This window comes from Rattus norvegicus, chromosome 5 (genome assembly GCF_036323735.1).
Source record: "Rattus norvegicus strain BN/NHsdMcwi chromosome 5, GRCr8, whole genome shotgun sequence".
Classification (NCBI taxonomy): domain Eukaryota; kingdom Metazoa; phylum Chordata; class Mammalia; order Rodentia; family Muridae; genus Rattus; species Rattus norvegicus.
Window position 1 is genome coordinate 1,892,177 of NC_086023.1, and position 72,089 is coordinate 1,964,265.

The window sequence follows — 72,089 nt, forward strand, 5'->3', positions numbered from 1 at the left end:
TACTGAATTCACCATGATACTTAGATTCCGTTCCTTAAAATGTTGCTCTATATTGAAAAGCAAACTCATACAAGCATGTCCCATTGGTTCTCACTCAATTCACCTAGAAATTTTGATTCCATCGTGAAAATTTTTCTATATCCCGAACAGTCCACATATTACTACTGAGGCCCATAGGGAACTAACGGAATTCACCATTTTACTCAGATTTGGCTCACCAAATTTTGATAAATCTTTAAAAGTACATGTATTACAAGAACCGGCTACTGGGATCTAACTGAATTCACAAAGAAACAGTGTTTCAGTTCGTTAAAACGTTGCTCTATCCTGAATAACAAGCTTATTACATGCGAATCCTATTGGGAACTTACTGAATTCACCATGACACTTAGATTCCGTTCCTTAAATGTTGCTCTGTATTGAAAAGCAAACTCATACAAGAATGTCCCATTGGGAACTCACTGAATTCGCCTAGAAATTTTGGTCCATTCGTGAAAATTTTTCTATATCCCGAACAGTCCACTTATTACTACTGCGGCCCATTTGGAACTAACCGAATTCACCATGTTACTCACATTCGGCTCACCAAATTTTGATAAATCTTAAAAGTACACATATTACAAGAGCCTCCTACTGGGAACTAACTGAAATCAAAAAGAAACAGTGGTTCAGTTCGTTAAAACGTTGTTCTCTCTTGAATAACAAGCTTATTACATGCGAATCCTTTAGGGAACCTACTGAATTCACCATGATACTTAGATTCCGTTCCTTAAAATGTTGCTCTATATTGAAAAGCAAACTCATACAAGGATGTCCCATTGGGAACTCACTGAATTCGCCTGGAAATTTTGATTCCATTCGTGAACATTTTTCTATATCCCGAACAGTCCAATTATTACCACTGCAGCCTAATGGGAGCTCACCGCATTTACCGATTTACTCAGATTCGGCTCACCAAAATTTGATAAATCTTTAAATGTACACATATTACAAGACCCTGCTACTGGGACCTAACTGAATTCACAAAGAAACAGTGTTTTTCTTTCGTTAAAACGTTGCTCTATGTTGAATAACAAGCTTATTACATGCGAATCCTATTGGGAACCTACTGAATTCACCATGATACTTAGATTCCGTTCCTTAAAATGTTGCTCTATATTGAAAAGCAAACTCATACAAGCATGTCCCATTGGTTCTCACTGAATTCGCCTAGAAATTTTGATTCCATCGTGAAAATTTTTCTACATCCCGAACAGTCCACATATTACTACTGAGGCCCATAGGGAACTAACGGAATTCACCATTTTACTCAGATTTGGCTCACCAAATTTTGATAAATCTTTAAAAGTACATGTATTACAAGAACCGGCTACTGGGATCTAACTGAATTCACAAAAAAACAGTGTTTCAGTTCGTTAAAACGTTGCTCTATCTTGAATAACAAGCTTATTACATGCGAATCCTATTGGGAACTTACTGAATTCACCATGATACTTAGATTCCGTTCCTTAAATGTTGCTCTGTATTGAAAAGCAAACTCATACAAGAATGTCCCATTGGGAACTCACTGAATTCGCCTAGAAATTTTTGTCCATTCGTGAAAATTTTTCTATATCCCGAACAGTCCACTTATTACTACTGCGGCCCATTGGGAACTAACCGAATTCACCGTGTTACTCAGATTCGGCTCACTAAATTTTGATAAATCTTTAAAAGTACACATATTACAAGAGCCTCCTACTGGGAACGAACTGAAATCAAAAAGAAAGAGTGGTTCAGTTCGTTAAAACGTTGCTCTCTCTTGAATAACAAGCTTATTACATGCGAATCCTTTAGGGAACCTACTGAATTCACCATGATACTTAGATTCCGTTCCTTAAAATGTTGCTCTATATTGAAAAGCAAACTCATACAAGGATGTCCCATTGGGAACTCACTGAATTCGCCTAGAAATTTTGATTCCATTCGTGAACATTTTTCTCTATCCCGAACAGTCCACTTATTACCACTGCAGCCTATTGGGAACTCACCGCATTTACCGATTTACTCAGATTCGGCTCACCAAAATTTGATAAATATTTAAATGTACACATATTACAAGAATAGGCTACTGGGATCTAAGTGAATTCACAAAGAAACAGTGTTTCAGCTGGTTAAAACTTTGCTCTATCTTGAATAACAAGTTTATTAGATCCGAATCCTTTAGGGAACCTACTGAATTCACCATGATACTTACATTCCGTTCCTTACAATGTTGCTCTGTATTGAAAAGCAAACTCATACAAGCTTGTCTCATTGGGAACTCACAGAATTCGCCTAGAAATTTTGATTCCATTCGTGCACATTTTTCTATATCCCGAACAGTCCACTTATTACTACTGCGGCCTATTGGGAACTAACCGAATTCACCATGTTACTCAGATTCGGCTCACCAAATTTGATAAATTTTTAAAAGTACACATATTACAAGAGCCTGCTACTGGGAACTAACTGAATTAACAAAGAAAGAGTGTTTCAGTTCGTTAAAACGTTGCTCTATCTTGAATAACAAGCTTATTACATGCGAATCCTACTGGCAACCTACTGAATTCACCATGATACTTAGATTCCGTTCCTTAAAATGTTGCTCTATATTGAAAAGCAAACTCATTCAAGGATGTCCCATTGGGAACTCAATGAATTCGCCTAGAAATTTTGATTCCATTCGTGAACATTTTTCTATATCCCGAACAGTCCACTTATTACTACTGCGGCCTATTGGGAACTAACCGAATTCACCATGTTATTCAGATTCGGCTCACCAATTTTGATAAATCTTTAAAAGTACACATATTACATGAGCCTGCTATTGGGATCTAACTGAATTCACAAAGAAACAGTGTTTCAGTTTGTTAAAACGTTGCTTATCTTGCATAACAAGCTTATTACATGCGAATCATATTTGGAACCTAACGAATTCACCATGATACTTAGATTCCGTTCCGTAAAATGTTGCTCTGTATTGAAAAGCAAACTCATACAAGCATGTCCCATTGGGAACTGACTGAATTCGCCTAGAAATTTTGATTCCATTCTTGAAAATTTTTCTATATACCGAACAGTCCACTTATTACTACTGCGGCCTATTGGGAACTAACCGAATTCACCATGTTACTCAGATTCGGCTCAACAAATTTTGATAAATCTTTAAAAGTACACATATTACAAGAGAAGGATACTGGGAACTAACTGAATTCACAAAGAAACAGTGTTCCAGTTCGTTAAAACGTTGCTCTCTCTTGAATAACAAGCTTATTACATGCGAATCCTTTAGGGAACCTACTGAATTCACCATGATACTTAGATTCCATTCCTTAAAATGTTGCTCTATATTGAAAAGGAAACTCATACAAGGATGTCCCATTGAGAACTCACAGAATTCGCCTAAAAATTTTGATTCCAATCGTGAACATTTTTCTATATCCCGAACAGTCCACTTATTACCACTGCAGCCTATTGGGAACTCACCGCATTTACCGATTTACTCAGATTTGGCTCACAAAATTTGATAAATCTTTAAATGTACACATATTACAAGAATAGGCTACTGGGATCTAAGTGAATTCACAAAGAAACAGTGTTTCAGCTGGTTAAAACGTTGCTCTATCTTGAATAACAAGTTTGTTAGATGCGAATCCTATTGGGAACCTGCTGAATTCACCATGATACTTACATTCCGTTCCTTACAATGTTGCTCTGTATTGAAAAGCAAACTCATACAAGCTTGTCTCATTGGGAACTCACTGAATTCGCCTAGAAATTTTGATTCCATTCGTGAACATTTTTCTATATCCCGAACAGTCCACTTATTACTACTGCGGTCTATTGGGAACTAACCGAATTCACCATGTTACTCAGATTCGGCTCACCAAATTTGATAAATTTTTAAAGGTACACATATTACAAGAGCCTGCTACTGGGAGCTAACTGATTTAACAAAGAAAGAGTGTTTCAGTTCGTTAAAACGTTGCTCTATCTTGAATAACAATCTTATTACATGCGAATCCTATTGCAAACCTCATGAATTCACCATGATACTGACATTCCGTTCCTTAAAATGTTGCTCTGTATTGAAAAGCAAACTCATACAAGCATGTCCCATTGGGAACTCACTGAATTCGCCTAGAAATTTTGATTCCATTCGTTAACATTTTTCTATATCCCGAACAGTCTACTTATTACTACTGCGGCCTATTGGGAACTAAAAATTCACCATGTTATTCAGATTCGGCTCACCAATTTTGATAAATCTTTAAAAGTACACATATTTCAAGAGCCTGCTACTGGGAACTAACTGAATTCACAAAGAAACAGTGTTTCAGTTCGTTAAAATGTTGCTCTATCTTGCATAACAAGCTTATTACATGCGAATCATATTTGGAAACTAATGAATTCACCAACATACTTAGATTCCGTTCCATAAAATGTTGCTCTGTATTGAAAAGCAAACTCATACAAGTATGTCCCATTGGGAACTCACTGAATTCGCCTAGAAATTTTGATTCCATTCGTGAAAATTTTTCTATATCCCGAACGGTCCACTTATTACTACTGCGGCCTAATGGGAACTAACCGAATTCACCAGGTTACTCAGATTCGGCTCACCAAATTTTGATAAATCTTTAAAAGTACACATATTACAAGAGCCTGCTACTGGGAACTAACTGAATTCACAAAGAAACAGTGTTTCAGGTCGTTATAACGTTGCTCTATCTTGAATAACAAGCCTATTACATGCGAATCATATTGGGAACCTACTGAATTCACCATGACACTTAGATTCGTTCCTTAAAATGTTGCTCTATATTGAAAAGCAAACTCATACAAGCATGTCCCATTGGGAACTCACAGAATTCGCCTCGAAATTTTGATTCTATTCGTGAACATTTTTCTATATCCCGAACAGTCCACTTATTTCTACTGCGGGCTGTGGGAACTAACCGAATTCACCATGTTACTCAGATTCGGCTCACCAAATTTTGATAAATCTTTAAAAGTACACATATTACAAGAGCCTGCTTCTGGGAACTAACTGAGTTCACAAAGAAACAGTGTTTCAGTACGTTAAACGTTGCTCTATCTTGAATAACAAGCTTATTACATGCGAATCCTATTGGGAACCTACTGAATTCACCATGATACTTAGATTCCGTTCCTTAAAATGTTGCTCTGTATTGAAAAGCAAACTCATACAAGCCTGTCCCTTTGGGAACTCACTGAATTCGCCTAGAAATTTTGATTCCATTTGTGAACATTTTTCTATATCCCGAACAGTTCACTTATTACTACTGCGGCCTATTGGGAAGTAAACGAATTCACCATGTTACTCAGATTCGGCTCACCAAATTTTGATAAATCTTTAAAAGTACACATATTACAAGATCCTGCTACTGGGAACTAACTGAAATCACAAAGAAACAGTGTTTCAGTACGTTAAACATTGCTCTATATTGAATAACAAGCTTATTACATGCGAATCCTATTGGGAACCTACTGAATTCACAATGATGCTTAGATTTCGTTCCATAAAATGTTGCTCTGTATTGAAAAGCACACACATACAAGCAGGTCTCATTGGGAACTCACTGAAATCTCCTAGAAATTTTGATTCCATTCGTGAAAATTTTTCTATATCCCGAACATTCCTCTTGTTACTACTGCGGCCTATAGGGAACAAACCAAATTCACCATGTTACTCAGATTCGGCTCACCAAATTTTGATAAATCTTTAAAAGTACACATATTACAAGAGCTTGCTACTGGGAACTAACTGAATTCACAAAGTAACAGTGTTTCAGTTCCTTAAAACGTTGCTCTATATTGAATAACTAGCTTATTACATGCGAATTCTATCGGGAACCTACTGAATTAACCATGATACTTAGATTTCGTTCCTTAAAATGTTGTTCTATATTGAAAAGTAAACTCATACAAGCATGTCCCTTTGGGAACCTACTTAAATCTCCTAAAAATTTTGATTCCATTCGTGAAAATTTTTCTATATCCCGAACAGTCCACTTATTACTACCGCGGCCCATTGGGAACTAACCGAATTCACCATGTTACTCAGATTTGGCTCACCAATTTTTGATAAATCTTTAAAGGTACACATATTACAAGAGCAGGCTACTGGGATCTAACTGAATTCACAAAGAAACAGTGTTTAAGTTCATTAAAACGTTGCTCTATCTTGAATAACAAGCTTACTACATGCGAATCCTATTGGGAACCTACTGAATTCACCATGTTACTTAGACTCCGTTCCTTAAAATGTTGCTCTGTATTGAAATGCAACTCCTACAAGCAAGTCCCATTGGGAACTCAATGAATTCGCCTAGAAAATTTGATTCCATTCTTGAAATTTTTTCTATATCCCGAACAGTCCACTTATTACTACTGCGGCCCATTTGGAACTAACCGAATTCACCATGTTACTCAGATTCGGCTCACCAAATTTTGATAAATCTTTAAAAGTACACATATTACATGAGCCTGCTACTGGGAACTAACTGAATTCACAAAGAAACAGTGTTTCAGTTCGTTAAAACGTTGCTCTATCTTGAATAACAAGCTTATTACATGCGAATACTATTGGGAACCTACTGAATTCACCATGATACTTAGATTTCATTCCTTAAAATGTTGCTCTGTATTGAAAAGCAAACTCATACAAGCATGTCCCATTGGGAACTCACTGAAATCTCCTAGAAATTTTGATTCCATTCGTGAAAACTTTTCTATATCCCAAACTGTCCACTTATTACTACTGCGGTCTATTGGGAACTAACCGAATTCACCATGTTACTCAGATTCGGCTCATCAAATTTTGATAAATCTTTAAAAGTACACGTATTACAAGAACCTGCTACTTGGAACTAAATGAATTCAAAAAGAAACAGTGTTTCAATTCGTTAAAACGTTGCTCTATCTTGAATAACAAGCTTATTACATGCGAATCCTATTGGGAACCTACTGAATTCACGATGATACTTAGATTCCGTTCCTTAAAATGTTGCTCTATATTGAAAAGCAAACTCATACAAGCATGTCCCATTGGAAACTCACTGAATTCGCCTAGAAATTTGATTCCATTCGTGAAAATTTTTCTATACCCAAACAGTCCACTTATTGCTACTGAGGCCCATTGGGAACTAACCGAATTCACCATGTTACTCAGATTTGGCTCACCAAATTTTGGTAAATCTTTAAAAGTACACATATTACAAGAGCAGGCTACTGGGATCTAACTGAATTCACAAAGAAACAGTGTTTCAGTTCATTAAAACGTTGCTCTATCTTGAATAACAAGCTTATTACATGCGAATCCTATTGGGAACCTACTGAATTCACCATGATACTTAGATTCCGTTCCTTAAAATGTTGCTCTGTATTGAAAAGCAAACTCATACAAGCATGTCCCATTGGGAACTCACTGAAATCTCCTAGAAATTTGGATTCCATCGTGATTATTTTTCTATATCCCGAACAGGCCTCTTATTACTACTGCAGCCTATTGGGGACTAAACGAATTCACCAGGTTACTCAGATTCGGCTCATCAAATTTTGATAAATCTTTAAAAGTACACATATTACAAGACCCTGCTACTTGGAAATAACTGAATTCAATAAGAAACAGTGTTTCAGTTCGTTAAAACGTTGCTCTATCTTGAATAACAAGCTTATTACATGCGAATCCTATTGGGAGCCTACTGAATTCACAATGATACTTAGATTCCCTTCCTTAAAATGTTGCTCTATATTGAAAAGCAAACTCATACAAGCATGTCCATTTGGAAACTCACTGAAGTCGCCTAGAAATTTTGATTCCATTCGTTAAAATTTTTCTATACCCGAACAGTCCACTTATTACTACTGCGGCCCATTGGGAACGAACTGAATTCACCATGTTACTCAGTATTGGCTCACCAAATTTGGTAAATCTTTAAAAGTAAACATATTACAATAGCAGGCTACTGGGATCTAACTGAATTCACAAGAAACAGTGTTTCAGTTCATTAAAACGTTGCTCTATATTGAATAACAAGCTTATTACATGCGAATCCTATTGGGAACCTACTGAATTCACCATGATACTTAGATTCCGTTCCTTAAAATGTTGCTCTGTATTGAAAAGCAAACTCATACAAGCATGTCCCATTGGGAACTCACTGAATTCGCCTAGAAATTTTGATTCCATTCGTGAAAATTTTTCTATATCCCTAACAGTCCACTTATTACTACTGCGGCCCATTTGGAACTAACCGAATTCACCATGTTACTCAGATTCGGCTCTTCAAATTTTGATAAATCTTAAAGGTACACATATTACAAGAGCCTGCTACTGGGAACTAACTGAATTCACAAAGAAAGAGTGTTTCAGTTCGTTAAAACGTTGCTCTATATTGAATAACAAGCGTATTACATGCGAATCCTATTGGGAACCTACTGAATTCACCATGATACTTAGATTTTGTTCCTTAAAATGTTGCTCTGTATTGAAAAGCAAACTCATACAAGCATGTCTCATTGGGAACTCACTGAAATCTCCTAGAAATTTTGATTCCATTCGTGAAAATTTTTCTATATCCCGAACAGTCCACTTATTACTACTGCAGCCTATTGGGAACTAACCGAATTCACCATGTTACTCAGATTCGGCTCATCAAATTTTGATATATCTTTAAAAGTACACATATTACAAGAGCCTGCTACTTCGAAATAACTGAATTCAAAAAGAAACAGTGTATCAGTTCGTTAAAACGTTGCTCTACCTTCAATAACAAGCTTATTACCTGCGAATCCTATTGGGAACCTACTGAATTCACGATGTGACTTAGATTCCGTTCCTTAAAATGTTGCTCTATATTGAAAAGCAAACTCATACAAGCATGTCCCATTGGAAACTCACTGAATTCGCCTAGAAATTTTGATTCCATTCGTTAAAATTTTTTTACCCGAACAGTTCTCTCTTACTACTGCGGCCCATTGGGAACTAACTGAATTAACCATGTTACTCAGATTCGGCTCACCAAATTTTGATAAATCTTTAAAAGTACACATATTACAAGAGTCTGCTACTGGGACCTAACTGAATTCACAAAGAAACAGTGTTTCAGTTAGTTAAAACGTTGCTCTATCCTGAATAACAAGCTTATTACATGCGAATCCTACTGGGAACCTACTGAATTCACCATGATACTTAGATTTTGTTCCTTAAAATGTTGCTCTGTAATGAAAAGCAAACTCATACAAGCATGTCTCATTGGGAACTCACTGAAATCTCCTAGAAATTTTGATTCCAATCGTGAAAATTTTTCTATATCCCGAACAGTCCACTTATTACTACTGCAGCCTATTGGGAACTAACCGAATTCACCATGTTACTCAGATTCGGCTCATCAAATTTTGATATATCTTTAAAAGTACACATATTACAAGACCCTGCTACTTCGAAATAACTGAATTCAAAAAGAAACAGTGTTTCAGTTCGTTAAAACGTTGCTCTATCTTGAATAACAAGTTTTTTAGATGCGAATCCTATTGGGAAACACACTGAATTCACCATGATACTTAGATTCCGTTCCTTAAAATGTTGCTCTGTATTGAAAAGCAAACTCATACAAGCATGTCCCATTGGGAACTCACTGAATTCGCCTAGAAATTTTGATTCCATTCTTGAAATTTTTTCTATATCCCGAACAGGCCACTTATTACTACTGAGGCCTATTGGGAACTAACCGAATTCAACATGTTACCCAGATTCGGCTCACCAAATTTTGATAAATCTTTAAAAGTACACATATTACAAGAGCCTGCTACAGGGAACTAACAGAATTCATAAAGAAACAGTGTTTCAGTTCGTTAAAACTTTGCTCTATCCTGAAAAACAAGCTTATTCCATGCGAATCCTATTGGGAAACACACTGAATTCACCGTGATACTTAGATTCCGTTCCATAAATATTGCTCTATAATGAAAAGCAAACTCATACAAGCATGTCCCATTGGGAACTCACTGAAATCTCCTAGAAATTTTGATTCCATTCGTGATTATTTTTCTATATCCCGAACAGTCCTCTGATTACTACTGCAGCCTATTGGGAACTAACCGAATTCACCAGGTTACTCAGATTCGCCTCAAAAATTTTGATAAATCTTTAAAAGTACACATATTACAAGACCCTGCTACTGGGAACTAACTGAATTCGCAAAAAAGAGTGTTTCAGTTCGTTAAAACGTTGCTCTATCTTGAATAACAAGCTTATTACATGTGAATCCTATTGGGAACCTACTGAATTCACCATGATACTTAGATTTCGTTCATTAAAATGTTGCTCTGTATTGAAAAGCAAACTCATACAAGCATGTCCCATTGGGAACTCACTGAAATCTCCTAGAAATTTTGATTCCATTCGTGAAAATTTTTCTATATCCCGAACAGTCCACTTATTACTACTGCAGCCTATTGGGAACTAACCGAATTCACCATTTTACTCAGATTCGGCTCACCAAATTTTGATAAATCTTTAAAAGTAAACATATTACAAGAGCAGGCTACTGGAATCTAACTGAATTCACAAAGGAACAGTGTTTCAGTTCATTAAAACGTTGCTCTATATTGAATAACAAGCTTATTACATGCGAATCCTATTGGGAACCTACTGAATTCACCATGATACTTAGATTCCGTTCCTGATAATGTTGCTCTGTTTTGAAAAGCAAACGCATACAAGCATGTCCCTTTGGGAACTCACTGAATTCGCCTAGAAATTTTGATTCCATTCGTGAAAATTTTTCTATATCCTGAACAGTCCACTTATTACTACTGGGGCCCATTTGGAACTAACCGAATTCACCATGTTACTCAGATTCGGCTCACCAAATTTTGATAAATCTTTAAAAGTACACATATTACAAGAATATGCTACTGGGAACTAACTGAATTCACAAAGAAACAGTGTTTCGGTTCGTTAAAACGTTGCTCTATCCTGAATAACAAGATTATTACATGAGAATCCTACTGGGTACCTACTGAATTCACCATGATACTTAGATTCCGTTCCTTAAAATGTTGCTCTATATTGAAAAGCAAACTCATTCAAGGATGTCCCATTGGGAACTCACTGAATTCGCCTAGAAATTTTGATTCCATTCGTGAACATTTTTCTATATCCCGAACAGTCCACTTATTACTACTGGGGCCCATTTGGAACTAACCGAATTCACCATGTTACTCAGATTCGGCTCACCAAATTTTGATAAATCTTTAAAAGTACACATATTACAAGAATATGCTACTGGGAACTAACTGAATTCACAAAGAAACAGTGTTTCGGTTCGTTAAAACGTTGCTCTATCCTGAATAACAAGATTATTACATGAGAATCCTACTGGGTACCTACTGAATTCACCATGATACTTAGATTCCGTTCCTTAAAATGTTGCTCTATATTGAAAAGCAAACTCATTCAAGGATGTCCCATTGGGAACTCACTGAATTCGCCTAGAAATTTTGATTCCATTCGTGAACATTTTTCTATATCCCGAACAGTCCACTTATTACTACGGCGGCCCATTGGGAACTAACCAAATTCACCATGTTACTCAGATTCGGCTCACCAAATTTGGATAAATCTTTAAATGTACACATATTACAAGAACAGGCTACTGGGATCTAAGTGAATTCACAAAGAAACAGTGTTTCAGTTCGTTAACACTTTGCTCTATCTTGAATAACAAGTTTTTTAGATGCGAATCCTATTGGGAAACACACTGAATTCACCATGATACTTAGATTCCGTTCCTTAAAATGTTGCTCTGTATTGAAAAGCAAACTCATACAAGCATGTCCCATTGGGAACTTACTGATATCTCCTAGAAATTTTGATTCCATTCGTGAAAATTTTTCTATATCCCAAACTGTCCACTTATTACTACTGCGGTCTATTGGGAAATAACAGAATTCACCATGTTACTCAGATTCAGCTTATCAAATTTTGATAAATCTTTAAAAGTACACATATTACAAGAGCCTGCTACTTGGAACTAAATGAATTCAAAAAGAAACAGTGTTTCAATTCGTTAAAACCTTGCTCTATCTTGAATAACAAGTTTTTTAGATGCGAATCCTATTGGGAAACACACTGAATTCACCATGATACTTAGATTCCGTTCCTTAAAATGTTGCTCTGTATTGAAAAGCAAACTCATACAAGCATGTCCCATTGGGAACTCACTGAATTCGCCTAGAAATTTTGATTCCATTATGAAATTTTTTCTATATCCCGAACAGGCCACTTATTACTACTGAGGCCTATTGGGAACTAACCGAATTCAACATGTTACTCAGATTCGGCTCACCAAATTTTGATAAATCTTTAAAAGTACACATATTACAAGAGTCTGCTACTGGGAACTAACTGAATTCACAAAGAAACAGTGTTTCAGTTCGTTAAAACGTTGCTCTATCCTGAATAACAAGCTTATTACATGAGAATCCTACTGGGAACCTACTGAATTCACCATGATACTTAGATTCCGTTCCTTAAAATGTTGCTCTATATTGAAAAGCAAACTCATTCAAGGATGTCCCATTGGGAACTCACAGAATTCGCCTAGAAATTTTGATTCCATTCGTGAACATTTTTCTATATCCCGAACAGTCCACTTATTACTACTGCGGCCCATTGGGAACTAACCAAATTCACCATGTTACTCAGATTCGGCTCACCAAATTTGGATAAATCTTTAAAAGTACACATATTACAAGAACAGGCTACTGGGATCTAAGTGAATTCACAAAGAAACAGTGTTTCAGTTCGTTAAAACCTTGCTCTATCTTGAATAACAAGTTTTTTAGATGCGAATCCTATTGGGAAACACACTGAATTCACCATGATACTTAGATTCCGTTCCTTAAAATGTTGCTCTGTATTGAAAAGCAAACTCATACAAGCATGTCTCATTGGCAAATCACAGAATTTGCGTAGAAATTTTGATTCCAATCGTGAAAATTTTTCTATATCCCGAACAGGCCACTTATTACTACTGAGGCCTATTGGGAACTAACCGAATTCACCATGTTACTCAGATTCGGCTCACCAAATTTTGATAAATCTTTAAAAGTACACATATTACAAGAGTCTGCTACTGGGACCTAACTGAATTCACAAAGAAACAGTGTTTCAGTTCGTTAAAACGTTGCTCTATCCTGAATAACAAGCTTATTACATGCGAATCCTACTGGGAACCTACTGAATTCACCATGATACTTAGATTCCGTTCCTTAAAATGTTGCTCTGTATTGAAAAGCAAACTCATACAAGCATGTCCCATTGGGAACTCACTGAAATCTCCTAGAAATTTTGATTCCATTCGTGAAAATTTTTCTATATCCCAAACTGTCCACTTATTACTACTGCGGTCTATTGGGAACTAACCGAATTCACCATGTTACTCAGATTCAGCTTATCAAATTTTGATAAATCTTTAAAAGTACACATATTACAAGAGCCTGCTACTTGGAACTAAATGAATTCAAAAAGAAACAGTGTTTCAATTCGTTAAAACCTTGCTCTATCTTGAATAACAAGTTTTTTACATGCGAATCCTATTGGGAAACACACTGAATTCACCATGATACTTAGATTCCGTTCCTTAAAATGTTGCTCTGTATTGAAAAGCAAACTCATACAAGCATGTCCCATTGGGAACTCACTGAATTCGCCTAGAAATTTTGATTCCATTCTTGAAATTTTTTTCTATATCCCGAACAGGCCACTTATTACTACTGAGGCCTATTGGGAACTAACCGAATTCAACATGTTACTCAGATTCGGCTCACCAAATTTTGATAAATCTTTAAAAGTGCATATATTACAAGAGCCTGCTACAGGGAACTAACAGAATTCATAAAGAAACAGTGTTTCAGATCGTTAAAACTTTGCTCTATCCTGAAAAACAAGCTTATTCTATGCGAATCCTATTGGGAAACACACTGAATTCAAGGTGATACTTAGATTCCGTTCCTTAAAATATTGCTCTATATTGAAAAGCAAACTCATACAAGCATGTCCCATTGGGAACTCACTGAAATCTCCTAGAAATTTTGATTCCATTCGTGATTATTTTTCTATATCCCGAACAGTCCTCTTATTACTACTGCAGCCTATTGGGAACTAACCGAATTCACCAGGTTACTCAGATTCGGCTCACCAAATTTTGATAAATCTTTAAAAGTACACATATTACAAGAGCCTGCTACTGGGAACTAACTGAATTCACAAAGAAACAGTGTTTCAGTTCGTTAAAACGTTTCTCCATCTTCAATAACAAGCTTATTACATGCGAATCCTATTGGGAACCTACTGAATTCACCATGATACTTAGATTCCGTTCCTTAAAATGTTGCTCTATATTGAAAAGCAAACTCATACAAGCATCTCCCTTTGAGAACTCACTGAATTCGCCTAGAAATTTTGATTCCATTCGTGAAAATTTTTCTATATCCCGAACAGTCCACTTATTACTACTGCGGCCCAATTGGAACTAACCGAATTCACCATGTTACTCTGATTCGGCTCACCAAATTTTGATAAATCTTTAAAAGTAAACATATTACAAGAGCAGGCTACTGGGATCTAACTGAATTCACAAAGAAACAGTGTTTCAGTTCATTAAAAAGTTGCTCTATCTTGAATAACAAGCTTATTACATGCGAATCCTATTGGGAACCTACTGAATTCACCATGATACTTAGATTCCGTTCCTTAAAATGTTGCTCTGTATTGAAAAGCAAACTCATACAAGCATGTCCCATGGGGAATCACTGAATTCGGTAGAAATTTTGATTCCATTCCTGAAAATTTTTCTATATCCCGAACAGTCCTCTTATTACTACTGCGGCCCATTTGGAACTAACCGAATTCACCATGTTACTCAGATTCGGCTCACCAAATTTTGATAAATCTTTAAAAGTACACATATTACAAGAGTCTGCTACTGGGACCTAACTGAATTCACAAAGAAACAGTGTTTCAGTTCGTTAAAACGTTGCTCTATCCTGAATAACAAGCTTATTACATGCGAATCCTACTGGGAACCTACTGAATTCACCATGATACTTAGATTCCGTTCCTTAAAATGTTGCTCTGTATTGAAAAGCAAACTCATACAAGCATGTCCCATTGGGAACTCACTGAAATCTCCTAGAAATTTTGATTCCATTCGTGAAAATTTTTCTATATCCCAAACTGTCCACTTATTACTACTGCGGTCTATTGGGAACTAACCGAATTCACCATGTTACTCAGATTCAGCTTATCAAATTTTGATAAATCTTTAAAAGTACACATATTACAAGAGCCTGCTACTTGGAACTAAATGAATTCAAAAAGGAACAGTGTTTCAATTCGTTAAAACCTTGCTCTATCTTGAATAACAAGTTTTTTAGATGCGAATCCTATTGGGAAACACACTGAATTCACCATGATACTTAGATTCCGTTCCTTAAAATGTTGCTCTATATTGAAAAGCAAACTCATACAAGCATGTCCCATTGGGAACTCACTGAATTCGCCTAGAAATTTTGATTCCATTCTTGAAATTTTTTCTATATCCCGAACAGGCCACTTATTACTACTGAGGCCTATTGGGAACTAACCGAATTCAACATGTTACTCAGATTCGGCTCACCAAATTTTGATAAATCTTTAAAAGTACACATATTACAAGAGTCTGCTACTGGGAACTAACTGAATTCACAAAGAAACAGTGTTTCAGTTCGTTAAAACGTTGCTCTATCCTGAATAACAAGCTTATTACATGCGAATCCTATTGGGAGCCTACTGAATTCACCATGATACTTAGATTCCGTTCCTTAAAATGTTGCTCTGTATTGAAAAGGAAACTCATTCAAGGATGTCCCATTGGGAACTCACTGAATTCACCTAGAAATTTTGATTCCATTCGTTAACATTTTTCTATATCCCGAACAGTCCACTTATTACTACTGCGGCCCATTGGGAACTAACCGAATTCACCATGTTACTCAGATTCGGCTCACCAAATTTGGATAAATCTTGAAAAGTACACATATTACAAGAGCATGCTACTGGGAACTAACTGAATTCACGAAGAAACAGTGTTTCAGTTCGTTAAAACGTTGCTGTATCTTGAATAACAAGTTTTTTAGATGCGAATCCTATTGGGAAACACACTGAATTCACCATGATACTTAGATTCCGTTCCTTAAAATGTTGCTCTGTATTGAAAAGCAAACTCATACAAGCATGTCCCATTGGGAACTCACTGAATTCGCCTAGAAATTTTGATTCCATTATGAAATTTTTTCTATATCCCGAACAGGCCACTTATTACTACTGAGGCCTATTGGGAACTAACCGAATTCAACATGTTACTCAGATTCGGCTCACCAAATTTTGATAAATCTTTAAAAGTACACATATTACAAGAGTCTGCTACTGGGAACTAACTGAATTCACAAAGAAACAGTGTTTCAGTTCGTTAAAACGTTGCTCTATCCTGAATAACAAGCTTATTACATGAGAATCCTACTGGGAACCTACTGAATTCACCATGATACTTAGATTCCGTTCCTTAAAATGTTGCTCTATATTGAAAAGCAAACTCATTCAAGGATGTCCCATTGGGAACTCACAGAATTCGCCTAGAAATTTTGATTCCATTCGTGAACATTTTTCTATATCCCGAACAGTCCACTTATTACTACTGCGGCCCATTGGGAACTAACCAAATTCACCATGTTACTCAGATTCGGCTCACCAAATTTGGATAAATCTTTAAAAGTACACATATTACAAGAACAGGCTACTGGGATCTAAGTGAATTCACAAAGAAACAGTGTTTCAGTTCGTTAAAACTTTGCTCTATCTTGAATAACAAGTTTTTTAGATGCGAATCCTATTGGGAAACACACTGAATTCACCATGATACTTAGATTCCGTTCCTTAAAATGTTGCTCTGTATTGAAAAGCAAACTCATACAAGCATGTCTCATTGGCAAATCACAGAATTTGCGTAGAAATTTTGATTCCAATCGTGAAAATTTTTCTATATCCCGAACAGGCCACTTATTACTACTGAGGCCTATTGGGAACTAACCGAATTCACCATGTTACTCAGATTCGGCTCACCAAATTTTGATAAATCTTTAAAAGTACACATATTACAAGAGTCTGCTACTGGGACCTAACTGAATTCACAAAGAAACAGTGTTTCAGTTCGTTAAAACGTTGCTCTATCCTGAATAACAAGCTTATTACATGCGAATCCTACTGGGAACCTACTGAATTCACCATGATACTTAGATTCCGTTCCTTAAAATGTTGCTCTGTATTGAAAAGCAAACTCATACAAGCATGTCCCATTGGGAACTCACTGAAATCTCCTAGAAATTTTGATTCCATTCGTGAAAATTTTTCTATATCCCAAACTGTCCACTTATTACTACTGCGGTCTATTGGGAACTAACCGAATTCACCATGTTACTCAGATTCAGCTTATCAAATTTTGATAAATCTTTAAAAGTACACATATTACAAGAGCCTGCTACTTGGAACTAAATGAATTCAAAAAGAAACAGTGTTTCAATTCGTTAAAACCTTGCTCTATCTTGAATAACAAGTTTTTTACATGCGAATCCTATTGGGAAACACACTGAATTCACCATGATACTTAGATTCCGTTCCTTAAAATGTTGCTCTGTATTGAAAAGCAAACTCATACAAGCATGTCCCATTGGGAACTCACTGAATTCGCCTAGAAATTTTGATTCCATTCTTGAAATTTTTTTCTATATCCCGAACAGGCCACTTATTACTACTGAGGCCTATTGGGAACTAACCGAATTCAACATGTTACTCAGATTCGGCTCACCAAATTTTGATAAATCTTTAAAAGTGCATATATTACAAGAGCCTGCTACAGGGAACTAACAGAATTCATAAAGAAACAGTGTTTCAGATCGTTAAAACTTTGCTCTATCCTGAAAAACAAGCTTATTCTATGCGAATCCTATTGGGAAACACACTGAATTCAAGGTGATACTTAGATTCCGTTCCTTAAAATATTGCTCTATATTGAAAAGCAAACTCATACAAGCATGTCCCATTGGGAACTCACTGAAATCTCCTAGAAATTTTGATTCCATTCGTGATTATTTTTCTATATCCCGAACAGTCCTCTTATTACTACTGCAGCCTATTGGGAACTAACCGAATTCACCAGGTTACTCAGATTCGGCTCACCAAATTTTGATAAATCTTTAAAAGTACACATATTACAAGAGCCTGCTACTGGGAACTAACTGAATTCACAAAGAAACAGTGTTTCAGTTCGTTAAAACGTTTCTCCATCTTCAATAACAAGCTTATTACATGCGAATCCTATTGGGAACCTACTGAATTCACCATGATACTTAGATTCCGTTCCTTAAAATGTTGCTCTATATTGAAAAGCAAACTCATACAAGCATCTCCCTTTGAGAACTCACTGAATTCGCCTAGAAATTTTGATTCCATTCGTGAAAATTTTTCTATATCCCGAACAGTCCACTTATTACTACTGCGGCCCAATTGGAACTAACCGAATTCACCATGTTACTCTGATTCGGCTCACCAAATTTTGATAAATCTTTAAAAGTAAACATATTACAAGAGCAGGCTACTGGGATCTAACTGAATTCACAAAGAAACAGTGTTTCAGTTCATTAAAAAGTTGCTCTATCTTGAATAACAAGCTTATTACATGCGAATCCTATTGGGAACCTACTGAATTCACCATGATACTTAGATTCCGTTCCTTAAAATGTTGCTCTGTATTGAAAAGCAAACTCATACAAGCATGTCCCATGGGGAATCACTGAATTCGGTAGAAATTTTGATTCCATTCCTGAAAATTTTTCTATATCCCGAACAGTCCTCTTATTACTACTGCGGCCCATTTGGAACTAACCGAATTCACCATGTTACTCAGATTCGGCTCACCAAATTTTGATAAATCTTTAAAAGTACACATATTACAAGAGTCTGCTACTGGGACCTAACTGAATTCACAAAGAAACAGTGTTTCAGTTCGTTAAAACGTTGCTCTATCCTGAATAACAAGCTTATTACATGCGAATCCTACTGGGAACCTACTGAATTCACCATGATACTTAGATTCCGTTCCTTAAAATGTTGTCTGTATTGAATAGCAAACTCATACAAGCATGTCCCATTGGGAACTCACTGAAATCTCCTAGAAATTTTGATTCCATTCTTGAAAATTTTTCTATATCCCAAACTGTCCACTTATTACTACTGCGGTCTATTGGGAACTAACCGAATTCACCATGTTACTCAGATTCGGCTTATCAAATTTTGATAAATCTTTAAAAGTACACATATTACAAGAGCCTGCTACTTGGAACTAAATGAATTCAAAAAGAAACAGTGTTTCAATTCGTTAAAACGTTGCTCTATCTTGAATAACAAGCTTATTACATGCGAATCCTATTGGGAACCTACTGAATTCACGATGATACTTAGATTCCGTTCCTTAAAATGTTGCTCTGTATTGAAAAGCAAACTCATACTAGCATGTCCCATCGGAAACACACTGAATTCGCCTAGAAATTTTGATTCCATTCGTGAAAATTTTTCTATACCCAAACAGTCCACTTATTGCTACTGCGGCCCATTGGGAACTAACCGAATTCACCATGTTACTCAGATTTGGCTCACCAAATTTTGGTAAATCTTTAAAAGTACACATATTACAAGAGCAGGCTACTGGGATCTAACTGAATTCACAAAGAAACAGTGTTTCACTTCATTAAAACTTTGCTCTATCTTAAATAACATGATTATTACATGCGAATCCTATTGGGAACCTACTGAATTCACCATGATACTTAGATTCCGTTCCTTAAAATGTTGCTCTATATTGAAAAGCAAACTCATACAAGCATGTCCCATTGGGAACTCACTGAATTCGCCTAGAAATTTTGATTCCATTCGTGAAAATTTTTCTATATCCCGAACAGTCCACTTATTACTACTGAGGCCCATTGGTAACTACCCGAATTCAACATGTTACTCAGATTCGGCTCACCAAATTTGATAAATCTTTAAAAGTACACATATTACAAGAGCCGGCTACTGGGAACTAACTGAATTCACCAAGAAAAAGTGTTTCAGTTCGTTAAAACTTTGCTCTATCTTCAATAACATGCTTATTACATGCGAATCCTATTGGGAACCTACTGAATTCACCATGATACTTAGATTCCGTTCCTTAAAATGTTGCTCTATATTGAAAAGCAAACTCATACAAGCATGTCCCATTGGGAACTCACTGAATTCGCCTAGAAATTTTGATTCCATTCGTGAAATTTTTTCTATATCCCGAACAGTCCACTTATTACTACTGCGGCCCATTTGGAACTAACCGAATTCACCATGTTACTCAGATTCGGCTCATCAAATTTTGATAAATCTTTAAAAGTACACATATTACAAGAGCCTGCTACTGAGACCTAACTGAATTCACAAAGAAACAGTGTTTCAGTTCGTTAAAACGTTGCTCTATCTTGAATAACAAGCGTATTACATGCGAATACTATTGGGAACCTACTGAATTCACCATGATACTTAGATTTTGTTCCTTAAAATGTTGCTCTGTATTGAAAAGCAAACTCATACAAGCATGTCTCATTGAGAACTCACTGAAATCTCCTAGAAATTTTGATTCCATTCGTGAAAATTTTTCTATATCCCGAGCAGTCCACTTATTACTACTGCAGCCTATTGGGAACTAACCGAATTCACCATTTTACTCAGATTCGGCTCATCAAATTTTGATAAATCTTTAAAAGTACACATATTACAAGAGCCTGCGACTTCGAAATAACTGAATTAAAAAAGAAACAGTGTATCAGTTCGTTAAAACGTTGCTCTATCTTCAATAACAAGCTTATTACCTGCGAATCCTATTGGGAACCTACTGAATTCACGATGTGACTTAGATTCCGTTCCTTAAAATGTTGCTCTATATTGAAAAGCAAACTCTTACAAGCATGTCCCATTGGAAACTCACTGAATTCGCCTAGAAATTTTGATTCCATTCGTTAAAATTTTTCTATACCCGAACAGTCCACTCTTACTACTGCGGCCCATTGGGAACTAACCAAATTCACCATGTTACTCAGATTCGGCTCACCAAATTTGGATAAATCTTTAAAAGTACACATATTACAAGAACAGGCTACTGGGATCTAAGTGAATTCACAAAGAAACAGTGTTTCAGTTCGTTAAAACTTTGCTCTATCTTGAATAACAAGTTTTTTAGATGCGAATCCTATTGGGAAACACACTCAATTCACCATGATACTTAGATTCCGTTCCTTAAAATGTTGCTCTGTATTGAAAAGCAAACTCATACAAGCATGTCTCATTGGCAAATCACAGAATTTGCGTAGAAATTTTGATTCCAATCGTGAAAATTTTTCTATATCCCGAACAGGTCACTTATTACTACTGAGGCCTATTGGGAACTAACCGAATTCACCATGTTACTCAGATTCGGCTCACCAAATTTTGATAAATCTTTAAAAGTACACATATTACAAGAGTCTGCTACTGGGACGTAACTGAATTCACAAAGAAACAGTGTTTCAGTTCGTTAAAACGTTGCTCTATCCTGAATAACAAGCTTATTACATGCGAATCCTACTGGGAACCTACTGAATTCACCATGATACTTAGATTCCGTTCCTTAAAATGTTGCTCTGTATTGAAAAGCAAACTCATACAAGCATGTCCCATTGGGAACTCACTGAAATCTCCTAGAAATTTTGATTCCATTCGTGAAAATTTTTCTATATCCCAAACTGTCCACTTATTACTACTGCGGTCTATTGGGAACTAACCGAATTCACCATGTTACTCAGATTCAGCTTATCAAATTTTGATAAATCTTTAAAAGTACACATATTACAAGAGCCTGCTACTTGGAACTAAATGAATTCAAAAAGGAACAGTGTTTCAATTCGTTAAAACCTTGCTCTATCTTGAATAACAAGTTTTTTAGATGCGAATCCTATTGGGAAACACACTGAATTCACCATGATACTTAGATTCCGTTCCTTAAAATGTTGCTCTATATTGAAAAGCAAACTCATACAAGCATGTCCCATTGGGAACTCACTGAATTCGCCTAGAAATTTTGATTCCATTCTTGAAATTTTTTCTATATCCCGAACAGGCCACTTATTACTACTGAGGCCTATTGGGAACTAACCGAATTCAACATGTTACTCAGATTCGGCTCACCAAATTTTGATAAATCTTTAAAAGTACACATATTACAAGAGTCTGCTACTGGGAACTAACTGAATTCACAAAGAAACAGTGTTTCAGTTCGTTAAAACGTTGCTCTATCCTGAATAACAAGCTTATTACATGCGAATCCTATTGGGAGCCTACTGAATTCACCATGATACTTAGATTCCGTTCCTTAAAATGTTGCTCTGTATTGAAAAGGAAACTCATTCAAGGATGTCCCATTGGGAACTCACTGAATTCACCTAGAAATTTTGATTCCATTCGTTAACATTTTTCTATATCCCGAACAGTCCACTTATTACTACTGCGGCCCATTGGGAACTAACCGAATTCACCATGTTACTCAGATTCGGCTCACCAAATTTGGATAAATCTTGAAAAGTACACATATTACAAGAGCATGCTACTGGGAACTAACTGAATTCACGAAGAAACAGTGTTTCAGTTCGTTAAAACGTTGCTGTATCTTGAATAACAAGTTTTTTAGATGCGAATCCTATTGGGAAACACACTGAATTCACCATGATACTTAGATTCCGTTCCTTAAAATGTTGCTCTGTATTGAAAAGCAAACTCATACAAGCATGTCCCATTGGGAACTCACTGAATTCGCCTAGAAATTTTGATTCCATTCTTGAAATTTTTTCTATATCCCGAACAGGCCACTTATTACTACTGAGGCCTATTGGGAACTAACCGAATTCAACATGTTACTCAGATTCGGCTCACCAAATTTTGATAAATCTTTAAAAGTGCACATATTACAAGAGCCTGCTACAGGGAACTAACAGAATTCATAAAGAAACAGTGTTTCAGTTCGTTAAAACTTTGCTCTATCCTGAAAAACTAGCTTATTCTATGCGAATCCTATTGGGAAACACACTGAATTCAACGTGATACTTAGATTCCGTTCCTTAAAATATTGCTCTATATTGAAAAGCAAACCCATACAAGCATGTCCCATTGGGAACTCACTGAAATGTCCTAGAAATTTTGATTGCATTCGTGATTATTTTTCTATATCCCGAACAGTCCTCTTATTACTACTGCAGCCTATTGGGAACTAACCGAATTCACCAGGTTACTCAGATTCGGCTCATCAAATTTTGATAAATCTTTATAAGTACACATATTACAAGACCCTGCTACTTGGAAATAACTGAATTCAAAAAGTAACAGTGTTTCAGTTCGTTAAAACGTTGCTCTATCTTGAATAACAAGCTAATTACATGCGAATCCTATTGGGAACCTACTGAATTCACAATGATACTTTGATTCCGTTCCTTAAAATGTTGCTCTGTATTGAAAAGCAAACTCATACAAGCATCTCCCTTTGGGAACTCACTGAATTCGCCTAGAAATTTTGATTTCATTCGTGAAAATTTTTCTATATCCCGAACAGTCCACTTATTACTACTGCGGCCCATTTGGAACTAACCGAATTCACCATGTTACTCTGATTCGGCTCACCAAATTTTGATAAATCTTTAAAAGTAAACATATTACAAGAGCAGGCTACTGGGATCTAACTGAATTCACAAAGAAACAGTGTTTCAGTTCATTAAAAAGTTGCTCTATCTTGAATAACAAGCTTATTACATGCGAATCCTATTGGGAACCTACTGAATTCACCATGATACTTAGATTCCGTTCCTTAAAATGTTGCTCTGTATTGAAAAGCAAACTCATACAAGCATGTCCCATGGGGAACTCACTGAATTCGGTAGAAATTTTGATTCCATTGCTGAAAATTTTTCTATATCCCGAACAGTCCACTAATTACTACTGCGGCCCATTTGGAACTAACCGAATTCACCATGTTACTCAGATTCGGCTCACCAAATTTTGATAAATCTTTAAAAGTACACATATTACAAGAGTCTGCTACTGGGACCTAACTGAATTCACAAAGAAACAGTGTTTCAGTTCGTTAAAACGTTGCTCTATCCTGAATAACAAGCTTATTACATGCGAATCCTACTGGGAACCTACTGAATTCACCATGATACTTAGATTCCGTTCCTTAAAATTTTGCTCTATATTGAAAAGCAAACTCATACAAGCATGTCCCATCGGAAACTCACTGATTTCGCCTAGAAATTTTGATTCCATTCGTGAAAAATTTTCTATACCCAAACAGTCCGCTTATTGCTACTGCGGCCCATTGAGAACTAACCGAATTCACCATGTTACTCAGATTTGGCTTACCAAATTTTGGTAAATCTTTAAAAGTACACATATTACAAGAGCAGGCTACTGGGATCTAACTGAATTCACAAAGAAACAGTGTTTCAGTTCATTAAAACGTTGCTCTATCTTAAATAACAAGCTTATTACATGCGAATCCTATTGGGAACCTACTGAATTCACCATGATACTTAGATTCCGTTCCTTAAAATGTTGCTCTATATTGAAAAGCAAACTCATACAAGCATGTCCCATTGGGAACTCACTGAATTCGCCTAGAAATTTTGATTCCATTCGTGAAAATTTTTCTATATCCCGAACAGTCCACTTATTACTACTGAGGCCCATTGGTAACTACCCGAATTCAACATGTTACTCAGATTCGGCTCACCAAATTTTGATAAATCTTTAAAAGTACACATATTACAAGAGCCTGCTACTGGGAACTAACTGAATTCACAAAGAAACAGTGTTTCAGTTCGTTAAAACGTTGCTCTATCTTCAATGACATGCTTATTACATGCGAATCCTATTGGGAACCTACTGAATTCACCATGATACTTAGATTCCGTTCCTTAAAATGTTGCTCTATATTGAAAAGCAAACTCATACAAGCATGTCCCATTGGGAACTCACTGAATTCGCCTAGAAATTTTGATTCCATTCGTGAAATTTTTTCTATATCCCGAACAGTCCACTTATTACTACTGCGGCCCATTTGGAACTAACCGAATTCACCATGTTACTCAGATTCGGCTCACCAAATTTTGATAAATCTTTAAAAGTACACATATTACAAGAGCCTGCTACTGGGACCTAACTGAATTCACAAAGAAACAGTGTTTCAGTTCGTTAAAATGTTGCTCTATCTTGAATAACAAGCGTATTACATGCGAATCCTATTGGGAACCTACTGAATTCACCATGATACTTAGATTTTGTTCCTTAAAATGTTGCTCTGTATTGAAAAGCAAACTCATACAAGCATGTCTCATTGGGAACTCACTGAAATCTCCTAGAAATTTTGATTCCATTCGTGAAAATTTTTCTATACCCGAACAGTCCACTCTTACTACTGCGGCCCATTGGGAACTAACTGAATTAACCATGTTACTCAGATTCGGCTCACCAAATTTTGATAAATCTTTAAAAGTACACATATTACAAGAGTCTGCTACTGGGAACTAACTGAATTCACAAAGAAACAGTGTTTCAGTTCGTTAAAACGTTTCTCTATCATGAATAACAAGCTTATTACATGCGAATCCTATTGGGAACCTACTGAATTCACCATGATACTTAGATTCCGTTCCTTAAAATGTTGCTCTGTATTGAAAAGCAAACTCATTCAAGGATGTCCCATTGGGAACTCACTGAATTCGCCTAGAAATTTTGATTCCATTCGTTAACATTTTTCTATATCCCGAACAGTCCACTTATTACTACTGCGGCCTACTGGGAACTAACCGAATTCACCATGTTACTCAGATTCGGCTCACCAAATTTGGATAAATCTTGAAAAGTACACATATTACAAGAGCATGATACTGGGAACTAACTGAATTCACGAAGAAACAGTGTTTCAGTTCGTTAAAACGTTGCTCTATCTTGAATAACAAGTTTTTTAAATGCGAATCCTATTGGGAAACACACTGAATTCACCATGATACTTAGATTCCGTTCCTTAAAATGTTGCTCTGTATTGAAAAGCAAACTCATACAAGCATGTCCCATTGGGAACTCACTGAATTCGCCTAGAAATTTTGATTCCATTCTTGAAATTTTTTCTATATCCCGAACAGGCCACTTATTACTACTGAGGCCTATTGGGAACTAACCGAATTCAACATGTTACTCAGATTCGGCTCACCAAATTTTGATAAATCTTTAAAAGTACACATATTACAAGAGTCTGCTACAGGGAACTAACAGAATTCATAAAGAAACAGTGTTTCAGTTCGTTAAAACTTTGCTCTATCCTGAAAAACAAGCTTATTACATGCGAATCCTATTGGGAAACACACTGAATTCACCGTGATACTTAGATTCCGTTCCTTAAAATATTGCTCTATATTGAAAAGCAAACTCATACAAGCATGTCCCATTGGGAACTCACTGAAATCTCCTAGAAATTTTGATTCCATTCGTGATTATTTTTCTATATCCCGAACAGTCCTCTTATTACTACTGCAGCCTATTGGGAACTAACCGAATTCACCAGGTTACTCAGAATCGGCTCATCAAATTTTGATAAATCTTTAAAAGTACACATATTACAAGACCCTGCTACTTGGAAATAACTGAATTCAAAAAGAAACAGTGTTTCAGTTCGTTAAAACGTTGCTCTATCTTGAATAACAAGCTCATTACATGCGAATCCTATTGGGAACCTACTGAATTCACAATGATACTTAGATTTCGTTCCTTAAAATGTTGCTGTGTATTGAAAAGCAAACTCATACAAGCATGTCCCATTGGGAACTCACTGAATTCGCCTAGAAAATTTGATTCCATTCGTGAAAATTTTTCTATATCCCGAAAGGTCCACTTATTACTACTGAGGCCCATTGGGAAGTAACCGAATTCACCATGTTACTCATATTCGGCTCACCAAATTTTGATAAATCTTTAAAAGTACACATCTTACAAGATCCTGCTACTGGGAACTAACTGAATTCACAAAAAAGAGTGTTTCAGTTCGTTAAAACGTTGCTCTATCTTGAATAACAAGCTTATTACATGCGAATCCTATTGGGAACCTACTGAATTCACCATGATACTTAGATTTCGTTCCTTAAAATGTTGCTCTGTATTGAAAAGCAAACTCATACAAGCATGTCCCATTGGGAACTCACTGAAATCTCCTAGAAATTTTGATTCCATTCGTGAAAATTTTTCTATATCCCGAACAGTCCACTTATTACTACTGCAGCCTATTGGGAACTAACCGAATTCACCATTTTACTCAGATTCGGCTCACCAAATTTTGATAAATCTTTAAAAGTAAACATATTACAAGAGCAGGCTACTGGGATCTAACTGAATTCACAAAGAAACAGTGTTTCAGTTCATTAAAACGTTGCTCTATCTTGAATAACAACCTTATTACATGCGAATCCTATTGGGAACCTACTGAATTCACCATGATACTTAGATTCCGTTCCTTAAAATGTTGCTCTGTTTTGAAAAGCAAACTCAAACAAGCATGTCCCTTCGGGAACTCACTGAATTCGCCTAGAAATTTTGATTCCATTCCTGAAAATTTTTCTATATCCCGAACAGTCCACTTATTACTACTGGGGCCCATTTGGAACTAACCGAATTCACCATGTTACCCAGATTCGGCTCACCAAATTTTGATAAATCTTTAAAAGTACACATATTACAAGAGTATGCTACTGGGAACTAACTGAATTCACAAAGAAACAGTGTTTCAGTTCGTTAAAACGTTGCTCTATCCTGAATAACAAGCTTATTACATGAGAATCCTACTGGGAACCTACTGAATTCACCATGATACTTAGATTCCGTTCCTTAAAATGTTGCTCTATATTGAAAAGCAAACTCATACAAGCATGTCCCATTGGGAACTCACTGAATTCGCCTAGAAATTTTGATTCCATTCGTGAAAATTTTTCTATACCCAAACAGTCCGCTTATTGCTACTGCGGCCCATTGGGAACTAACCGAATTCACCATGTTACTCAGATTTGGCTCACCAAATTTTGGTAAATCTTTAAAAGTACACATATTACAAGAGCAGGCTACTGGGATCTAACTGAATTCACAAAGAAACAGTGTTTCAGTTCATTAAAACGTTGCTCTATCTTAAATAACAAGCTTATTACATGCGAATCCTATTGGGAACCTACTGAATTCACCATGATACTTAGATTCCGTTCCTTAAAATGTTGCTCTATATTGAAAAGCAAACTCATACAAGCATGTCCCATTGGGAACTCACTGAATTCGCCTAGAAATTTTGATTCCATTCGTGAAAATTTTTCTATATCCCGAACAGTCCACTTATTACTACTGAGGCCCATTGGTAACTACCCGAATTCAACATGTTACTCAGATTCGGCTCACCAAATTTTGATAAATCTTTAAAAGTACACATATTACAAGAGCCTGCTACTGGGAACTAACTGAATTCACAAAGAAACAGTGTTTCAGTTCGTTAAAACGTTGCTCTATCTTCAATGACATGCTTATTACATGCGAATCCTATTGGGAACCTACTGAATTCACCATGATACTTAGATTCCGTTCCTTAAAATGTTGCTCTATATTGAAAAGCAAACTCATACAAGCATGTCCCATTGGGAACTCACTGAATTCGCCTAGAAATTTTGATTCCATTCGTGAAATTTTTTCTATATCCCGAACAGTCCACTTATTACTACTGCGGCCCATTTGGAACTAACCGAATTCACCATGTTACTCAGATTCGGCTCACCAAATTTTGATAAATCTTTAAAAGTACACATATTACAAGAGCCTGCTACTGGGACCTAACTGAATTCACAAAGAAACAGTGTTTCAGTTCGTTAAAATGTTGCTCTATCTTGAATAACAAGCGTATTACATGCGAATCCTATTGGGAACCTACTGAATTCACCATGATACTTAGATTTTGTTCCTTAAAATGTTGCTCTGTATTGAAAAGCAAACTCATACAAGCATGTCTCATTGGGAACTCACTGAAATCTCCTAGAAATTTTGATTCCATTCGTGAAAATTTTTCTATACCCGAACAGTCCACTCTTACTACTGCGGCCCATTGGGAACTAACTGAATTAACCATGTTACTCAGATTCGGCTCACCAAATTTTGATAAATCTTTAAAAGTACACATATTACAAGAGTCTGCTACTGGGAACTAACTGAATTCACAAAGAAACAGTGTTTCAGTTCGTTAAAACGTTGCTCTATCCTGAATAACAAGCTTATTACATGCGAATCCTATTGGGAACCTACTGAATTCACCATGATACTTAGATTCCGTTCCTTAAAATGTTGCTCTGTATTGAAAAGCAAACTCATACAAGCATGTCCCATTGGGAACTCACTGAATTCGCCTAGAAATTTTGATTCCATTCTTGAAATTTTTTCTATATCCCGAACAGGCCACTTATTACTACTGAGGCCTATTGGGAACTAACCGAATTCAACATGTTACTCAGATTCGGCTCACCAAATTTTGATAAATCTTTAAAAGTACACATATTACAAGAGTCTGCTACAGGGAACTAACAGAATTCATAAAGAAACAGTGTTTCAGTTCGTTAAAACTTTGCTCTATCCTGAAAAACAAGCTTATTACATGCGAATCCTATTGGGAAACACACTGAATTCACCGTGATACTTAGATTCCGTTCCTTAAAATATTGCTCTATATTGAAAAGCAAACTCATACAAGCATGTCCCATTGGGAACTCACTGAAATCTCCTAGAAATTTTGATTCCATTCGTGATTATTTTTCTATATCCCGAACAGTCCTCTTATTACTACTGCAGCCTATTGGGAACTAACCGAATTCACCAGGTTACTCAGAATCGGCTCATCAAATTTTGATAAATCTTTAAAAGTACACATATTACAAGACCCTGCTACTTGGAAATAACTGAATTCAAAAAGAAACAGTGTTTCAGTTCGTTAAAACGTTGCTCTATCTTGAATAACAAGCTCATTACATGCGAATCCTATTGGGAACCTACTGAATTCACAATGATACTTAGATTTCGTTCCTTAAAATGTTGCTGTGTATTGAAAAGCAAACTCATACAAGCATGTCCCATTGGGAACTCACTGAATTCGCCTAGAAAATTTGATTCCATTCGTGAAAATTTTTCTATATCCCGAAAGGTCCACTTATTACTACTGAGGCCCATTGGGAAGTAACCGAATTCACCATGTTACTCATATTCGGCTCACCAAATTTTGATAAATCTTTAAAAGTACACATCTTACAAGATCCTGCTACTGGGAACTAACTGAATTCACAAAAAAGAGTGTTTCAGTTCGTTAAAACGTTGCTCTATCTTGAATAACAAGCTTATTACATGCGAATCCTATTGGGAACCTACTGAATTCACCATGATACTTAGATTTCGTTCCTTAAAATGTTGCTCTGTATTGAAAAGCAAACTCATACAAGCATGTCCCATTGGGAACTCACTGAAATCTCCTAGAAATTTTGATTCCATTCGTGAAAATTTTTCTATATCCCGAACAGTCCACTTATTACTACTGCAGCCTATTGGGAACTAACCGAATTCACCATTTTACTCAGATTCGGCTCACCAAATTTTGATAAATCTTTAAAAGTAAACATATTACAAGAGCAGGCTACTGGGATCTAACTGAATTCACAAAGAAACAGTGTTTCAGTTCATTAAAACGTTGCTCTATCTTGAATAACAACCTTATTACATGCGAATCCTATTGGGAACCTACTGAATTCACCATGATACTTAGATTCCGTTCCTTAAAATGTTGCTCTGTTTTGAAAAGCAAACTCAAACAAGCATGTCCCTTTGGGAACTCACTGAATTCGCCTAGAAATTTTGATTCCATTCCTGAAAATTTTTCTATATCCCGAACAGTCCACTTATTACTACTGTGGCCCATTTGGAACTAACAGAATTCACCATGTTACCCAGATTCGGCTCACCAAATTTTGATAAATCTTTAAAAGTACACATATTACAAGAGTATGCTACTGGGAACTAACTGAATTCACAAAGAAACAGTGTTTCAGTTCGTTAAAACCTTGCTCTATCCTGAATAACAAGTTTTTTAGATGCGAATCCTATTGTGAAACACACTGAATTCACCATGATACTTAGATTCCGTTCCTTAAAATGTTGCTCTGTATTGAAAAGCAAACTCATACAAGCATGTCTCATTGGCAAATCACTGAATTTGCGTAGAAATTTTGATTCCAATCGTGAAAATTTTTCTATATCCCGAACAGGCCACTTATTACTACTGAGGCCTATTGGGAACTAACCGAATTCACCATGTTACTCAGATTCGGCTCACCAAATTTTGATAAATATTTAAAAGTACACATATTACAAGAGCCTGCTACAGGGAACTAACAGAATTCATAAAGAAACAGTGTTTCAGTTCGTTAAAACTTTGCTCTATCCTGAAAAACAAGCTTATTACATGCGAATCCTATTGGTAACCTACTGAATTCACCGTTATACTTAGATTCCGTTCCTAAAATGTTGCTCTATATTGAAAAGCAAACTCATACAAGCATGTCCCATTGGGAACTCACTGAAATCTCCTAGAAATTTTGATTCCATTCGTGATTATTTTTCTATATCCCGAACAGTCCACTTATTGCTACTGCGGCCCATTGGGAACTAACCGAATTCACCAAGTTACTCAGATTTGGCTCACCAAATTTTGGTAAATCTTTAAAAGTACACATATTACAAGAGCCTGCTACTGGGAACTAACTGAAATCACAAAGAAACAGTGTTTCAGTTCGTTAAAACGTTTCTCTACCTTCAATAACAAGCTTATTACATGCGAATCCTATTGGGAACCTACTGAATTCACCATGATACTTAGATTCCGTTCCTTAAAATGTTGCTCTATATTGAAAAGCAAACTCATACAAGCATGTCCCATTGGGAACTCACTGAATTCGCCTAGAAATTTTGATTCCATTCGTGAAAATTTTTCTATATACCGAACAGTCCTCTTATTACTACTGTGGCCCATTTGGAACTAGCCGAATTCACCATGTTACTCAGATTCGGCTCACCAAATTTTAATAAATCTTTAAAAGTACACATATTACAAGAGCCTGCTACTGGGAACTAACTGAATTCACAAAGAAAGAGTGTTTCAGTTCGTTAAAACGTTGCTGTAACTTGAATAACAAGCGTATTACATGCGAATCCTATTGGGAACCTACTGAATTCACCATGATACTTAGATTTCGTTCCTTAAAATGTTGCTCTGTATTGAAAAGCAAACTCATACAAGCATGTCCCATTGGGAACTCACTGAAATCTCCTAGAAATTTTGATTCCATTCGTGAAAATTTTTCTATATCCCGAGCAGTCCACTTATTACTACTGCAGCCTATTGGGAACTAACCGAATTCACCATTTTCCTCAGATTCGGCTCATCAAATTTTGATAAATCTTTAAAAGTACACATATTACAAGAGCCTGCTACTTCGAAATAACTGAATTCAAAAAGAAACAGTGTATCAGTTCGTTAAAACGTTGCTCTATCTTGAATAACAAGCTTATTACTAGCGAATCCTATTGGGAACCTACTGAATTCACCATGATACTTAGATTCTGTTCCTTAAAATGTTCCTCTATATTGAAAAGCAAACTCATACAAGCATGTCCCATTGGGAACTCACTGAATTCGCCTAGAAATATTGATTCCATTCGTGAAAATTTTTCTATATCCCGAACAGTCCACTTATTACTACTGCGGCCCATTTGGAACTAACCGAATTCACAATGTTACTCAGATTCGGCTCAACAAATTTTGATAAATCTTTAAAAGTACAATATTGCAAGAGCCTGCTACTGGGAACTAACTAAATTCACAAAGAAAGAGTGTTTCAGTTCGTTAAAACGTTGCTCTATCTTGAATAACAAGCGTATTACTTGCGAATCCTATTGGGAACCTACTGAATTCAACATGATACTTAGATTTCGTTCCTTAAAATATTGCTCAGTATTGAAAAGCAAACTCATACAAGCATGTCCCATTGGGAATTCACTGAATTCGCCTGGAAATTTTGATTCCATTCGTGAAATTTTTTCTATATCCCGAGCCGTCCACTTATTACTACTGCAGCCTATTGGGAACTAACCGAATTCACCATTTTCCTCAGATTCGGCTCATCAAATTTTGATAAATCTTTAAAAGTACACATATTACAAGAGCCTGCTACTTAGAAATAACTGAATTCAAAAAGAAACAGTGTATCAGTTCGTTAAAACATTGCTCTATCTTGAATAACAAGCTTATTACCTGCGAATCCTATTGGGAACCTACTGAATTCACCATGATACTTAGATTCCGTTCCTCAAAATGTTGCTCTATATTGAAAAGCAAACTCATACAAGCATGTCCCATTGTAAACTCACTGAATTTGCCTAGAAATTTTGATTCCATTCGTGAACATTTTTCTATATCCCGAGAAGTCCACTTATTACTACTGCGGCCCATTGGGATCTAACCGAATTCACCATGTTACTCAGATTCGGCTCACCAAATTTGGATCAAACTTGAAAAGTACACATATTACAAGAGCCTGCTACTTAGAAATAACTGAATTCACAAAGAAACAGTGTTTCAGTCCGTTAAAAAGTTGCTCTATCTTGAATAACAAGTTTTTTAGATGCGAATCCTATTGGGAAACACACTGAATTCACCATGATACTTAGATTCCGTTCCTTAAAATGTTGCTCTGTTTTGAAAAGCAAACTCATACAAGCTTGTCCCATTGGCAACTCAGTGAATTCGCCTAGAAATTTTGATTCCATTCGTGAAAATTTTTCAATATCCCTAACAGTCCTCTTAAACTACTGAGGCCCTTTGGGAACTACCGAATTCAACATGTTACTCAGATTCGGCTCACCAAATTTTGATAAATCTTTAAAAGTACACATATTACAAGAGGCTGCTACTTGGAACTAACTGAATTCACAAAGAAACATTGTTTCAGTTCGTTAAAACGTTGTTCTATCTTCAATAACATGCTTATTACTTGCGAATCCTATTGGGAACCTACTGAATTCACCATGATACCTAGATTCCGTTCCTTAAAATGTTGCTCTATATTGAAAAGCAAACTCATACAAGCATGTCCCATTGGGAACTCACTGAATTCGCCTAGAAATTTTGATTCCATTCGTGAAAATTTTTCTATATCCCGAACAGTCCACTTATTACTACTGCGTCTCACTGAGAACTAACCGAATTCAACATGTTACTCAGATTCGGCTCACCAAATTTTGATAAATCTTTAAAAGTACACATATTACAAGAGCCTGCTACTGGGAACTAACTGAATTCACAAAGAAACAGTGTTTCAGTTCGTTAAAACGTTGCTCTATCTTGAATAACATGCTTATTGCATGCGAATCCTATTGGGAACTTACTGAATTCACCATGATACTTAGATTCCGTTCCTTAAAATGTTGCTCTGTATTGAAAAGCAAACTCATACAAGCATGTCCCATTGGGAACTCACTGAATTCGCCTAGAAATATTGATTCCGTTCGTGAAAATTTTTCTATATCCCGAACAGTCCACTTATTACTACTGCGGCCCATTTGTCACTAACCGAATTCACAATGTTACTCAGATTCGGCTCACCAAATTTTGATAAATCTTTAAAAGTACACATATTGCAAGAGCCTGCTACTGGGACCTAACTAAATTCACAAAGAAAGAGTGTTTCAGTTCGTTAAAACGTTGCTCTATCTTGAATAACAAGCGTCTTACTTGCGAATCCTATTGGGAACCTACTGAATTCACCATGATACTTAGATTTCGTTCATTAAAATGTTGCTCAGTATTGAAAAGCAAACTCATACAAGCATGTCCCATTGGAAACTCACTGAATTCGCCTAGAAATTTTGATTCCATTCGTGAACATTTTTCTATATCCCGGAAGTCCACTTATTACTACTGCGGCCCATTGGGAACTAACCGAATTCACCATGTTACTCAGATTCGGCTCACCAAATTTGGATAAATCTTGAAAAGTACACATATTACAGGAGCCTGCTACTTAGAAATAACTGAATTCACAAAGAAACAGTGTTTCAGTCCGTTAAAAAGTTGCTCTATCTTGAATAACATGTTTTTTAGATGCGAATCCTATTGGGAAACACACTGAATTCACCATGATACTTAGATTCCGTTCCATAAAATGTTGCTCTGTATTGAAAAGCAAACTCATACAAGCATGTCCCATTGGCAACTCACTGAATTCGCCTAGAAATTTTGATTCCATTCGTGAAAATTTTTCTATATCCCTAACAGTCCACTTAAACTACTGAGGCCCTTTGGGAACTAACCGAATTCAACATGTTACTCAGATTCGGCTCACCAAATTTTGATAAATCTTTAAAAGTACACATATTACAAGAGCCTGCTACTGGGAACTAACTGAATTCACAAAGAAACAGTGTTTCAGTTCGTTAAAACGTTGCTCTATCTTGAATAACATGCTTATTGCATGCGGATCCTATTGGGAACTTACTGAATTCACCATGATACTTAGATTCCGTTCCTTAAAATGTTGCTCTGTATTGAAAAGCAAACTCATTCAAGGATGTCCCATTGGGAACTCACTGAATTCGCCTAGAAATTTTGATTCCATTCGTTAACATTTTTCTATATCCCGAACAGTCCACTTATTACTACTGCGGCCTACTGGGAACTAACCGAATTCACCATGTTACTCAGATTCGGCTCACCAAATTTGGATAAATCTTGAAAAGTACACATATTACAAGAGCATGATACTGGGAACTAACTGAATTCACGAAGAAACAGTGTTTCAGTTCGTTAAAACGTTGCTCTATCTTGAATAACAAGTTTTTTAGATGCGAATCCTATTGGGAAACACACTGAATTCACCATGATACTTAGATTCCGTTCCTTAAAATGTTGCTCTGTATTGAAAAGCAAACTCATACAAGCATGTCCCATTGGGAACTCACTGAATTCGCCTAGAAATTTTGATTCCATTCTTGAAATTTTTTCTATATCCCGAACAGGCCACTTATTACTACTGAGGCCTATTGGGAACTAACCGAATTCAACATGTTACTCAGATTCGGCTCACCAAATTTTGATAAATCTTTAAAAGTACACATATTACAAGAGTCTGCTACAGGGAACTAACAGAATTCATAAAGAAACAGTGTTTCAGTTCGTTAAAACTTTGCTCTATCCTGAAAAACAAGCTTATTACATGCGAATCCTATTGGGAAACACACTGAATTCACCGTGATACTTAGATTCCGTTCCTTAAAATATTGCTCTATATTGAAAAGCAAACTCATACAAGCATGTCCCATTGGGAACTCACTGAAATCTCCTAGAAATTTTGATTCCATTCGTGATTATTTTTCTATATCCCGAACAGTCCTCTTATTACTACTGCAGCCTATTGGGAACTAACCGAATTCACCAGGTTACTCAGAATCGGCTCATCAAATTTTGATAAATCTTTAAAAGTACACATATTACAAGACCCTGCTACTTGGAAATAACTGAATTCAAAAAGAAACAGTGTTTCAGTTCGTTAAAACGTTGCTCTATCTTGAATAACAAGCTCATTACATGCGAATCCTATTGGGAACCTACTGAATTCACAATGATACTTAGATTTCGTTCCTTAAAATGTTGCTGTGTATTGAAAAGCAAACTCATACAAGCATGTCCCATTGGGAACTCACTGAATTCGCCTAGAAAATTTGATTCCATTCGTGAAAATTTTTCTATATCCCGAAAGGTCCACTTATTACTACTGAGGCCCATTGGGAAGTAACCGAATTCACCATGTTACTCATATTCGGCTCACCAAATTTTGATAAATCTTTAAAAGTACACATCTTACAAGATCCTGCTACTGGGAACTAACTGAATTCACAAAAAAGAGTGTTTCAGTTCGTTAAAACGTTGCTCTATCTTGAATAACAAGCTTATTACATGCGAATCCTATTGGGAACCTACTGAATTCACCATGATACTTAGATTTCGTTCCTTAAAATGTTGCTCTGTATTGAAAAGCAAACTCATACAAGCATGTCCCATTGGGAACTCACTGAAATCTCCTAGAAATTTTGATTCCATTCGTGAAAATTTTTCTATATCCCGAACAGTCCACTTATTACTACTGCAGCCTATTGGGAACTAACCGAATTCACCATTTTACTCAGATTCGGCTCACCAAATTTTGATAAATCTTTAAAAGTAAACATATTACAAGAGCAGGCTACTGGGATCTAACTGAATTCACAAAGAAACAGTGTTTCAGTTCATTAAAACGTTGCTCTATCTTGAATAACAACCTTATTACATGCGAATCCTATTGGGAACCTACTGAATTCACCATGATACTTAGATTCCGTTCCTTAAAATGTTGCTCTGTTTTGAAAAGCAAACTCAAACAAGCATGTCCCTTTGGGAACTCACTGAATTCGCCTAGAAATTTTGATTCCATTCCTGAAAATTTTTCTATATCCCGAACAGTCCACTTATTACTACTGGGGCCCATTTGGAACTAACCGAATTCACCATGTTACCCAGATTCGGCTCACCAAATTTTGATAAATCTTTAAAAGTACACATATTACAAGAGTATGCTACTGGGAACTAACTGAATTCACAAAGAAACAGTGTTTCAGTTCGTTAAAACGTTGCTCTATCCTGAATAACAAGCTTATTACATGAGAATCCTACTGGGAACCTACTGAATTCACCATGATACTTAGATTCCGTTCCTTACAATGTTGCTCTATATTGAAAAGCAAACTCATTCAAGGATGTCCCATTGGGAACTCACTGAATTCGCCTAGAAATTTTGATTCCATTCGTGAACATTTTTCTATATCCCGAACAGTCCACTTATTACTACTGGGGCCCATTTGGAACTAACCGAATTCACCATGTTACTCAGATTCGGCTCACCAAATTTTGATAAATCTTTAAAAGTACACATATTACAAGAGTATGCTACTGGGAACTATCTGAATTCACAAAGAAACAGTGTTTCAGTTCGTTAAAACCTTGCTCTATCCTGAATAACAAGTTTTTTAGATGCGAATCCTATTGTGAAACACACTGAATTCACCATGATACTTAGATTCCGTTCCTTAAAATGTTGCTCTGTATTGAAAAGCAAACTCATACAAGCATGTCTCATTGGCAAATCACTGAATTTGCGTAGAAATTTTGATTCCAATCGTGAAAATTTTTCTATATCCCGAACAGGCCACTTATTACTACTGAGGCCTATTGGGAACTAACCGAATTCACCATGTTACTCAGATTCGGCTCACCAAATTTTGATAAATATTTAAAAGTACACATATTACAAGAGCCTGCTACAGGGAACTAACAGAATTCATAAAGAAACAGTGTTTCAGTTCGTTAAAACTTTGCTCTATCCTGAAAAACAAGCTTATTACATGCGAATCCTATTGGTAACCTACTGAATTCACCGTTATACTTAGATTCCGTTCCTAAAATGTTGCTCTATATTGAAAAGCAAACTCATACAAGCATGTCCCATTGGGAACTCACTGAAATCTCCTAGAAATTTTGATTCCATTCGTGATTATTTTTCTATATCCCGAACAGTCCACTTATTGCTACTGCGGCCCATTGGGAACTAACCGAATTCACCAAGTTACTCAGATTTGGCTCACCAAATTTTGGTAAATCTTTAAAAGTACACATATTACAAGAGCCTGCTACTGGGAACTAACTGAAATCACAAAGAAACAGTGTTTCAGTTCGTTAAAACGTTTCTCTACCTTCAATAACAAGCTTATTACATGCGAATCCTATTGGGAACCTACTGAATTCACCATGATACTTAGATTCCGTTCCTTAAAATGTTGCTCTATATTGAAAAGCAAACTCATACAAGCATGTCCCATTGGGAACTCACTGAATTCGCCTAGAAATTTTGATTCCATTCGTGAAAATTTTTCTATATACCGAACAGTCCTCTTATTACTACTGTGGCCCATTTGGAACTAGCCGAATTCACCATGTTACTCAGATTCGGCTCACCAAATTTTAATAAATCTTTAAAAGTACACATATTACAAGAGCCTGCTACTGGGAACTAACTGAATTCACAAAGAAAGAGTGTTTCAGTTCGTTAAAACGTTGCTGTAACTTGAATAACAAGCGTATTATATGCGAATCCTATTGGGAACCTACTGAATTCACCATGATACTTAGATTTCGTTCCTTAAAATGTTGCTCTGTATTGAAAAGCAAACTCATACAAGCATGTCCCATTGGGAACTCACTGAAATCTCCTAGAAATTTTGATTCCATTCGTGAAAATTTTTCTATATCCCGAGCAGTCCACTTATTACTACTGCAGCCTATTGGGAACTAACCGAATCCACCATTTTCCTCAGATTCGGCTCATCAAATTTTGATAAATCTTTAAAAGTACACATATTACAAGAGCCTGCTACTTCGAAATAACTGAATTCAAAAAGAAACAGTGTATCAGTTCGTTAAAACGTTGCTCTATCTTGAATAACAAGCTTATTACTAGCGAATCCTATTGGGAACCTACTGAATTCACCATGATACTTAGATTCTGTTCCTTAAAATGTTCCTCTATATTGAAAAGCAAACTCATACAAGCATGTCCCATTGGGAACTCACTGAATTCGCCTAGAAATATTGATTCCATTCGTGAAAATTTTTCTATATCCCGAACAGTCCACTTATTACTACTGCGGCCCATTTGGAACTAACCGAATTCACAATGTTACTCAGATTCGGCTCAACAAATTTTGATAAATCTTTAAAAGTACAATATTGCAAGAGCCTGCTACTGGGAACTAACTAAATTCACAAAGAAAGAGTGTTTCAGTTCGTTAAAACGTTGCTCTATCTTGAATAACAAGCGTATTACTTGCGAATCCTATTGGGAACCTACTGAATTCAACATGATACTTAGATTTCGTTCCTTAAAATATTGCTCAGTATTGAAAAGCAAACTCATACAAGCATGTCCCATTGGGAATTCACTGAATTCGCCTGGAAATTTTGATTCCATTCGTGAAATTTTTTCTATATCCCGAGCCGTCCACTTATTACTACTGCAGCCTATTGGGAACTAACCGAATTCACCATTTTCCTCAGATTCGGCTCATCAAATTTTGATAAATCTTTAAAAGTACACATATTACAAGAGCCTGCTACTTCGAAATAACTGAATTCAAAAAGAAACAGTGTATCAGTTCGTTAAAACGTTGCTCTATCTTGAATAACAAGCTTATTACTAGCGAATCCTATTGGGAACCTACTGAATTCACCATGATACTTAGATTCTGTTCCTTAAAATGTTCCTCTATATTGAAAAGCAAACTCATACAAGCATGTCCCATTGGGAACTCACTGAATTCGCCTAGAAATATTGATTCCATTCGTGAAAATTTTTCTATATCCCGAACAGTCCACTTATTACTACTGCGGCCCATTTGGAACTAACCGAATTCACAATGTTACTCAGATTCGGCTCAACAAATTTTGATAAATCTTTAAAAGTACAATATTGCAAGAGCCTGCTACTGGGAACTAACTAAATTCACAAAGAAAGAGTGTTTCAGTTCGTTAAAACGTTGCTCTATCTTGAATAACAAGCGTATTACTTGCGAATCCTATTGGGAACCTACTGAATTCAACATGATACTTAGATTTCGTTCCTTAAAATATTGCTCAGTATTGAAAAGCAAACTCATACAAGCATGTCCCATTGGGAATTCACTGAATTCGCCTGGAAATTTTGATTCCATTCGTGAAATTTTTTCTATATCCCGAGCCGTCCACTTATTACTACTGCAGCCTATTGGGAACTAACCGAATTCACCATTTTCCTCAGATTCGGCTCATCAAATTTTGATAAATCTTTAAAAGTACACATATTACAAGAGCCTGCTACTTAGAAATAACTGAATTCAAAAAGAAACAGTGTATCAGTTCGTTAAAACATTGCTCTATCTTGAATAACAAGCTTATTACCTGCGAATCCTATTGGGAACCTACTGAATTCACCATGATACTTAGATTCCGTTCCTCAAAATGTTGCTCTATATTGAAAAGCAAACTCATACAAGCATGTCCCATTGTAAACTCACTGAATTTGCCTAGAAATTTTGATTCCATTCGTGAACATTTTTCTATATCCCGAGAAGTCCACTTATTACTACTGCGGCCCATTGGGATCTAACCGAATTCACCATGTTACTCAGATTCGGCTCACCAAATTTGGATCAATCTTGAAAAGTACACATATTACAAGAGCCTGCTACTTAGAAATAACTGAATTCACAAAGAAACAGTGTTTCAGTCCGTTAAAAAGTTGCTCTATCTTGAATAACAAGTTTTTTAGATGCGAATCCTATTGGGAAACACACTGAATTCACCATGATACTTAGATTCCGTTCCTTAAAATGTTGCTCTGTTTTGAAAAGCAAACTCATACAAGCATGTCCCATTGGCAACTCACTGAATTCGCCTAGAAATTTTGATTCCATTCGTGAAAATTTTTCAATATCCCTAACAGTCCTCTTAAACTACTGAGGCCCTTTGGGAACTACCGAATTCAACATGTTACTCAGATTCGGCTCACCAAATTTTGATAAATCTTTAAAAGTACACATATTACAAGAGGCTGCTACTTGGAACTAACTGAATTCACAAAGAAACATTGTTTCAGTTCGTTAAAACGTTGTTCTATCTTCAATAACATGCTTATTACTTGCGAATCCTATTGGGAACCTACTGAATTCACCATGATACCTAGATTCCGTTCCTTAAAATGTTGCTCTATATTGAAAAGCAAACTCATACAAGCATGTCCCATTGGGAACTCACTGAATTCGCCTAGAAATTTTGATTCCATTCGTGAAAATTTTTCTATATCCCGAACAGTCCACTTATTACTACTGCGTCTCACTGAGAACTAACCGAATTCAACATGTTACTCAGATTCGGCTCACCAAATTTTGATAAATCTTTAAAAGTACACATATTACAAGAGCCTGCTACTGGGAACTAACTGAATTCACAAAGAAACAGTGTTTCAGTTCGTTAAAACGTTGCTCTATCTTGAATAACATGCTTATTGCATGCGAATCCTATTGGGAACTTACTGAATTCACCATGATACTTAGATTCCGTTCCTTAAAATGTTGCTCTGTATTGAAAAGCAAACTCATACAAGCATGTCCCATTGGGAACTCACTGAATTCGCCTAGAAATATTGATTCCGTTCGTGAAAATTTTTCTATATCCCGAACAGTCCACTTATTACTACTGCGGCCCATTTGTCACTAACCGAATTCACAATGTTACTCAGATTCGGCTCACCAAATTTTGATAAATCTTTAAAAGTACACATATTGCAAGAGCCTGCTACTGGGACCTAACTAAATTCACAAAGAAAGAGTGTTTCAGTTCGTTAAAACGTTGCTCTATCTTGAATAACAAGCGTCTTACTTGCGAATCCTATTGGGAACCTACTGAATTCACCATGATACTTAGATTTCGTTCATTAAAATGTTGCTCAGTATTGAAAAGCAAACTCATACAAGCATGTCCCATTGTAAACTCACTGAATTCGCCTAGAAATATTGATTCCATTCGTGAACATTTTTCTATATCCCGGAAGTCCACTTATTACTACTGCGGCCCATTGGGAACTAACCGAATTCACCATGTTACTCAGATTCGGCTCACCAAATTTGGATAAATCTTGAAAAGTACACATATTACAGGAGCCTGCTACTTAGAAATAACTGAATTCACAAAGAAACAGTGTTTCAGTCCGTTAAAAAGTTGCTCTATCTTGAATAACATGTTTTTTAGATGCGAATCCTATTGGGAAACACACTGAATTCACCATGATACTTAGATTCCGTTCCATAAAATGTTGCTCTGTATTGAAAAGCAAACTCATACAAGCATGTCCCATTGGCAACTCACTGAATTCGCCTAGAAATTTTGATTCCATTCGTGAAAATTTTTCTATATCCCTAACAGTCCACTTAAACTACTGAGGCCCTTTGGGAACTAAACGAATTCAACATGTTACTCAGATTCGGCTCACCAAATTTTGATAAATCTTTAAAAGTACACATATTACAAGAGCCTGCTACTGGGAACTAACTGAATTCACAAAGAAACAGTGTTTCAGTTCGTTAAAACGTTGCTCTATCTTCAATAACATGCTTATTACTTGCGAATCCTATTGGGAACCTACTGAATTCACCATGATACCTAGATTCCGTTCCTTAAAATGTTGCTCTATATTGAAAAGCAAACTCATACAAGCATGTCCCATTGGGAACTCACTGAATTCGCCTAGAAATTTTGATTCCATTCGTGAAATTTTTCTATATCCCGAATAGTCCACTTATTACATCTGCGGCCCATTTGGAACTAACCGAATTCACCATGTTACTCAGATTCGGCTCACCAAATTTTGATAAATCTTTAAAAGTACACATATTACAAGAGCCTGCTACTGGGAACTAACTGAATTCACAAAGAAAGAGTGTTTCAGTTCGTTAAAACGTTGCTCTAACTTGAATAACAAGCGTATTACATGCGAATCCTATTGGGAACCTACTGAATTCACCATGTTACTTAGATTCCGTTCCTTAAAATGTTGCTCTGTATTGAAAAGCAAACTCATACAAGCATTTCCCATTGGGAACTCACTGAATTCGCCTAGAAATTTTGATTCCATTCGTTAAAATTTTTCTATATCCCGAGCAGTCCACTTATTACTACTGCAGCCTATTGGGAACTAACCGAATTCACCATTTTCCTCAGATTCGGTTCATCAATTTTTGATAAATCTTTAAAAGTACACATATTACAAAAGCCTGCTACTTAGAAATAACTGAATTCAAAAAGAAACAGTGTATCAGTTCGTTAAAACCTTGTTCTATCTTGAATAACAAGCTTATTACCTGCGAATCCTATTGGGAACCTACTGAATTCACCATGATACTTAGATTCCGTTCCTTAAAATGTTCCTCTATATTGAAAAGCAAACTCATGCAAGCATGTCCCATTGGAAACTCACTGAATTCGCCTAGAAATTTTGATTCCATTCGTTAAAATTTTTCTATGCCTGAACAGTCCACTTATTACTACTGCGGCCCATTGGGAACTAACTGAATTCACCATGTTACTCAGATTCGGCTCACCAAATTTTGATAAATCTTTAAAAGTACACATATTACAAGAGTCTGCTACTGGGAACTAACTGAATTCACAAAGAAACAGTGTTTCAGTTCGTTAAAACGTTGCTCTATCCTGAATAACAAGCTTATTACATGCGAATCCTATTGGGAACCTACTGAATTCACCATGATACTTAGATTCCGTTCCTTAAAATGTTGCTCTGTACTGAAAAGCAAACTCATTCAAGGATGTCCCATTGCGAACTCACTGAATTCGCCTAGAAATTTTGATTCCATTCGTGAAAATTTTTCTATACCCAAACAGTCCACTTATTGCTACTGCGGCCCATTGCGAACTAACCGAATTCACCATGTTACTCAGATTTGGCTCACCAAATTTGGTAAATGTTTAAAAGTACACATATTACAAGAGCAGGCTAATGGGATCTAAGTGAATTCACAAAGAAACAGTATTTCAGTTCATTAAAACGTTGCTCTATCTTAAATAACAAGCTTATTACCTGCGAATACTATTGGGAACCTACTGAATTCACCATGATACTTAGATTCTGTTCCTTAAAATGTTCCTCTATATTGAAAAGCAAACTCATACAAGCATGTCCCATTGGGAACTCACTGAATTCGCCTAGAAAATTTGATTCCATTAGTGAAAATTTTTCTATATCCCGAATAGTCCACTTATTACCACTGAGGCCCATTGGGAACTAACCGAATTCAACATGTTACTCAGCTTCGGCTCACCAAATTTTGATAAATATTTAAAAGTACACATATTACAAGAGCCTGCTACTGGGAACTAACTGAATTCACAAAGAAACAGTGTTTCAGTTCGTTAAAACGTTGCTCTATCTTGAATAACAAGCTTATTACATGCGAATCCTATTGGGAACCTACGGAATTCACCATGATACTTAGATTTCGTTCCTTAAAATGTTGCTCTGTATTGAAAAGCAAACTCATACAAGCATGTCCCATTGGGAACTCACTGAAATCTCCTAGAAATTTTGATTCCATTCGTGAAAATTTTTCTATATCCCAAACTGTCCACTTATTACTACTGCGGTCTATTGGGAACTAAAAGAATTCACCATGTTACTCAGTATCGGATCATCAAATTTTGATAAATCTTTAAAAGTACACATATTACAAGAGCCTGCTACATGGAACTAAATGAATTCAAAAAGAAACAGTGTTTCAATTCGTTAAAACGTTGCTCTATCTTGAATAACAAGCTTATTACATGCGAATCCTATCGGGAAGCTACTGAATTCACGATGATACTTAGATTCCGTTCCTTAAAATGTTGCTCTATATTGAAAAGCAAACTCATACAAGCATGTCCCATTGGAAACTGACTGAATTCGCCTAGAAATTTTGATTCCATTCGTGAAAATTTTTCTATACCCAAACAGTCCACTTATTGCTACTGCGGCCCATTGGGAACTAACCGAATTCACCAAGTTACTCAGATTTGGATCACCAAATTTTGGTAAATCTTTAAAAGTACACATATTACAAGAGCAGGCTAGTGGCATCTAACTGAATTCACAAAGAAACAGTGTTTCAGTTCATTACAACGTTGCTCACTCTTAAATAACAAGCTTATTACATGCGAATCCTATTGGGAACCTACTGAATTCACCATGATACTTAGATTCCGTTCCTTAAAATTTTGCTCTATATTGAAAAGGAAACTCATACAAGCATGTCCCATTGGCAACTCACTGAATTCGCCTAGCAATTTTGATTCCATTCGTGAAAATTTTTCTATATCCCGAACAGTCCACTTATTACTACTGAGTCCCACTGAGAACTAACCGAATTCACCATGTTACTCAGATTCGGCTCACCAAATTTTGATAAATCTTTAAAAGTACACATATTACAAGAGCCTGCTACTGGGAACTAACTGAATTCACAAAGAAACAGTGTTTCAGTTCGTTAAAACGTTGCTCTATCTTGAATAACATGCTTATTACATGCGAATCCTATTGGGAACCTACTGAATTCACCATGATACTTAGATTCCGTTCCTTAAAATGTTGCTCTATATTGAAAAGCAAACTCATACAAGCATGTCCCATTGGGAACTCACTGAATTCGCCTAGAAATATTGATTCCATTCGTGAAAATTTTTCTATATCCCGAACAGTCCACTTATTACTACTGCGGCCCATTTGGAACTAACCGAATTCACCATGTTACTCAGATTCGGCTCACCAAATTTTGATAAATCTTTAAAAGTACACATATTGCAAGAGCCTGCTACTGGGAACTAACTGAATTCACAAAGAAAGAGTGTTTCAGTTCGTTAAAACGTTGCTCTATCTTGAATAACAAGCGTATTACTTGCGAATCCTATTGGGAACCTACTGAATTCACCATGATACTTAGATTTCGTTCCTTAAAATGTTGCTGTGTATTGAAAAGCAAACTCATACAAGCATGTCCCATTGGGAACTCACTGAATTCGCCTAGAAATTTTGATTCCATTCGTGAAAATTTTTCTATATCCCGAGCCGTCCACTTATTACTACTGCAGCCTATTGGGAACTAACCGAATTCACCATTTTCCTCAGATTCGGCTCATCAAATTTTGGTAAATCTTTAAAAGTACACATATTACAAGAGCCTGCTACTTAGAAATAACTGAATTCAAAAAGAAACAGTGTATCAGTTCGTTAAAACGTTGCTCTATCTTGAATAACAAGCTTATTACCTGCGAATCCTATTGGGAATCTACTGAATTCACCATGATACTTAGATTCCGTTCCTTAAAATGTTGCTCTATATTGAAAAGCAAACTCATACAAGCATGTCCCATTGGAAACTCACTGAATTCGCCTAGAAATTTTGATTCCATTCGTGAACATTTTTCTATATCCCGAACAGTCCACTTATTACTACTGCGGCCCATTGGGAACTAACCGAATTCACCATGTTACTCAGATTCGGCTCACCAAATTTGGATAATTCTTTAAAAGTCCACATATTACAAGAGCCTGCTACTTAGAAATAACTGAATTCACAAAGAAACAGTGTTTCAATCCGTTAAAAAGTTGCTCTATCTTGAATAACAAGTTTTTTAGATGCGAATCCTATTGGGAAACACACTGAATTCACCATGATACTTAGATTCCGTTCCCTAAAATGTTGCTCTGTATTGAAAAGCAAACTCATACAAGCATGTCCCATTGGCAACTCACTGAATTCGCCTAGAAATTTTGATTCCATTCGTGAAAATTTTTCTATATCCCGAACAGTCCACTTATTACTACTTAGGCCCTTTGGGAACTAACCGAATTAAACATGTTACTCAGATTCGGCTCACCAAATTTTGATAAATCTTTAAAAGTACACATATTACAAGAGCCTGCTACTTGGACCTAACTGAATTCACAAAGAAACAGTGTTTCAGTTCGTTAAAACGTTGCTCTATCTTGAATAACAAGCTTATTACCTGCGAATCCTATTGGGAACCTACTGAATTCACCATGATACTTAGATTCTGTTCCTTAAAATGTTCCTCTATATTGAAAAGCAAACTCATACAAGCATGTCCAATTGGCAACTCACTGAAATCTCCTAGAAATTTTGATTCCATTCGTGAAAATTTTTCTATATCCCAAACTGTCCACTTATTACTACTGCGGTCTATTGGGAACTAAACGAATTCACCATGTTACTCAGATTCGGCTCATCAAATTTTGATAAATCTTTAAAAGTACACATATTGCAAGAGCCTGCTACTGGGAACTAACTGAATTCACAAAGAAAGAGTGTTTCAGTTCGTTAAAACGTTGCTCTATCTTGAATAACAAGCGTATTACTTGCGAATCCTATTGGGAACCTACTGAATTCACCATGATACTTAGATTCCGTTCCTTAAAATGTTGCTCTATATTGAAAAGCAAACTCATACAAGCATGTCCCATTGGAAACTCACTGAATTCGCCTAGAAATTTTGATTCCATTCGTGAACATTTTTCTATATCCCGAAGAGTCCACTTATTACTACTGCGGCCCATTGGGAACTAACCGAATTCACCATGTTACTCAGATTCGGCTCACCAAATTTGGATAATTCTTTAAAAGTCCACATATTACAAGAGCCTGCTACTTAGAAATAACAGAATTCACAAAGAAACAGTGTTTCAGTCCGTTAAAAAGTTGCTCTATCTTGAATAACAAGTTTTTTAGATGCGAATCCTATTGGGAAACACACTGAATTCACCATGATACTTAGATTCCGTTCCTTAAAATGTTGCTCTGTATTGAAAAGCAAACTCATACAAGCATGTCCCATTGGCAACTCACTGAATTCGCCTAGAAATTTTGATTCCATTCGTGAAAATTTTTCTATATCCCGAACAGTCCACTTATTACTACTTAGGCCCTTTGGGAACTAACCGAATTCAACATGTTACTCAGATTCGGCTCACCAAATTTTGATAAATCTTTAAAAGTACACATATTACAAGAGCCTGCTACTTGGACCTAACTGAAGTCACAAAGAAACAGTGTTTCAGTTCGTTAAAACGTTGCTCTATCTTGAATAACAAGCTTATTACCTGCGAATCCTATTGGGAACCTACTGAATTCACCATGATACTTAGATTCTGTTCCTTAAAATGTTCCTCTATATTGAAAAGCAAATTCATACAAGCATGTCCCATTGGGAACTCACTGAATTCGCCTAGAAATTTTGATTCCATTCGTGAAATTTTTCTATATCCCGAATAGTCCACTTATTACATCTGCGGCCCATTTGGAACTAACCGAATTCACCATGTTACTCAGATTCGGCTCACCAAATTTTGATAAATCTTTAAAAGTACACATATTACAAGAGCCTGCTACTGGGAACTAACTGAATTCACAAAGAAAGAGTGTTTCAGTTCGTTAAAACGTTGCTCTAACTTGAATAACAAGCGTATTACATGCGAATCCTATTGGGAACCTACTGAATTCACCATGTTACTTAGATTCCGTTCCTTAAAATGTTGCTCTGTATTGAAAAGCAAACTCATACAAGCATTTCCCATTGGGAACTCACTGAATTCGCCTAGAAATTTTGATTCCATTCGTTAAAATTTTTCTATATCCCGAGCAGTCCACTTATTACTACTGCAGCCTATTGGGAACTAACCGAATTCACCATTTTCCTCAGATTCGGCTCATCAATTTTTGATAAATCTTTAAAAGTACACATATTACAAAAGCCTGCTACTTAGAAATAACTGAATTCAAAAAGAAACAGTGTATCAGTTCGTTAAAACCTTGTTCTATCTTGAATAACAAGCTTATTACCTGCGAATCCTATTGGGAACCTACTGAATTCACCATGATACTTAGATTCCGTTCCTTAAAATGTTCCTCTATATTGAAAAGCAAACTCATGCAAGCATGTCCCATTGGAAACTCACTGAATTCGCCTAGAAATTTTGATTCCATTCGTTAAAATTTTTCTATGCCTGAACAGTCCACTTATTACTACTGCGGCCCATTGGGAACTAACTGAATTCACCATGTTACTCAGATTCGGCTCACCAAATTTTGATAAATCTTTAAAAGTACACATATTACAAGAGTCTGCTACTGGGAACTAACTGAATTCACAAAGAAACAGTGTTTCAGTTCGTTAAAACGTTGCTCTATCCTGAATAACAAGCTTATTACATGCGAATCCTATTGGGAACCTACTGAATTCACCATGATACTTAGATTCCGTTCCTTAAAATGTTGCTCTGTACTGAAAAGCAAACTCATTCAAGGATGTCCCATTGCGAACTCACTGAATTCGCCTAGAAATTTTGATTCCATTCGTGAAAATTTTTCTATACCCAAACAGTCCACTTATTGCTACTGCGGCCCATTGCGAACTAACCGAATTCACCATGTTACTCAGATTTGGCTCACCAAATTTGGTAAATGTTTAAAAGTACACATATTACAAGAGCAGGCTAATGGGATCTAAGTGTATTCACAAAGAAACAGTATTTCAGTTCATTAAAACGTTGCTCTATCTTAAATAACAAGCTTATTACCTGCGAATACTATTGGGAACCTACTGAATTCACCATGATACTTAGATTCTGTTCCTTAAAATGTTCCTCTATATTGAAAAGCAAACTCATACAAGCATGTCCCATTGGGAACTCACTGAATTCGCCTAGAAAATTTGATTCCATTAGTGAAAATTTTTCTATATCCCGAATAGTCCACTTATTACCACTGAGGCCCATTGGGAACTAACCGAATTCAACATGTTACTCAGCTTCGGCTCACCAAATTTTGATAAATATTTAAAAGTACACATATTACAAGAGCCTGCTACTGGGAACTAACTGAATTCACAAAGAAACAGTGTTTCAGTTCGTTAAAACGTTGCTCTATCTTGAATAACAAGCTTATTACATGCGAATCCTATTGGGAACCTACGGAATTCACCATGATACTTAGATTTCGTTCCTTAAAATGTTGCTCTGTATTGAAAAGCAAACTCATACAAGCATGTCCCATTGGGAACTCACTGAAATCTCCTAGAAATTTTGATTCCATTCGTGAAAATTTTTCTATATCCCAAACTGTCCACTTATTACTACTGCGGTCTATTGGGAACTAAAAGAATTCACCATGTTACTCAGTATCGGCTCATCAAATTTTGATAAATCTTTAAAAGTACACATATTACAAGAGCCTGCTACATGGAACTAAATGAATTCAAAAAGAAACAGTGTTTCAATTCGTTAAAACGTTGCTCTATCTTGAATAACAAGCTTATTACATGCGAATCCTATCGGGAAGCTACTGAATTCACGATGATACTTAGATTCCGTTCCTTAAAATGTTGCTCTATATTGAAAAGCAAACTCATACAAGCATGTCCCATTGGAAACTGACTGAATTCGCCTAGAAATTTTGATTCCATTCGTGAAAATTTTTCTATACCCAAACAGTCCACTTATTGCTACTGCGGCCCATTGGGAACTAACCGAATTCACCAAGTTACTCAGATTTGGCTCACCAAATTTTGGTAAATCTTTAAAAGTACACATATTACAAGAGCAGGCTAGTGGCATCTAACTGAATTCACAAAGAAACAGTGTTTCAGTTCATTACAACGTTGCTCACTCTTAAATAACAAGCTTATTACATGCGAATCCTATTGGGAACCTACTGAATTCACCATGATACTTAGATTCCGTTCCTTAAAATTTTGCTCTATATTGAAAAGGAAACTCATACAAGCATGTCCCATTGGCAACTCACTGAATTCGCCTAGCAATTTTGATTCCATTCGTGAAAATTTTTCTATATCCCGAACAGTCCACTTATTACTACTGAGTCCCACTGAGAACTAACCGAATTCACCATGTTACTCAGATTCGGCTCACCAAATTTTGATAAATCTTTAAAAGTACACATATTACAAGAGCCTGCTACTGGGAACTAACTGAATTCACAAAGAAACAGTGTTTCAGTTCGTTAAAACGTTGCTCTATCTTGAATAACATGCTTATTACATGCGAATCCTATTGGGAACCTACTGAATTCACCATGATACTTAGATTCCGTTCCTTAAAATGTTGCTCTATATTGAAAAGCAAACTCATACAAGCATGTCCCATTGGGAACTCACTGAATTCGCCTAGAAATATTGATTCCATTCGTGAAAATTTTTCTATATCCCGAACAGTCCACTTATTACTACTGCGGCCCATTTGGAACTAACCGAATTCACCATGTTACTCAGATTCGGCACACCAAATTTTGATAAATCTTTGAAAGTACACATATTGCAAGAGCCTGCTACTGGGAACTAACTGAATTCACAAAGAAAGAGTGTTTCAGTTCGTTAAAACGTTGCTCTATCTTGAATAACAAGCGTATTACTTGCGAATCCTATTGGGAACCTACTGAATTCACCATGATACTTAGATTTCGTTCCTTAAAATGTTGCTCAGTATTGAAAAGCAAACTCATACAAGCATGTCCCATTGGGAACTCACTGAATTCGCCTAGAAATTTTGATTCCATTCGTGAAAATTTTTCTATATCCCGAGCCGTCCACTTATTACTACTGCAGCCTATTGGGAACTAACCGAATTCACCATTTTCCTCAGATTCGGCTCATCAAATTTTGATAAATCTTTAAAAGTACACATATTACAAGAGCCTGCTACTTAGAAATAACTGAATTCAAAAAGAAACAGTGTATCAGTTCGTTAAAACGTTGCTCTATCTTGAATAACAAGCTTATTACCTGCGAATCCTATTGGGAATCTACTGAATTCACCATGATACTTAGATTCCGTTCCTTAAAATGTTGCTCTATATTGAAAAGCAAACTCATACAAGCATGTCCCATTGGAAACTCACTGAATTCGCCTAGAAATTTTGATTCCATTCGTGAACATTTTTCTATATCCCGAACAGTCCACTTATTACTACTGCGGCCCATTGGGAACTAACCGAATTCACCATGTTACTCAGATTCGGCTCACCAAATTTGGATAATTCTTTAAAAGTCCACATATTACAAGAGCCTGCTACTTAGAAATAACTGAATTCACAAAGAAACAGTGTTTCAATCCGTTAAAAAGTTGCTCTATCTTGAATAACAAGTTTTTTAGATGCGAATCCTATTGGGAAACACACTGAATTCACCATGATACTTAGATTCCGTTCCCTAAAAAGTTGCTCTGTATTGAAAAGCAAACTCATACAAGCATGTCCCATTGGCAACTCACTGAATTCGCCTAGAAATTTTGATTCCATTCGTGAAAATTTTTCTATATCCCGAACAGTCCACTTATTACTACTTAGGCCCTTTGGGAACTAACCGAATTCAACATGTTACTCAGATTCGGCTCACCAAATTTTGATAAATCTTTAAAAGTACACATATTACAAGAGCCTGCTACTTGGACCTAACTGAATTCACAAAGAAACAGTGTTTCAGTTCGTTAAAACGTTGCTCTATCTTGAATAACAAGCTTATTACCTGCGAATCCTATTGGGAACCTACTGAATTCACCATGATACTTAGATTCTGTTCCTTAAAATGTTCCTCTATATTGAAAAGCAAACTCATACAAGCATGTCCAATTGGCAACTCACTGAAATCTCCTAGAAATTTTGATTCCATTCGTGAAAATTTTTCTATATCCCAAACTGTCCACTTATTACTACTGCGGTCTATTGGGAACTAAACGAATTCACCATGTTACTCAGATTCGGCTCATCAAATTTTGATAAATCTTTAAAAGTACACATATTGCAAGAGCCTGCTACTGGGAACTAACTGAATTCACAAAGAAAGAGTGTTTCAGTTCGTTAAAACGTTGCTCTATCTTGAATAACAAGCGTATTACTTGCGAATCCTATTGGGAACCTACTGAATTCACCATGATACTTAGATTCCGTTCCTTAAAATGTTGCTCTATATTGAAAAGCAAACTCATACAAGCATGTCCCATTGGAAACTCACTGAATTCGCCTAGAAATTTTGATTCCATTCGTGAACATTTTTCTATATCCCGAAGAGTCCACTTATTACTACTGCGGCCCATTGGGAACTAACCGAATTCACCATGTTACTCAGATTCGGCTCACCAAATTTGGATAATTCTTTAAAAGTCCACATATTACAAGAGCCTGCTACTTAGAAATAACAGAATTCACAAAGAAACAGTGTTTCAGTCCGTTAAAAAGTTGCTCTATCTTGAACAACAAGTTTTTTAGATGTGAATCCTATTGGGAAACACACTGAATTCACCATGATACTTAGATTCCGTTCCTTAAAATGTTGCTCTGTATTGAAAAGCAAACTCATACAAGCATGTCCCATTGGCAACTCACTGAATTCGCCTAGAAATTTTGATTCCATTCGTGAAAATTTTTCTATATCCCGAACAGTCCACTTATTACTACTTAGGCCCTTTGGGAACTAACCGAATTCAACATGTTACTCAGATTCGGCTCACCAAATTTTGATAAATCTTTAAAAGTACACATATTACAAGAGCCTGCTACTTGGACCTAACTGAATTCACAAAGAAACAGTGTTTCAGTTCGTTAAAACGTTGCTCTATCTTGAATAACAAGCTTATTACCTGCGAATCCTATTGGGAACCTACTGAATTCACCATGATACTTAGATTCTGTTCCTTAAAATGTTCCTCTATATTGAAAAGCAAATTCATACAAGCATATCCAATTGGCAACTCACTGAAATCTCCTAGAAATTTTGATTCCATTCGTGAAAATATTTCTATATCCCAAACTGTCCACTTATTACTACTGCGGTCTATTGGGAACTAAACGAATTCACCATGTTACTCAGATTCGGCTCATCAAATTTTGATAAATCTTTAAAAGTACACATATTGCAAGAGCCTGCTACTGGGAACTAACTGAATTCACAAAGAAAGAGTGTTTCAGTTCGTTAAAACGTTGCTCTATCTTGAATAACAAGCGTATTACTTGCGAATCCTATTGGGAACCTACTGAATTCACCATGATACTTAGATTCCGTTCCTTAAAATGTTGCTCTATATTGAAAAGCAAACTCATACAAGCATGTCCCATTGGAAACTCACTGAATTCGCCTAGAAATTTTGATTCCATTCGTGAACATTTTTCTATATCCCGAAGAGTCCACTTATTACTACTGCGGCCCATTGGGAACTAACCGAATTCACCATGTTACTCAGATTCGGCTCACCAAATTTGGATAATTCTTTAAAAGTCCACATATTACAAGAGCCTGCTACTTAGAAATAACAGAATTCACAAAGAAACAGTGTTTCAGTCCGTTAAAAAGTTGCTCTATCTTGAATAACAAGTTTTTTAGATGCGAATCCTATTGGGAAACACACTGAATTCACCATGATACTTAGATTCCGTTCCTTAAAATGTTGCTCTGTATTGAAAAGCAAACTCATACAAGCATGTCCCATTGGCAACTCACTGAATTCGCCTAGAAATTTTGATTCAATTCGTGAAAATTTTTCTATATCCCGAACAGTCCACTTATTACTACTTAGGCCCTTTGGGAACTAACTGAATTCAACATGTTACTCAGATTCGGCTCACCAAATTTTGATAAATCTTTAAAAGTACACATATTACAAGAGCCTGCTACTTGGACCTAACTGAATTCACAAAGAAACAGTGTTTCAGTTCGTTAAAACGTTGCTCTATCTTGAATAACAAGCTTATTACCTGCGAATCCTATTGGGAACCTACTGAATTCACCATGATACTTAGATTCCGTTCCTTAAAATGTTGCTCTATATTATAAAGCAAACTCATACAAGCATGTCCCATTGGAAACTCACTGAATTCGCCTAGAAATTTTGATTCCATTCGTGAACATTTTTCTATATCCCGAACAGTCCACTTATTACTACTGCGGCCCATTGGGAACTAACCGAATTCACAATGTTACTCAGATTCGGCTCACCAAATTTGGATAAATCTTTAAAAGTACACATATTACAAGAGCCTGCTACTGGGTACTAACTGAATTCAAAAAGAAACAATGTTTCAGTTCGTTAAAAAGTTGTTCTATCTTGAATAACAAGTTTTTTAGATGCGAATCCTATTGGGAAACACACTGAATTCACCATGATACTTAGATTCCGTTCCTTAAAATGTTGCTCTGTATTGAAAAGCAAACTCATACAAGCATGTCCCATTGGAAACTCACTGAATTCGCCTAGAAATTTTGATTCCATTCGTGAAAATTTTTCTATACCCAAACAGTCCACTTATTGCTACTGCGGCCCATTGCGAACTAACCGAATTCACCATGTTACTCAGATTTGGCTCACCAAATTTTGGTAAATGTTTAAAAGTACACATATTACAAGAGCAGGCTACTGGGATCTAAGTGAATTCACAAAGAAACAGTATTTCAGTTCATTAAAACGTTGCTCTATCTTAAATAACAAGCTTATTACCTGCGAATCCTATTGGGAACCTACTGAATTCACCATGATACTTAGATTCTGTTCCTTAAAATGTTCCTCTATATTGAAAAGCAAACTCATTCAAGGATGTCCCATTGGGAACTCACTGAATTCGCCTAGAAATTTTGATTCCATTCGTGAAAATTTTTCTATATCCCGAACAGTCCACTTATTACTACTGCGGCCCATTTGGAACTAACTGAATTCACCATGTTACTCAGATTCGGCTCACCAAATTTTGATAAATCTTTAAAAGTACACATATTACAAGAGCCTGCTACTTGGAACTAAATGAATTCAAAAAGAAACAGTGTTTCAATTTGTTAAAACGTTGCTCTATCTTGAATAACAAGCTTATTACATGCGAATCCTATCGGGAACCTACTGAATTCACGATGATACTTAGATTTCGTTCCTTAAAATGTTGCTCTGTATTGAAAAGCAAACTCATACAAGCATGTCCCATTGGGAACTCACTGAAATCTCCTAGAAATTTTGATTCCATTCATGAAAATTTTTCTATATCCCAAACTGTCCACTTATTACTACTGCGGTCTATTGGGAACTAAACGAATTCACCATGTTACTCAGATTCGGCTCATCAAATTTTGATAAATCTTTAAAAGTACACATATTACAAGAGCCTGCTACTTGGAACTAAATGAATTCAAAAAGAAACAGTGTTTCAATTCGTTAAAACGTTGCTCTATCTTGAATAACAAGCTTATTACATGCGAATCCTATCGGGAACCTACTGAATTCACGATGATACTTAGATTTCGTTCCTTAAAATGTTGCTCTATATTGAAAAGCAAACTCATACAAGCATGTCTCATTGGAAACTGACTGAATTCGCCTAGAAATTTTGATTCCATTCGTGAAAATTTTTCTATACCCAAACAGTCCACTTATTGCTACTGCGGCCCATTGGGAACTAACCGAATTCACCATGTTACTCAGATTTGGCTCACCAAATTTTGGTAAATCTTTAAAAGTACACATATTACAAGAGCAGGCTACTGGGATCTAACTGAATTCACAAAGAAACAGTGTTTCAGTTCATTAAAACGTTGCCTATCTTGAATAGAAAGTTTTTTATATGCGAATCCTATTGGGAACCTACTGAATTCACCATGATACTTGGCTTCCGTTCCTTAAAATGTTGCTCTGTATTGAAAAGCAAACTCATACAAGCATGTCCCATTGGGAACTCACTGAATTCGCCTAGAAAATTTGATTCCATTCGTGAACATTTTTCTATATCCCGAACAGTCCACTTATTACTACTGCGGCCCATTTGGAACTAACCGAAATCACCATGTTACTCAGATTCGGCTCACCAAATTTTGATAAATCTTTAAAAGTACACATATTACAAGAGTCTGCTACTGGGAACTAACTGAATTCACAAAGAAACAGTGTTTCAGTTCGTTAAAACGTTGCTCTATCTTGAATAACAAGCTTATTACATGCGAATCCTATTGGGAACCTACTGAATTCACCATGATACTTAGATTCCGTTCCTTATAATGTTGCCCTGTATTGGAAACCAAACTCATACAAGCATGTCCCGTTGGGAACTCACTGAATTCGCCTAGAAATTTACATTCCATTCGTGAACTTTTTTCTATATCCCGAACAGTCCACTTATTACTACTGCGGCCCATTGGGAACTAACCGAATTCACCATGTTACTCAGATTCGCCTCACAAATTTTGATAAATCTTTAAAAGTACCCATATTACAAGACCCTGCTACTGGGAACTAACTGAATTCACAAAGAAACAGTGTTTCAGTTCGTTAAAACGTTGCTCTATCTTGAATAACAAGCTTATTACATGCGAATCCTACTGGGATCATACTGAATTCACCATGATACTTAGATTCCGTTCGTGAAACTGTTGCTATATATTGAAAAGCACACTCATACAAGTATGTCCCATTGGGAACTCACTGAATTCGGCTAGAAATTTTGATTCCATTCGTGAAAATTTTTCTACATCCGAACAGTCCACTTATTACTACTGAGGCCCATTGTGAACTAACCGAATTCACCATGTTACTCAGTTTCGGCTCACTAAATTTTGATAAATCTTTAAAAGTACACTTATTACAAGAGCCTGCTACAGGGAACTAACAGAATTCACAAAGAAACAGTGTTTCAGTTCGTAAAACGTTGCTCTGTCTTGAAAAACACACTTATTACATGCGCATCCTATTGGGAACCTACTGAATTCACCATGATACTTAGATTCCGTTCCTTAAAATGTTGCTCTATATTGAAATGCAAACTCATACAAGGATGTCCCATTGGGAACTCACTGAATTCGCCTAGAAATTTTGATTACACTCGTGAAAATTTTTCTATATCCCTAACAGTCCACTTAATACTACTGCGGCCCATTTGGAACTAACCGAATTCACCGTGTTACTCAGATTCGGCTCACCAAATTTTGATAAATCTTTAAAAGTACACATAATACAAGAGTCTGCTACTGGGAACTAACTGAATTCACAAAGAAACAGTGTTTCAGGTCGTTAAAACTTTGCTCTATCTTGAATAACAAGCTTATTACATGCGAATCCTATTGGGATCCTACTGAATTCACCATTATACTTAGATTCCGTTCCTTAAAATGTTGCTCTGTATTGAAAAGCAAACTCATACAAGCATGTGCCATTGGGACCTCACTGAATTCGCCTAGAAAATTTGATTCCATTCATGAACATTTTTCTATATCCCGAACAGTCCACTTATTACTACTGCGGCCCATTGGGAACTAACCGAATTCACCATGTTACTCAGATTCGGCTCACCAAATTTTGATAAATCTTTAAAAGTACACATATTACAAGAACAGGCTACTGGGATCTAAGTGAATTCATAAAGAAACAGTGTTTCAGTGCGTTAAAATTTTGCTTTATCTTGAATAACAAGTTTTTTAGATGCGAATCCTTTGGGAAACACACTGAATTCACCATGATACTTAGATTTCGTTCCTTAAAATGTTGCTCTGTATTGAAAAGCAAACTCATACAAGCATGTCCCATTGGGAACTCACTGAAATCTCCTAGAAATTTTGATTCCATTCGTGAAATTTTTTCTATATCCCGAACAGTCCACTTATTACTACTGCAGCCTATTGGGAGCTAACCGAATTCACCATTTTACTCAGGTTCGGCTCACCAAATTTTGATAAATCTTTAAAAGTACACATATTACAAGAGTATGCTACTGGGAACTATCTGAATTCACAAAGAAACAGTGTTTCAGTTCGTTAAAACCTTGCTCTATCCTGAATAACAAGTTTTTTAGATGCGAATCCTATTGTGAAACACACTGAATTCACCATGATACTTAGATTCCGTTCCTTAAAATGTTGCTCTATATTGAAAAGCAAACTCATACAAGCATGTCTCATTGGCAAATCACTGAATTTGCGTAGAAATTTTGATTCCAATCGTGAAAATTTTTCTATATCCCGAACAGGCCACTTATTACTACTGAGGCCTATTGGGAACTAACCGAATTCACCATGTTACTCAGATTCGGCTCACCAAATTTTGATAAATATTTAAAAGTACACATATTACAAGAGCCTGCTACAGGGAACTAACAGAATTCATAAAGAAACAGTGTTTCAGTTCGTTAAAACTTTGCTCTATCCTGAAAAACAAGCTTATTACATGCGAATCCTATTGGGAACCTACTGAATTCACCGTGATACTTAGATTCCGTTCCTAATATGTTGCTCTATATTGAAAAGCAAACTCATACAAGCATGTCCCATTGGGAACTCACTGAAATCTCCTAGAAATTTTGATTCCATTCGTGATTATTTTTCTATATCCCGAACAGTCCACTTATTGCTACTGCGTCCCATTGGGAACTAACCGAATTCACCATGTTACTCAGATTTTTCTCACCAAATTTTGGTAAATCTTTAAAAGTACACATATTACAAGAGCCTGCTACTGGGAACTAACTGAAATCACAAAGAAACAGTGTTTCAGTTCGTTAAAACGTTTCTCTACCTTCAATAACAAGCTTATTACATGCGAATCCTATTGGGAACCTACTGAATTCACCATGATACTTAGATTCCGTTCCTTAAAATGTTGCTCTATATTGAAAAGCAAACTCATACAAGCATGTCCCATTGGGAACTCACTGAATTCGCCTAGAAATTTTGATTCCATTCGTGAAAATTTTTCTATATACCGAACAGTCCACTTATTACTACTGTGGCCCATTTGGAACTAGCCGATTTCACCATGTTACTCAGATTCGGCTCACCAAATTTTAATAAATCTTTAAAAGTACACATATTACAAGAGCCTGCTACTGGGAACTAACTGAATTCACAAAGAAAGAGTGTTTCAGTTCGTTAAAACGTTGCTGTAACTTGAATAACAAGCGTATTACATGCGAATCCTATTGGGAACCTACTGAATTCACCATGATACTTAGATTTCGTTCCTTAAAATGTTGCTCTGTATTGAAAAGCAAACTCATACAAGCATGTCCCATTGGGAACTCACTGAAATCTCCTAGAAATTTTGATTCCATTCGTGAAAATTTTTCTATATCCCGAGCAGTCCACTTATTACTACTGCAGCCTATTGGGAACTAACCGAATTCACCATTTTCCTCAGACGGCTCATCAAATTTTGATAAATCTTTAAAAGTACACATATTACAAGAGCCTGCTACTTCGAAATAACTGAATTCAAAAAGAAACAGTGTATCAGGTCGTTAAAACGTTGCTCTATCTTGAATAACAAGCTTATTACTAGCGAATCCTATTGGGAACCTACTGAATTCACCATGATACTTAGATTCTGTTCCTTAAAATGTTCCTCTATATTGAAAGGCAAACTCATACAAGCATGTCCCATTGGGAACTCACTGAATTCGCCTAGAAATATTGATTCCATTCGTGAAAATTTTTCTATATCCCGAACAGTCCACTTATTACTACTGCGGCCCATTTGGAACTAACCGAATTCACAATGTTACTCAGATTCGGCTCAACAAATTTTGATAAATCTTTAAAAGTACAATATTGCAAGAGCCTGCTACTGGGAACTAACTATATTCACAAAGAAAGAGTGTTTCAGTTCGTTAAAACGTTGCTCTATCTTGAATAACAAGCGTATTACTTGTGAATCCTATTGGGAACCTACTGAATTCAAAATGATACTTAGATTTCGTTCCTTAAAATATTGCTCAGTATTGAAAAGCAAACTCATACAAGCATGTCCCATTGGGAATTCACTGAATTCGCCTAGAAATTTTGATTCCATTCGTGAAATTTTTTCTATATCCCGAGCCGTCCACTTATTACTACTGCAGCCTATTGGGAACTAACCGAATTCACCATTTTCCTCAGATTCGGCTCATCAAATTTTGATAAATCTTTAAAAGTACACATATTACAAGAGCCTGCTACTTAGAAATAACTGAATTCAAAAAGAAACAGTGTATCAGTTCGTTAAAACATTGCTCTATCTTGAATAACAAGCTTATTACCTGCGAATCCTATTGGGAACCTACTGAATTCACCATGATACTTAGATTCCGTTCCTTAAAATGTTGCTCTATATTGAAAAGCAAACTCATACAAGCATGTCCCATTGTAAACTCACTGAATTCGCCTAGAAATTTTGATTGAATTCGTGAACATTTTTCTATATCCCGAGAAGTCCACTTATTACTACTGCGGCCCATTGGGATCTAACCGAATTCACCATGTTACTCAGATTCGGCTCACCAAATTTGGATCAATCTTGAAAAGTACACATATTACAAGAGCCTGCTACTTAGAAATAACTGAATTCACAAAGAAACAGTGTTTCAGTCCGTTAAAAAGTTGCTCTATCTTGAATAACAAGTTTTTTAGATGCGAATCCTATTGGGAAACACACTGAATTTACCATGATACTTAGATTCCGTTCCTTAAAATGTTGCTCTGTTTTGAAAAGCAAACTCATACAAGCATGTCCCATTGGCAACTCACTGAATTCGCCTAGAAATTTTGATTCCATTCGTGAAAATTTTTCTATATCCCTAACAGTCCACTTAAACTACTGAGGCCCTTTGGGAACTAACCGAATTCAACATGTTACTCAGATTCGGCTCACCAAATTTTGATAAATCTTTAAAAGTACACATATTACAAGAGGCTGCTACTTGGAACTAACTGAATTCACAAAGAAACATTGTTTCAGTTCGTTAAAACGTTGTTCTATCTTCAATAACATGCTTATTACTTGCGAATCCTATTGGGAACCTACTGAATTCACCATGATACCTAGATTCCGTTCCTTAAAATGTTGCTCTATATTGAAAAGCAAACTCATACAAGCATGTCCCATTGGGAACTCACTGAATTCGCCTAGAAATTTTGATTCCATTCGTGAAAATTTTTCTATATCCCGAACAGTCCACTTATTACTACTGAGTCTCACTGAGAACTAACCGAATTCAACATGTTACTCAGATTCGGCTCACCAAATTTTGATAAATCTTTAAAAGTACACATATTACAAGAGCCTGCTACTGGGAACTAACTGAATTCACAAAGAAACAGTGTTTCAGTTCGTTAAAACGTTGCTCTATCTTGAATAACATGCTTATTACATGCGAATCCTATTGGGAACTTACTGAATTCACCATGATACTTAGATTCCGTTCCTTAAAATGTTGCTCTGTATTGAAAAGCAAACTCATACAAGCATGTCCCATTGGGAACTCACTGAATTCGCCTAGAAATATTGATTCCGTTCGTGAAAATTTTTCTATATCCCGAACAGTCCACTTATTACTACTGCGGCCCATTTGTCACTAACCGAATTCACAATGTTACTCAGATTCGGCTCACCAAATTTTGATAAATCTTTAAAAGTACACATATTGCAAGAGCCTGCTACTGGGACCTAACTAAATTCACAAAGAAAGAGTGTTTCAGTTCGTTAAAACGTTGCTCTATCTTGAATAACAAGCGTCTTACTTGCGAATCCTATTGGGAACCTACTGAATTCACCATGATACTTAGATTTCGTTCATTAAAATGTTGCTCAGTATTGAAAAGCAAACTCATACAAGCATGTCCCATTGGGAACTCATTGAATTCGCCTAGAAATTTTGATTCCATTCGTGAAATTTTTTCTATATCCCGAGCCGTCCACTTATTACTACTGCAGCCTATTGGGAACTAACCGAATTCACCATTTTCCTCAGATTCGGCTCATCAAATTTTGATAAATCTTTAAAAGTACACATATTACAAGAGCCTGCTACTTGGAAATATCTGAATTCAAAAAGAAACAGTGTATCAGTTCGTTAAAACATTGCTCTATGTTGAATAACAAGCTTATTACCTGCGAATCCTATTGGGAACCTACTGAATTCACCATGATACTTAGATTCCGTTCCTTAAAATGTTGCTCTATATTGAAAAGCAAACTCATACAAGCATGTCCCATTGTAAACTCACTGAATTCGCCTAGAAATATTGATTCCATTCGTGAACATTTTTCTATATCCCGGAAGTCCACTTATTACTACTGCGGCCCATTGGGAACTAACCGAATTCACCATGTTACTCAGATTCGGCTCACCAAATTTGGATAAATCTTGAAAAGTACACATATTACAGGAGCCTGCTACTTAGAAATAACTGAATTCACAAAGAAACAGTGTTTCAGTCCGTTAAAAAGTTGCTCTATCTTGAATAACATGTTTTTTAGATGCGAATCCTATTGGGAAACACACTGAATTCACCATGATACTTAGATTCCGTTCCATAAAATGTTGCTCTGTATTGAAAAGCAAACTCATACAAGCATGTCCCATTGGCAACTCACTGAATTCGCCTAGAAATTTTGATTCCATTCGTGAAAATTTTTCTATATCCCTAACAGTCCACTTAAACTACTGAGGCCCTTTGGGAACTAACCGAATTCAACATGTTACTCAGATTCGGCTCACCAAATTTTGATAAATCTTTAAAAGTACACATATTACAAGAGCCTGCTACTTAGAAATAACTGAATTCAAAAAGAAACAGTGTATCAGTTCGTTAAAACATTGCTCTATCTTGAATAACAAGCTTATTACCTGCGAATCCTATTGGGAACCTAGTGAATTCACCATGATACTTAGATTCCGTTCCTTAAAATGTTGCTCTATATTGAAAAGCAAACTCATACAAGCATGTCCCATTGTAAACTCACTGAATTCGCCTAGAAATTTTGATTCCATTCGTGAACATTTTTCTATATCCCGAGAAGTCCACTTATTACTACTGCGGCCCATTGGGATCTAACCGAATTCACCATGTTACTCAGATTCGGCTCACCAAATTTGGATCAATCTTGAAAAGTACACATATTACAAGAGCCTGCTACTTAGAAATAACTGAATTCACAAAGAAACAGTGTTTCAGTCCGTTAAAAAGTTGCTCTATCTTGAATAACAAGTTTTTTAGATGCGAATCCTATTGGGAAACACACTGAATTTACCATGATACTTAGATTCCGTTCCTTAAAATGTTGCTCTGTTTTGAAAAGCAAACTCATACAAGCATGTCCCATTGGCAACTCACTGAATTCGCCTAGAAATTTTGATTCCATTCGTGAAAATTTTTCTATATCCCTAACAGTCCACTTAAACTACTGAGGCCCTTTGGGAACTAACCGAATTCAACATGTTACTCAGATTCGGCTCACCAAATTTTGATAAATCTTTAAAAGTACACATATTACAAGAGGCTGCTACTTGGAACTAACTGAATTCACAAAGAAACATTGTTTCAGTTCGTTAAAACGTTGTTCTATCTTCAATAACATGCTTATTACTTGCGAATCCTATTGGGAACCTACTGAATTCACCATGATACCTAGATTCCGTTCCTTAAAATGTTGCTCTATATTGAAAAGCAAACTCATACAAGCATGTCCCATTGGGAACTCACTGAATTCGCCTAGAAATTTTGATTCCATTCGTGAAAATTTTTCTATATCCCGAACAGTCCACTTATTACTACTGAGTCTCACTGAGAACTAACCGAATTCAACATGTTACTCAGATTCGGCTCACCAAATTTTGATAAATCTTTAAAAGTACACATATTACAAGAGCCTGCTACTGGGAACTAACTGAATTCACAAAGAAACAGTGTTTCAGTTCGTTAAAACGTTGCTCTATCTTGAATAACATGCTTATTACATGCGAATCCTATTGGGAACTTACTGAATTCACCATGATACTTAGATTCCGTTCCTTAAAATGTTGCTCTGTATTGAAAAGCAAACTCATACAAGCATGTCCCATTGGGAACTCACTGAATTCGCCTAGAAATATTGATTCCGTTCGTGAAAATTTTTCTATATCCCGAACAGTCCACTTATTACTACTGCGGCCCATTTGTCACTAACCGAATTCACAATGTTACTCAGATTCGGCTCACCAAATTTTGATAAATTTTTAAAAGTACACATATTGCAAGAGCCTGCTACTGGGACCTAACTAAATTCACAAAGAAAGAGTGTTTCAGTTCGTTAAAACGTTGCTCTATCTTGAATAACAAGCGTCTTACTTGCGAATCCTATTGGGAACCTACTGAATTCACCATGATACTTAGATTTCGTTCATTAAAATGTTGCTCAGTATTGAAAAGCAAACTCATACAAGCATGTCCCATTGGGAACTCATTGAATTCGCCTAGAAATTTTGATTCCATTCGTGAAATTTTTTCTATATCCCGAGCCGTCCACTTATTACTACTGCAGCCTATTGGGAACTAACAGAATTCACCATTTTCCTCAGATTCGGCTCATCAAATTTTGATAAATCTTTAAAAGTACACATATTACAAGAGCCTGCTACTTGGAAATATCTGAATTCAAAAAGAAACAGTGTATCAGTTCGTTAAAACATTGCTCTATGTTGAATAACAAGCTTATTACCTGCGAATCCTATTGGGAACCTACTGAATTCACCATGATACTTAGATTCCGTTCCTTAAAATGTTGCTCTATATTGAAAAGCAAACTCATACAAGCATGTCCCATTGTAAACTCACTGAATTCGCCTAGAAATATTGATTCCATTCGTGAACATTTTTCTATATCCCGGAAGTCCACTTATTACTACTGCGGCCCATTGGGAACTAACCGAATTCACCATGTTACTCAGATTCGGCTCACCAAATTTGGATAAATCTTGAAAAGTACACATATTACAGGAGCCTGCTACTTAGAAATAACTGAATTCACAAAGAAACAGTGTTTCAGTCCGTTAAAAAGTTGCTCTATCTTGAATAACATGTTTTTTAGATGCGAATCCTATTGGGAAACACACTGAATTCACCATGATACTTAGATTCCGTTCCATAAAATGTTGCTCTGTATTGAAAAGCAAACTCATACAAGCATGTCCCATTGGCAACTCACTGAATTCGCCTAGAAATTTTGATTCCATTCGTGAAAATTTTTCTATATCCCTAACAGTCCACTTAAACTACTGAGGCCCTTTGGGAACTAACCGAATTCAACATGTTACTCAGATTCGGCTCACCAAATTTTGATAAATCTTTAAAAGTACACATATTACAAGAGCCTGCTACTGGGAACTAACTGAATTCACAAAGAAACAGTGTTTCAGTTCGTTAAAACGTTGCTCTATCTTCAATAACATGCTTATTACTTGCGAATCCTATTGGGAACCTACTGAATTCACCATGATACCTAGATACCGTTCCTTAAAATGTTCCTCTATATTGAAAAGCAAACTCATACAAGCATGTCCCATTGGGAACTCACTGAATTCGCCTAGAAATTTTGATTCCATTCGTGAAAATTTTTCTATATCCCGAATAGTCCACTTATTACATCTGCGGCCCATTTGGAACTAACCGAATTCACCATGTTACTCAGATTCGGCTCACCAAATTTTGATAAATCTTTAAAAGTACACATATTACAAGAGCCTGCTACTGGGAACTAACTGAATTCACAAAGAAAGAGTGTTTCAGTTCGTTAAAACGTTGCTCTAACTTGAATAACAAGCGTATTACATGCGAATCCTATTGGGAACCTACTGAATTCACCATGTTACTTAGATTCCGTTCCTTAAAATGTTGCTCTGTATTGAAAAGCAAACTCATACAATCATGTCCCATTGGGAACTCACTGAATTCGCCTAGAAATTTTGATTCCATTCGTGAAAATTTTTCTATATCCCGAGCCGTCCACTTATTACTACTGCAGCCTATTGGGAACTAACCGAATTCACCATTTTCCTCAGATTCGGCTCATCAAATTTTGATAAATCTTTAAAAGTACACATATTACAAGAGCCTGCTACTTAGAAATAACTGAATTCAAAAAGAAACAGTGTATCAGTTCGTTAAAACATTGCTCTATCTTGAATAACAAGCTTATTACCTGCGATTCCTATTGGGAACCTACTGAATTCACCATGATACTTAGATTCCGTTCCTTAAAATGTTGCTCTATATTGAAAAGCAAACTCATACAAGCATGTCCCATTGTAAACTCACTGAATTCGCCTAGAAATATTGATTCCATTCGTGAACATTTTTCTATATCCCGAGAAGTCCACTTATTACTACTGCGGCCCATTGGGAACTAACCGAATTCACCATGTTACTCAGATTCGGCTCACCAAATTTGGATAAATCTTGAAAAGTACACATATTACAGGAGCCTGCTACTTAGAAATAACTGAATTCACAAAGAAACAGTGTTTCAGTCCGTTAAAAAGTTGCTCTATCTTGAATAACAAGTTTTTTAGATGCGAATCCTATTGGGAAACACACTGAATTCACCATGATACTTAGATTCCGTTCCATAAAATGTTGCTCTGTATTGAAAAGCAAACTCATACAAGCATGTCCCATTGGCAACTCAGTGAATTCGCCTAGAAATTTTGATTCCATTCGTGAAAATTTTTCTATATCCCTAACAGTCCACTTAAACTACTGAGGCCCTTTGGGAACTAACCGAATTCAACATGTTACTCAGATTCGGCTCACCAAATTTTGATAAATCTTTAAAAGTACACATATTACAAGAGGCTGCTACTTGGAACTAACTGAATTCACAAAGAAACATTGTTTCAGTTCGTTAAAACGTTGTTCTATCTTCAATAACATGCTTATTACTTGCGAATCCTATTGGGAACCTACTGAATTCACCATGATACCTAGATTCCGTTCCTTAAAATGTTGCTCTATATTGAAAAGCAAACTCATACAAGCATGTCCCATTGGGAACTCACTGAATTCGCCTAGAAATTTTGATTCCATTCGTGAAAATTTTTCTATATCCCGAACAGTCCACTTATTACTACTGAGTCTCACTGAGAACTAACCGAATTCAACATGTTACTCAGATTCGGCTCACCAAATTTTGATAAATCTTTAAAAGTACACATATTACAAGAGCCTGCTACTGGGAACTAACTGAATTCACAAAGAAACAGTGTTTCAGTTCGTTAAAACGTTGCTCTATCTTGAATAACATGCTTATTACATGCGAATCCTATTGGGAACTTACTGAATTCACCATGATACTTAGATTCCGTTCCTTAAAATGTTGCTCTGTATTGAAAAGCAAACTCATACAAGCATGTCCCATTGGGAACTCACTGAATTCGCCTAGAAATATTGATTCCGTTCGTGAAAATTTTTCTATATCCCGAACAGTCCACTTATTACTACTGCGGCCCATTTGTCACTAACCGAATTCACAATGTTACTCAGATTCGGCTCACCAAATTTTGATAAATTTTTAAAAGTACACATATTGCAAGAGCCTGCTACTGGGACCTAACTAAATTCACAAAGAAAGAGTGTTTCAGTTCGTTAAAACGTTGCTCTATCTTGAATAACAAGCGTCTTACTTGCGAATCCTATTGGGAACCTACTGAATTCACCATGATACTTAGATTTCGTTCATTAAAATGTTGCTCAGTATTGAAAAGCAAACTCATACAAGCATGTCCCATTGGGAACTCATTGAATTCGCCTAGAAATTTTGATTCCATTCGTGAAATTTTTTCTATATCCCGAGCCGTCCACTTATTACTACTGCAGCCTATTGGGAACTAACAGAATTCACCATTTTCCTCAGATTCGGCTCATCAAATTTTGATAAATCTTTAAAAGTACACATATTACAAGAGCCTGCTACTTGGAAATATCTGAATTCAAAAAGAAACAGTGTATCAGTTCGTTAAAACATTGCTCTATGTTGAATAACAAGCTTATTACCTGCGAATCCTATTGGGAACCTACTGAATTCACCATGATACTTAGATTCCGTTCCTTAAAATGTTGCTCTATATTGAAAAGCAAACTCATACAAGCATGTCCCATTGTAAACTCACTGAATTCGCCTAGAAATATTGATTCCATTCGTGAACATTTTTCTATATCCCGGAAGTCCACTTATTACTACTGCGGCCCATTGGGAACTAACCGAATTCACCATGTTACTCAGATTCGGCTCACCAAATTTGGATAAATCTTGAAAAGTACACATATTACAGGAGCCTGCTACTTAGAAATAACTGAATTCACAAAGAAACAGTGTTTCAGTCCGTTAAAAAGTTGCTCTATCTTGAATAACATGTTTTTTAGATGCGAATCCTATTGGGAAACACACTGAATTCACCATGATACTTAGATTCCGTTCCATAAAATGTTGCTCTGTATTGAAAAGCAAACTCATACAAGCATGTCCCATTGGCAACTCACTGAATTCGCCTAGAAATTTTGATTCCATTCGTGAAAATTTTTCTATATCCCTAACAGTCCACTTAAACTACTGAGGCCCTTTGGGAACTAACCGAATTCAACATGTTACTCAGATTCGGCTCACCAAATTTTGATAAATCTTTAAAAGTACACATATTACAAGAGCCTGCTACTGGGAACTAACTGAATTCACAAAGAAACAGTGTTTCAGTTCGTTAAAACGTTGCTCTATCTTCAATAACATGCTTATTACTTGCGAATCCTATTGGGAACCTACTGAATTCACCATGATACCTAGATACCGTTCCTTAAAATGTTCCTCTATATTGAAAAGCAAACTCATACAAGCATGTCCCATTGGGAACTCACTGAATTCGCCTAGAAATTTTGATTCCATTCGTGAAAATTTTTCTATATCCCGAATAGTCCACTTATTACATCTGCGGCCCATTTGGAACTAACCGAATTCACCATGTTACTCAGATTCGGCTCACCAAATTTTGATAAATCTTTAAAAGTACACATATTACAAGAGCCTGCTACTGGGAACTAACTGAATTCACAAAGAAAGAGTGTTTCAGTTCGTTAAAACGTTGCTCTAACTTGAATAACAAGCGTATTACATGCGAATCCTATTGGGAACCTACTGAATTCACCATGTTACTTAGATTCCGTTCCTTAAAATGTTGCTCTGTATTGAAAAGCAAACTCATACAATCATGTCCCATTGGGAACTCACTGAATTCGCCTAGAAATTTTGATTCCATTCGTGAAAATTTTTCTATATCCCGAGCCGTCCACTTATTACTACTGCAGCCTATTGGGAACTAACCGAATTCACCATTTTCCTCAGATTCGGCTCATCAAATTTTGATAAATCTTTAAAAGTACACATATTACAAGAGCCTGCTACTTAGAAATAACTGAATTCAAAAAGAAACAGTGTATCAGTTCGTTAAAACATTCCTCTATCTTGAATAACAAGCTTATTACCTGCGATTCCTATTGGGAACCTACTGAATTCACCATGATACTTAGATTCCGTTCCTTAAAATGTTGCTCTATATTGAAAAGCAAACTCATACAAGCATGTCCCATTGTAAACTCACTGAATTCGCCTAGAAATATTGATTCCATTCGTGAACATTTTTCTATATCCCGAGAAGTCCACTTATTACTACTGCGGCCCATTGGGAACTAACCGAATTCACCATGTTACTCAGATTCGGCTCACCAAATTTGGATAAATCTTGAAAAGTACACATATTACAGGAGCCTGCTACTTAGAAATAACTGAATTCACAAAGAAACAGTGTTTCAGTCCGTTAAAAAGTTGCTCTATCTTGAATAACAAGTTTTTTAGATGCGAATCCTATTGGGAAACACACTGAATTCACCATGATACTTAGATTCCGTTCCATAAAATGTTGCTCTGTATTGAAAAGCAAACTCATACAAGCATGTCCCATTGGCAACTCAGTGAATTCGCCTAGAAATTTTGATTCCATTCGTGAAAATTTTTCTATATCCCTAACAGTCCACTTAAACTACTGAGGCCCTTTGGGAACTAACCGAATTCAACATGTTACTCAGATTCGGCTCACCAAATTTTGATAAATCTTTAAACGTACACATATTACAAGAGCCTGCTACTTGGAACTAACTGAATTCACAAAGAAACAGTGTTTCAGTTCGTTAAAACGTTGCTCTATCTTCAATAACATGCTTATTACTTGCGAATCCTATTGG